Here is a 61228-nt window from a genome sequence, read left to right on the forward strand (position 1 = left end):
GATACCATACCTTTTACACAATTAATGATACGATTTGTTACTGCCATAAAATAAAATGATATCCTCTGTAATTTTTTCCTTTTTCAATTTTTTTTTAAGGGAAAGATAAAACGTATTATTATAATAATATTAGCACACAAACTATAATGGTTACGGTAAGTTGCAAATCAGTGAAGAGTTTTGTAATTTAATTGATTGACATCTCTTAATATTTTCAAAAGGGATATTCAAGATTTAAATCTCCCATCTCCTATTATAAATATCGAAAAAAAAGTCATGGTTTATAGATGAATCTCCCCTCTCCATGACCTTTCGAGAAGTGCTATGTTTACAATATCTTCACAACATATTATAGGTGGCAGGTTGTTACAGGTTTTTAATTTAAATCTACTATGGAAATTACTTTTTGTCCACTAATATTATCAAATAACAACCTATTACTTAGAATGTATTGTGAAAGTATTATGAAAATGTTGTCAACATAGCATAAATATACTCTTGAAAGTGGGGAGATCTACACATCCTTTCTTCCAATAGATGCTTGTAAGGAGATAAGCATGAATTGTTGGACAAGAATTCCTTAAGAATATTTTCGTGGTCTTCTTACTTCTAGCAGCAGAGTAAATTCTAGCTGAAATGGTATGATTTGTTATGATGAGTTATGTAAGGGCAGGTACCATAGTTTTTATAATTTTTTTTGTTAGGACATATGTGATTCATATTAGGAACATATGTCAACATTTTATGTATTAGCTAATCCTTTGACAAAATGCACTTTACTTGTATTTGAATAGATCTAGGATGTGTTTAATGCTTCAAGAAATAAGGTTTCAAGTTCAAGTGTGGAAGCCGTACAAGTCTGTCCAAGATTCAAGTGAGGAAGTGTTGTTCATTAAAACTTGATAGCTAGTATCTATCGAGATTTAAAAGAGCTGTTTCAGCCCGAGGCTCGATAGCTGCTCAATAGATAAGGTATCCGTCGAGATTTATGAAGTTCAGTTTTTAGAGCTGATTTTCATCCAATTTGTGAATATGTGTTTAGGCTTTCTTTCTTACAACCCTAAACATATATAAGGATTATTTTAAGGGTCACCACAGGTTACACAGTTGTACAAGAGCACAATTCTACAAGTGTGAAGAAAAGTGTGACCGGAAACCTAGTTGCCCTAGTTCTTCTCTTGAAAAAGCTACTGTGTTTGTACACCGTAGAGTTTTGTGACCAAACAACTTCATGATCTTCATCATATGATGAACAGAAGAACTTTGCAGTCAACATGCTTCTCAAGTTGGTGATTAAGTTGCGTATTGGGATTCACGCATCTATTGGTTAGTTACGTACTGGGAGCCATGTAATACAAGGAGAGATTGTAACTACAGAACAACTTCAATTGTGTATTGGGGTAAGGGTTCAATTGTAGGTTGGTATAAGGTACTAGAATTCCTTTATTTGTAACCGCTTGTTTTGGTGGTGGCCTTAAAATCACCCAGTAGGATTTTTTCCGTGTAGGTTTTCCTCATTCATAAATAAATCATCGTGTCATTTAATTTCCGCTGTATATTTAGTTATTTGGTGATTTGTTTGCGCTGCCACATACATTGCATGTTAATCTGATTAATTAATAAACTTGGCTAATTAATCAATTAATATTTCACAAGGCGTCAATATGTTTTTGGCCAATTATTTTTACATTTGATGATATTATTTGTTGTGACAGTAAAGTAAAAACATGTTACACACCAATGTAGATCTACACAAGTCTTTTATAAACACTACCCTTATTTTAGGACGACAATAAAATCTCATTATCTCAAATCAGTTTCACACTACCTTTATTTGTTATTACCATAAAATAGAGTTGCGTTGGATTATTACAAGAAAAGTAGTGCTACGGGTATTACAAATTTTACTACATTAAGCTTAGAAACTAATGTATCACAAATTACAAAAAATAGTATAATTAGTATTATAAATTTTACTATATTGAGCTTATAAACTAATGTCTTACCAATTACAAATAGACAATTTAAATATTCATATATAAGATAGTTAAAATACACCAATGACATTCATTAGCACATAAGTTTGTAAACACTTGTAATACATTTAGTATTTTCTTATCACAAAAAGACAATTCAAAATTTCAAATATTCATTTACTAAATAGTCGAAGCTTACCAATCACATTCATTGCCATATTAATTTATAAATTTTATGTATTAAAATTTATAATACCCTTAGGCCTAGCATTTTTCTTTGGAAAATGTTGTGACTTGTGGGATTTGGGATTAAGATCCAATGCAATACATTATTTGATTTATTTCACAAAATATTTTTACTTCTTCACTTTCTATCTTTCAAATTTTCTTTTTTATTAATTGATTGAAATTAAAAGTTACTTTTTTTTTCTTTAAGAATAGTTGTAATTGGTTATTTGTCACTTTAATATAAATCTATCATTTTTTCTTTAACCCTCATAATTTATCCGATGGATAATTATACAAATTATGTCATTTTATGTTTTTATTATTATTATTATTATTTCACTCTCAACTATTGATGCAATTGCACATGGTGATCTCAAATTGACATGTGAGACCTTTTTTCTATTGGTTTTGCTAAACTTGACATGTGAGGCTTTGTCGTGGAAGAATGATGAGTTTGCACGGAGGAATTAAAGACCACACATGACACGTCTACCCGTTAAAAGCTGAGCTCTGTCTGACAATGAATTAGACACCTAATTTTGTAGCTGTTTGATTGTCCTTTTTCTTTATTATTATTATTTTTTCGCCTTGGTATTCACTATTCAGATTTTTTTTGGGGGTAAAAATACAATTGGATTGCATTAATTTAAGGGCAGAATGGTAATATTATTTTAGTAGTTGTTTAAGTTTCTTGAAAATATACGTGAATGAAGAAATATTGTTGAAATACATCTTACGTTATCCGTATCAAATATTTCTAAGAGAGTGTTTGTTTGGAGTTAAAATAAGGTGGATAAAAAATTTTAGATAGAAAATAGGAGGAAAATTTTTTTGGAGTGTGTTTGATTAGATGGAGAGGAAAGAAAATAAATAGTGAGTCCAGGTATTTTTTCTCCTGGTCCACCAAAATGGAGAGAAAACTGAATGAGAATAAATTTTTTCTTAATTGACAAAAATGCCCAGTATATATACACATACTTCCTCAAATTGCCTTATTCTTTTTTCTTCTCAGCTGCTTTGGCTTGGGTGTGTGTGTGTGTGTGTTTTTTTTTTTTGGCAGCTATGTTGCCTTCCTCATTTTTATTTTATTTTTTTTTTTTTCAGGCCTGGGTGTGCGTGCTTTTTTTTTTTCCTATTATTTTTTTCTTCTTTTGATTTTTTAGGCTTGGGCGTGATATTTTTTTTAAACTATTTGTGATTTTTTTTTACATGATTTTTATTTTTTAAAATAAATTTGGGTGATTTTTTTTTTGTAGTTATTTGTCACTTTTTTGTTTTAATTGGGTATCATTCTTTAACAAAGGTATATGAGTAAATTTATTCAAATCCATTTTTTCCATCCTTCTACTTTTTCACCCCAACTAAACAAATAGGAGAGAAAATAAAATCTATTCTATCCTTCTACTTTTCCACTTCTTCAACCAACCAGACCTTAAATTAAAAGAGTTGATAACCTCTCATGATACATTCCAAGTGAATCATAAAACATAAGTAAAACAGCATCTGCGGTAGGAACATCCAGAATCACAAAATCCTTCTGTTGCATGGCTCCATTCTTTGGGAGCTTATCTGTACACTGATTAGCCTCTCCAAAGCGTGCTTATTATTCAAATTTCAGAACTTACTATTTTTTTTCATGAATGCAGTCTTTTGTCTAATATTCACATGATTCCAAGAAAGGATTTCATTTTATTTTTTGAGAGTCAAGAGAGGACTTCATTTCTTGGGGTGATCCCAGATAAGATGGTGAGAGAATTTGAAGCAAGAAATCTCATGGATTTATTAATCTCTTGGATTTGAAGCAAGAAGTCTCTTGAATTTGAAGCAACAAATCTCTTCTTCATTATCTTATCTTATATCTAATATATATATTAAATTAAAACCTCAATTAAGAACTCAAATTAAGTTTTAATTACATTATAATTGTTTCAGCAAAAAAAAAAAAAATTACATTATAATTTTATGCTACTCATTCTTCTAATTGCATTCTAGTTCTATCAAGTGTCCCAATATTTATATTGTAAGGTCTCCATTTTGCACCTAAGCCCAAAACGAGATGGGTGTAGGCCCAAAGAACCCAATATAATAAATTTGTACAGAATGAGCTTCAAATCTAGGTTCTAATAAATTGAATTAGTGATGACAACGAGCTCAGATCACAATTGAAGTGGAGAGAAAATAGTTTAAGTATTGAAATTCGTCCTCGGACAAATCTGAGGAGATTGATTCATGTATTTCTCTTTGCCAAAGACAAATTACATATGATGTTCTTGAGTTTACAAAATTTTTCCTTTTTCCTTCTTTTTTTCTCCCTCCCATCCTAAAGGGGATCTTTCATCTTATATAGACATTTTCAGATAATCCTGGCCCTCCACCTATTCATTGCACAGATCATATCCCTCTTTCAATCTCCTTTTTCGCATCTCCTTCACGTTTCTGAGAGGCGTAGAGCCCAAGATTCTACTGTTCACAGGTCTTCTCCATATAAATGCACCAGAAAACATTGTTTAAGGGTCTTTCCACATAAATGCGGCCAAAAAATTTGGTGGGATGCATTAAATGTAGTGGCAGTATCTAACCTTTCAGTCTTGTCACTGCCATTTCCCTTTCCCAAGCCCTTTCCGCACAGCAGAGCCTCCTCTGATGGCGTATTGACGTCATGATCATAAAATCCAATGACGTGGCCTCCTCGACCCAGCAACTGTCTTTCTCGACCAGGCGTGACCCGTGGTGTGATTAGCTTACTCAGAATTCTCATACCCCACATATATATACTCTAATTTTTGTCAAGTATCCTTCTAATTACATTTAAATTTTGTGTCAAGTATATTTACATGTAAATTCATACATTTAAACATTTAAAAAAAAAAAAAATATATATATATATATATATAGGGCTGGATTCAAGTTATACCTGGTGTAATTCTAAGCAATGATACACCACTCAATATTTTTTAATTGGATGTAAATATTAACAAATCTACCGTTAGATTACATTACCTTCGTATATTCTTCATGCTTGCAAAATTTCAAGGTGATAAAAAATTAATAGTCATGTCATCAATCAATTGTTAAAATTCAAATTTTTATAGTTTAAAATAATGAACAAAAGATGAGTTTATGGATCAAAGGGTAAATAGTATCTGATTGATATGAAAATTGGCATACATGTTAAGAACATATAGAACATGTAATTTAACGGTTAGATTTTCAAAATATTAATTTAATAACAAGTTGTTGAGTGGTGTAACATTGCTTAGAGTTACACCAGGTATAACTTGAACCCAACTCATATATATATATATATATATATATATATATATATATATATATATATATATATATATATATATATAAAAGAGGATTCAATTAAAATTTATTGTACTTCAATCTAACACTATGAATGAGCCAACATTAAAGAACAAGAAATTTAATTTTTCAAATCACACTAACAAACGATAAGCCTTTATTTTCTCACAAATCCTATGGCTTCATTTTGTGCTCAAATAGACCCCCAAATCTTCACAATTCAATAAAACTAAAAATAGAAATTTCCATATAAATAAAATACACATTCTCTAGTTAATAAATCAAACAACTCTTAAGAATTTAGTTCACCACGCTACAATTTTTTCTTATCTGTCCCTCAAATCCTGTAAGTACTTGAATTTCTCCCATCTTCTTCATAGAGTAAGCAAACTTCTCTAAGAAATACTCGAAGGAAAGCAATTTTTTGACTTCTTCTAAAGATCCTTGGTCAGTTAGAAGTGCAGCATCTGACTGAAAAAGACCTTCATTTTCTAGCAAGATCTTGTAGTAATGAGTATCAAAAGATAGAGAGCTTGTAGGGTCCATTGGTACTGTAGTTGTGTTGTCTGAGAGATTCTTGCATTTGGTTTTCAAGTAATTGGCATATGATGAATTTAGAGTAGGATCCTGACCATAACCTTTTCCCGTAAAATTATATAATCTATTGTCGAAAGAATGGCAGTGTGAATCTCCAATGGTGTGTCCACCTGACCATAGAGATAATTTCTTAGTTTTTGGGCCAAATTAAGATGGAAAAATGAAATGAATTTTTTTAAAAAAAGGATTATGGTAATAATGGTATTTTCGATCTATAGCCGAGCAACAAGGCTAAATGAAACTTGGAACTTCTATTTAATATTTGGACTTTTAAGTCAGCCTTAACCTGACTCAAAGTATGATCCTCTCAATTTCAAATTAAAATAATACTCTTTTGTCGGACTAAGCTTATCCATTGAAATTCTTATAAATTTTTTCCAAACATCATGGCATTTAATTAGGCTACTATGTTAAAATAAATAATAATAAAAAACCTATATGCAAATCTCATAATACTTATACAAAAATAGATGTTCCATTTCTATTACTTCTTTTTTGGGTTACATATTCAATCTTTAGCGTTGACTTTTGTTTCAAATTTTTCCTTATACATTATTATTGTTATTCGATGGATGGAAAATACTAACATAACAAATAGAATTCATGAAACCAAGCTTAATTTGATGACGTGGTAAGAATTCTGTTTGTCAGATCCGTATTCCATATATAAGAGGATAATATATAGAGAAGTATAGATTCAAGTAAAATATTTTAAAGTATAAGAATGATTTGAAACAAAGTTCAAAGGTTGATAGCCTAGGCCTTGTAATTGAATTGACTCTATGTACAAAGTATTTGGGGGTTTTTGGGGGGGAATGATTGAGTTGTGGGGTTAGCAGCATATTATAATTACCTGATAAAACTATAAGATCAAGAATGTCGAGGCCTTTGCAGGCGAAATTTTGTTTGAGTTGAGAAAAATTGAAAGTTGGTGCAGGGATGTTGGCAATGACTTCTGAAGCAAGTGATATGGTTCCGTCTCTTCTTCCAAGCGGCACTTCCCACAATAATCTCTTATACTGCAGCCATATCCACATATAGCGATTAAGCTTAACAATTTTGTTGTACCATAATAGAAAAAAGAAAACCTAGAAAGAATAATGTTGAATAAAAAAAACGAAAGTGAAACTCCATTTAAATATTGATCAAGCAAAGATTTCATTGTTTGAGTGTTTAAGATGATATTGAAATATTTTTAAAAAATTACTTGGAATGAAACTGAGTCTCTAGCAGCTAAGGCCACGATATCAGCACATGAGACAATTCCAGGACATGTCTTCTCTACTTCAGCTTTGATGTCGTCTATAATGTTGAATCCTCCCAGGGTTAGATCTGGAGGTGCATCCTTTTCAGCTGTATTATTTGGTGTAGAGTTGATCAATACTGAGGCATCACAACCCTAACATATAATTCACCAAACTTGCTTTAGAAATACTGTCAAATTAAGTATCATGGTTTAAATGAATGTGATAAGAAGGATTCTACAGATTTTTACTTTCTAATGTCAAATATACGTCTAATTGTCTTTTGTAAAATTAAGAAAAATTGAGGTAATTTATTTTATAAGTCCTGTTTAAATTGTTGCAAGTATAATTTTTTTACCAAGTAATATTCACATGTGCATCATGTGATGATTTCTTGATGGGAAAAGAGGATTGAGGTAATAAAAAAGCAACAAATTTGGTGACATAAAACTTTAACAATCTTTTTTACTTAAGTTGAGGTGATAAATTATGATTGGTACATAATAAAAAAGTTATTGATTGTGAGTCCATATATATGTGATTTTGCACAGTTACAACTACACAACTTAACAAGTTGTGAAATTTGGTTGTTAAAAAAGTACCCTTAACAATGCAAAAATAACAAAACATTGGAAAGTTAAAAGTTAATGAAATATTTATACTATTTAAAAGAAGGTAATATCTCAGATGCATGTGCCATCATAATATGTGAGTCCTATTAGTGGCCGTGGGCTATATATTGTGAGTGTTATCATGAGTTAATATTAAAGCATGAATTATAAAAAGAAAAAGACATGAATTACCCAGGCCATCAAAAAAAGAAAAAGAAAAAAAGACATGAATTACCCTAACAAAACAATCATGAAAATGTAGTCTCAGTAATGGGGCCGCCAAAGTCAAATCCTGTGCAACATATTTCCAAGTGACATTCCTGACAATGTCCTCGACATTTGCACAACTATCCTTGTAATAATCTTGCGTCAATGGTCCTCCATGGCAAGCTTCTTGAATTGCAAACACTGTTATAATAACCAAGAAGGAACTCAAGCTAAGAATTTTCATCTCTCTCTCTCTCTCTTTGGGTGAATTTCTTTGTCCTTTATTTCTACTGCACTGCAATGCTATCACTCATTGCACCCTTATATAGGGAGCGACCTTCTTCTTTGGCAAACAATTCATTGTTTAATCAATGATAGAAAACAGCTAAGCCTGCAATAGTAAAAAAAAATTTAAAACCACATGTAAGAGAGTTTCAGGTTGACTTGACTTGTAACTTGATTTCTTTCTAGACTTTTTGGTTAGTACTTTTAATCAGCTGAACATATGTATAATGAATTAAGTATGAAACTAAGAGAAGGTGATAACTGGTTAGGATTTTACTGTAATATTTAGTACATGCATGATGCATGCATGACATGTTTGGTCTCTTATTGGGATGACCTTTTCAGTGCATGAAAAGATTTTAGAAACACCTAGTGATGGCCTTTTCTGTCCTCGTTTCATCTGGTTCAACATCAAATATGCAATATGCCAAAGTGAAACAAAAGTGCAAAATTTGAAGATGCTTTATTGGGAAGATTTTGGTCACAACTTTAATTCTCTTTTATTATATAAATTAAAAGAAAATTATGAACTAAAAGGGAATCCATTCTCTTGTTGCCGTAGAGTGTTTGAACTAATCGTTCTAATCTACCAAATGCTAGTACATCTAGCCCTATAAAAGAAATCATGGAGATTTGGGTTCTATACAGAAGTCAAAATTCAAATAATATGTTTTTGAGAAAAACACACAAAAAAGAGAGAAATAAATTTTAATACAAAAAATATACTATAAACTCAACTCAAAAGTAATAAAGTTATACGACATACAAGTAGCTAGTTTTTAAAGTAATATGAAACAATTACCCCCACCTTGGCTAGACATCAAGGTCAATTTTGATGGAGCTTGTTTTTAAGAAGAAAAACTAGCAGGCACAACAATGGTTATTCAAGACAGAAATGGTCAGGTATTAGCTATAATGGCTGATAGGTATCCTCTTCCTCACTCTATTGTGGCAGTTGAGGTGATAGCAGCTATCAAAGCTCTCAAATTAGCACTTGAGCTCGGCCACAATTCTATCATCCTGGAAGGAGATTCCAAAATAGCAATTGAGGCAATGCAGAGTGGATTCCCAACTTTGGCTGACTATGGACATCTGATAGAAGAGGTTAAGGAGTTGGCAGAAAGTTTTGTAGCTATTGAGTTCAGTTTTGTTCCAAGATAGTATAATTTTTTAGCACATAAAGTTATTAGACATGCAAGACATGTTAGCGAGTATACGATGTAGATGGAGGATGTTCCTCCACACTTGTCCACTGTAACTCATGCCGTTTTGGCTCCATAAATAAATTACAGTGTTTCTTCTCTAAAAAAAAAAAAAAAAAGAAAGGAAAAAAAAATTAAACAATAACGTGTAGCTCTTTTTTTTTTTTTTTTTTTTTTTAAGAAAAAAGGAAAAAGAATATACATGTAGCTCTTAAGGATAGTAATTGTTTGAAAAGAAAAATATGTCAAAGTTTATATAAATTTTACTATAAAATATTTATAGATAATAAATATAATTAATGAACTTCAACAAATTTAATAAAAGAAAATGAAGTGTCAATGAAAATATTAAAGTTACTATAAATTTATATAATGTTTGAATGATTTTTTTTGTCATTATATATATAGTAAATATTATAGTATTTCAGTAAATTGCATCTCACGTTACTGAGAGTGACAGTGGCCTGTGGGCACCCTCAGGCGTGTGTGTATCGCACGCCTTGTAAATTTTTTATTCTTGTTTTTCATAGTGCGCTGCAACATTTGACAAATTGAACATAAAGCCATATACTTCTTCTTTCTTTTTTTTTTCTTTTTTTTTTTGGAAATCGTATACTTCTTTAATTCTAAATCTTCTTCATTTCTTAATTGGTACAAGCATCCTAATCTGGCAATTCCTCGATTAAACAGAATATGGGGTTTAATAACTTAATATACTAGTATATAACATCGTATATATACACGAATACAATTAAAAATAATCACAATTATATATTTTTTTAGAAGATATTCAAATTATACATAGTTTATATTAGCTTACACTTTTTTAAAAGCCTTATATATCGAAAATATATAATGGTTTCTCATTATATATATATATATATATATATATAATTTATAATTTAATTTTCCTCAAAAAAAATTATAATTTAATTAATTTTAGACTCTTTGATTTTTACACTCAATAATTCATTTGCCACAAAAATTAAAAACTTAGATAAACACATAGCGGAAAATTGAACTCCAATTAAAATCAAATTTAAAATATAATTAAATTTGGACTCTTCGATTTTTACATTCAGTAATTTATTTAGCACAAACAAAATTAAAAATTAAACAAAATACATGACGTAAAATTGAGAATTTAATTAAAAATTCAATTAAATTTTCTCTAAAATTTGGCTATATATATATATATATATTATTTTCCTAGTTCTTTGATTCTTTCTTCATTTCTAACATATGATTCAAATTCAACGAGTTTTGGCCGGTCAACATGTCTACCAACACCGACATTGACTTAATCAATACATTGAATAGTGCGTCACATCCTAATATTGAATTTTTAATATAGCTATACTTTTATATTCCATTAAGCCAATAAGCAAACCCAAACCACCGTTACATGTTTGTAATCTATGGACATTTTTGCTCAATTAATAAATGATCTTGGAAACAAATCAAGAGGCAACACCTAATGATGTTTTAAAAAAATATAGGCTCAACTACCAAAAATTTTGTAACTGGATTGACATCTCCTTTTGTACAAACTACAAAGTGCTCGATGGACATTTTTGCTCAATTAATAAATGATCTTGGAAACAAATCAAGAGGCAACACCTAATGACGTTTTAAAAAATATAGGCTCAACAGCCAAAAACTTTGTAGCTGAATTAACACCTCCTCGTATACAAACTACAAAGTGCTCGGGGATCTAGGGAGAAAAAGGTTAGAGCTGCAGGATTAGCAGCATATTGTAATTATTTCTATAAATATATATATATAGAGAGGCTCAACTTGTAACATCCCAGGTTATACTAATCATATTACATTGAATTTTATGAATATGTATTCTGCAAGCATGTGTTGTATCTCACATCATGCGTATAGTAGATTGATCTATACTATATTAGCAATTATGATGACCATTTAATTATAACTTTTTTAATCCTTTTAAGATATGTATAGAACATTTCAATGAGATAACACTTTTTCAACTCTCACAAACTGGAATCTATTCCAATTTCCAAAGGCCAATGTGGTTCTTTAATCCTTTTAAGATATGTATAGAACCTTTCAACGAGATAATACTTTTTCAACTCTCACAAAATGGAATCTATTCCAAAGGTCAATGTGGCTAATAATTTTCTTGAATCGTGACATATTACGAGATAAGCTAAATTAATGTGCTATTAATTGGGAATACATAAAATAATTAAACTAAGCAAACCATTGGTATATGATCTCACTAAAAGCACAAGAAGTTAGTGCCTAGTTAGGGTAAGCTCAAAAACCATTTGGTTGTTATTATTAGGATTAAACAACAAAGCACAATATCAACAGTGAAATATGAGAGCTGATTAATTTTGGGTTCACTAGTAAAAGCATAGTACGACGCTGCATTCAAAGACTAATTTGAATCATGTCACCGCATGAGCACTATTCTTTTACTGGTGCTCTAAGTTCTAACTCATGAGATTCTCTTTTGGATCTGATGTGCCATTTACCCGCAGGATCAAGATCCTCTCCATTTGCAATAAAATAGAGAGGAATAACTTATGATTTAAAATTAGTTTCTTTAATATAATTTAAAATTTTATTCCCACCAAGTAAGAAATGATAATTGAATTTAAATATTGTGACACTATATTTATTATGTATACAGCTTGTGTCTAGTGCTTTTCTTGCATTGGACATGCTACGATACGGACATGTGTCCAAAAATTGTAGCGTGTCTAATGCAAAAAGGAATTAGACACAAGCTTCACCTATTTATCATTTAAGGTTGTTAACTATACATTATCCTTATAATGTAATGGACTTTCCTTATTTCAAAACAATTGGAAAAGATCATTTTCTTTATCTTCATAGAACTATATCAAGTTTTATCTTAAAGCTTCTTGCCATGTCACCCCTACTTTTCTCTTGTGAAAAATTTATTTTACACGGATTGAACGTGGTAGTCATTTGTATAAGTTTAGTTTATTAAATTGTTACTGATTCCATTCCATTTTAATCGTCGTGATTAGAAAATACTGTATTGGTAAGCAAACCCGAAGAAGGAACTCCCTCATTCCACCTCGAAAAAAAATTATTATGGGTCATTTCGGCCAATACTAGCCTGTATTCGGATTTCGACTAGAATGCAATTTGCCTTTGTTTTGAATTTTTTTTGGTCCCAAATTATGGGTCACAAATTATTCATCATAATTCAAGAGAACGGAAAATATACATATCTATATAAATAAATCATACATTTCATCACTCATAAACCAAATTCACCACACTATAGTTTTTCCTTATCTATCCCTCAGTGCAAGCACTTATATTTCTCCCATCATTTTTATCGAGTGAGCAAACTTCACTAAGAAATATTTGAAGACAATCAATTTTTTAACTTCTTTAAAAGACTTTTCATATGTTTGAAGTGCAGCATCGGATTGGAAAAGGCCTTCATGTTCTAACAAGATTTTGTAGTAATGGGTTACGGGTGTCAAAAGATAGAGAGTGTTTGTTATGTTTAGACCCATGTACACTTAGATTGTTTAACCTAATTAATTAACCAAATTGATACTTAGATTTATTATTCAGAACTAAGTTAAACACAAATAATCATATCACATAAAGTGGAAAAGTAAATAACATGGGCGATATGGAAAACCAGTGAAACCAACAGTTTCAAGGTAAAAAACCTGGGAATGATCTAATCTAATTTATCCTTAAGGCAACAAATACACAATGATAGAATGAAAGTCTTACAATAGATTTTCCCCTAAACTTAAAGCTGCCTCTTGTAGCACTTACTCACTTGACCACGTGCAGCTTCCACGGACTCTTCTATCTGAATTTGTCGCACACAAACACCCACGTTTGTGACTTTAAGCAATCTTATTCAAAACTTTAAATCATCAGCTATGTATGATATTGTATGCAGCAACTTAATCCACCAATTCTTGAATATAGATTTTCTTTACGGTAGATGCTTGTTGAGTTAGAAGGCTACAGAAACCTGACAAATCTCATAGGAGTAACTCACAAGACTTCCAAGAACTTTTGAAATGTATTTATGGCTTTCCTTTTATACCAAGTAGTGTTGGACACAAACGCTAAACATTTTCGCAAGCTTTGAGCATGATTTAAAATCTACAGAAAACGATCTTTGATTGGTCGAGCCTTTCTTTCGATCAGTCGAGCCTTGTAGAACTTGAATTCTTCTTTCAACAGCTTGACTATTCTTGAATCTTGAATTGAACTAACATGAGCAATGTCTAACACTTAAAATAGACATTTTTTGTTCTCGGTTTGCCAACTTACATAAAATTAGAGCCTAAACATTGACATTGCTAGCGAATCTTTGTTTGAGTTGATCAAAATTGAAATTTGGTGGAGGGAGGTTCGCAAGGGCATCTGAAGCATGTGATATGGTTCCGTCTCTTCTTTCAAGGAACACTTTCCTCGATGATTTCTTATATTGCAATCATTTCCATTAATAGTCAAACATTAAGCTTAATTGAGTCTTGAGCAAAATAGAAAACCTTAAAAGTTGTTAGAAAAAGGAAAAAGAGCTCCACTAATACCAAAATAGTCATTAATTAGTGTAAGTATCTAATTGATCAAGCCAACAATTCGTTGTTTGTGTTTTAAAGATTACTAAATTTTTTTTTCCAAAACTTACTTGGAATGAAACAAAATAGTTGTAAGGACCCAATTTGAGCCTGAACCCACAGTCAGAAGGGGATAGGCCTGAAAGGCCTTTTACAATAAAATTTGAAGAGAGTGGGCTTGGAATCTAGGTTTTAGTGATGTTAAATAACAAAAATGATGGGCTTCGTCACAATGATACACAAAAGGAACTGTTTATATGAAAGAATCTTTTCCTCGGACATGAGCCGAGGATCATTTATATTATCTCTTTATCAGATAGATTACAACTATGAATCATGAGGTATACAGTGTTGTTTTCCTCTTTTTCTTTTCTCTCCCCCTTTTTCTCAAGGTCCCTCCTTCCTTTTTATATCCCGTCATTTTTCTCCTCTTCATCCTTCACGTAAGGGTTAGATTGTTTGGTTTAGATACTTGTCTCATCCACCTTCCTAAAGTCTTTGGAAACAGGAGTAAGGCTGAACTCTGGTGCTTAGGTTTCACTTCCCCATTAATGCTGCCAGAATAGCAGTTTGCAGAGTATTCAATACAGGAGCGGTGGGAACAACTTTATCTTAGATATTTTACCGTCCTCTTTCTCATCTTCCTCGTTTACCATGTTTACCCTTATCTATAGGATTTTCTAGCATATTGCATGTGGATGTTTAACCATCCCTTCTCCTACCTCGACTCTACACAGTCGATGACATAATCTTTCTCGGACTATTTTATCGGACATACTTGTTTAGGTATAACCTCCTTACTTATTAGTGTTGCTTTATGGGTTGATATTCTTACATCCTTGGACCATACAATGTCATCGGATTAGGCCTTTAGCCCAAAAAATACTCTTGGGCTATCCCCACACATATTCTTGAGCCTAATGACCCTACAATAGTCATTAGTGTAAGTATCTAATTGATCAAGCCAACAATTCGTTGTTTGTGTTTTGAAGATTACTAAATTTTTTTTTTCCAAAACTTACTTGGAATGAAACTGAGTCTCTAGCAGCTTGGGCAACAATGTCAGCACAAGATACAACTCCAGGGCAAACCTTCTCTACTGCAGCTTTGATATCGGCTATAACGTTGAATCCTCCAAGGGTTAAGTTTGGAATTGCATCCTTTTCATCTGTATTATTTGCTGTGGAGACGATTAGTATCGAGGCATCACAAGCATAACATAAAATTCACCAGATATATATACTTCAGAAACATAAAAGACATAAATGTGATATGAAAGATATTGCCACATTTTGAATTTCAAAGGTCAAATACATTTATCTCGGAGGACCCATACTATATATTTTGCAAATTCAAGAAAAAAAGTGGAAATTTATTCCATATGTCCTGTTGAATTGCAAGAAAGTTTTTTAGTTATTTTATTTTATTTTATTTACAACGTAAGATAGTAAGACGAGTACATACTTGAATATATGTCAGCTTTTATCATACAGAAATATTAGAGCATGAATTATACATAAAAGAAAAACATGAATTACCTAATGAAACAATCATGAAAAGGCAGCCTCAGTAATGGGGCTGCCACAGTTAAATCCTGGGCATGCAACATGTTTCCATGTAACCTCTCTCACAATGTCAAGGGCTCGAGGACAAGTGTCCACGTAATAGTCTACACTCAACTTTCCTCCATGGCTAACTCCTAGAAGTCCAAACAGGATTGCTATTGAGATCAGGAAGGAACTCAATTTCAGATTCATCTCCCTCTCTCGCTTTGCTAATCATACATTGCATCCTTATATAGAGAGAGAGAGAGAGCTAAGAGTTAGGTATCTTATTTCCCTATGAACGGTTCAGCAAGCATTGTTTGAAGTAACCGTTGATTTTTTGTATTAGTTAGTACCATAAAAAGAGGCGGAATAATCAGCGATTGTCCACGATCATTTACAACAGGGGTCAATGGATCACACAACAAATACTAAAACCTAATTAGAGTGTGACTGCTCTGATACCACTTGTTAGGTTATAAATTGACTTTAGTTAATTAATTAAATTATCCAAATTGATTAATTAGGTCAAATTATATGTAAATCATAGAGGCGCCAACAAATCACCATATAAACTAAGTGTAGCAAAAATTAAATAACAAGGTGATTTGTTGACGAATCAAATTACGTGTAAAAAATTACATTATAATTTTATGCTTTGTATCCTTCTAATTGCATTCTAATTCTAAGAAGTGTCTTAATATTTTAAATATACTCTAATTTCTGCCAAGTGTCCTTCTTATTACACTTAAATTTTGTGTCAAGTATATTTACATGTAAATTTATACATTTAAACAATTGTTAAAAAATATAAGAAGATTCAATTAAAATTTATTGTACTTCAATCTAATACTATATATGAATGAGCAACCATTAAAGAACAAGAAATTTAATTTTTCAAATCACACTTACAAACGATAAACCTTTATTTTCTCACAAATCCTATGGCTTCACTTTCTGCTCAAATAGACCACAAATTCTTCACAATTCAATAAAACTAAAAATAGAAATCTCCATATAAATAAAATACACATTCTCTCATTAAATCAAACAACTCTTAAGAATTCAGTTCACCACCCTACAATTTTTTCTTATTTGTCCCTCAGTTCCTTCTCCCATCTTCTTCATAGAGTAAGCAAACTTCTCTAAGATATACTTGAAGGAAAGCAATTTTTTGACTTCTTCTAAAGATCCTTGGTCAGTTAGAAGTGCAGCATCTGATTGAAAAAGACCTTCATTTTCTAGCAAGATCTTGTAGTAATGAGTATCAAAAGATAGAGAGCTTGTAGAATCCATTGGTACTGTAGTTGTGTTGTCTGAGAGATTCTTGCATTTGGTTTTCAAGTAATCAGCAAATGATGAATTTAGAGTAGGATCCTGACCATAGCCTTTTCCAGTAAAATTATATAATCTATTGTCGAAAGAAGGGCAATGTGAATCTCCAATCGTGTGTGCACCTGACCATAGAGATAATTTCTTAGTTTTTGGGCCAAATTAAGATGGAAAATGAAATAAAAATGAAAAGAAAAGATAATTGTAATAACGGTATAGTCAATAGCCGAGCAACAAGGCTAAATGAAACTTGAAATCTCTATTTAATATCTGGACTTTAAGTCAGCCTTAGCCTGACTCACAATGTGATTATCTCCATTATTTCAAATCCATTTTACACTTAAAAGTTTATTATTTAAATTTAACGATCTATAAACAATCATGTCATTTAAATAATTTGACCGTTTATTTACTTGAAAATTGTAATACTTAATTTGAATTATAAATGAATCTATTTCAAATTAAAATGATATTTCTCTACCAGACTCAGCTTAGGTCAAACATCATGGCACTTAATTAGGCTACTATGTTAGAAAAACAAACAAACAAACCTATATGCAAATCTTACAATAGTTATCAAAAAATAGACGTTCCAATTTTCTATTACTTTTTTTTTCTTTTTGGGTTACATGCATATTTGATCTTCAACGTTGACTTTTGTTTCAAAATTGTCTTTATATATAATTATTATTATTATTTGATAGATGAAAAATACTGACATAACAAACATAATTCATGAATGATGAAACCATGATCAATTTGATAATGTAGTATGAATTATGTTTGTCAGATAGTATTCCATATATAAGAAGCTGATAGAAAAGTATAGATTAAATTAAAGTAATATATTTTAAAGTATGAGGATGGTTTGAAACAAAGGTCAAAGGTTGATAACAAAATGTGCCAATTAACTTCTCTCCCCCCCCCCCCCCCAATTTTCTTTCTATGTTCTTTACCTAATAAAACTACAAGATCAAGAATGTTGAGGCCTTTGCTATCGAAATTTTGTTTGAGTTGAACAAAACTGAAAGTTGGTGGAGGGAGGTTGTCAATGGCTTCTGAAGCAAGTGATATGGTTCTGTCTCTTCTTCCAAGCGGCACTTCCCACAATAATCTCTTATACTACAGCCATATCCATAGCAATTAAGCTTAACAATTTTGTTATACCATATTAGAAAAACTAAAAAGAATAGTGTTAAATAAAAAATAAACTAAACTTGCACTCCATTTAAGTATTGATCAAGTAGAGATTCCATTGTTTGTGTATTTAAGATTATATTGAAATTTATTTCAAAAATTACTTGGAATGAAACTGAGTCTCTACCAACTAAGGTCATGATATCAGCGCATGAGACAATTCCAGGACATTGCTTCTCTACTTCAACTTTGATATCATCTATAATGTTGAATCCTCCTAGGGTTAGATCTGGAGGTGAATCCTTTTTAGCTGTATTATTTGGTGTAGAGTCGAGCAATACTGAGGCATCACAACCCTAACATATAATTCACCAAACTTGCTTTAGAAATATTGTCAAATTAAGTAAGTATCATGGTTTAAATAAATGTGAGAGGAAGGATTCTACAAATTTTGACTTTCTAATGTCAGATATACATCTGATTGTCTTTTGTAAAATTAAGAAAAATGAGGTAATTTATTTCATATGTCCTGTTTAATTTGTTGCAAGCATATATATTTTTCTAACTAAGTAATACTCACATGTGCATCATATGTGATGATTTCTTGATATTTTTTATGAGGAAAAAGGATTGAGGTAATAAAAGAGCAATAAATTTGGTGACATAAAACTTTAACAATCTTTTTTCACTTAAGTTGAGGTGGTAAATTATGATTGGTACACAATAAAAATGTTACTGATTATGAATTTATATATAAGTGATATTATACAGTTATCATCACACATCTTAACAAATTATGAAATTTGGTTGTTAAAAAAGTACCCTAATATTACAAAAATAACAAAACATTGAAAAGTTAAAAGTTAATACTTAATAAAATGTTTATACTGATTAAAAGAATGTATTATCTAGCGTTTTAGCGTTTGGAATGCATGTAACGTCATAATATGTGGTACCTATAAGTGAGTGGGCTCATATATTGTGAGTGTTATCATGAGTTTTAATATAAAACTAAAAGCATGAATTATAAAAGAAAAAGGCACGAATTACCCTAATAAAACAATCATGAAAATGTAGCCTCAGTAATGGGGCAGCCAAAGCCAAATCTTGTGCAACATATTTCCGAGTGACCTTCCTGACAATGTCCTCGACATTTGCACAACTATCCTTGTAATAATCTTGCGTCAATGGTCCTCCATGACAAGCTTCTTGAATTGCAAACACTGTTATAATAGTCAAGAAGGAACTCAAGCTAATGATTTTCATCTCTCTCTCTCTCTCTCTGAGTGAATTTCTTTTTCCTTTCTTTCAACTGCACTGCAATGCTATCACTCATTGCATCCTTATATAGGGAGCTAGCGACCTTCTTCTTTGGCAAACAATTCATTGTTTAATCAATGATAGAAAACAGCTAAGCCTGCAACAGTAATAAATTTTAACACTACATGCAAGAGAGTTTCAGATTGACTTGGCTTGTAACTTGATTTCTCTCTAGACTATTTGGTTAGTACTTTTAATTAGCTCAATAATGATTTAAGTATGAAATTAAGTGAAGGTGATTACTGGTTAGGATTTGTTTGTAATATTTAGAACGCGCATGCATGGCATGTTTGGTCTCTTATCGGGATGCCCTTTTCAGTGCATGAAAAGATTTTGGAACACCTTGTGATGGCCTTTTCAGTCATCGTCTCATCTGGTTCAACACCAAATATGCAACATGCCAATGTGAAACAAAAGTGCAAAATTTGAAGATGCTTTCTAGGGAAGATTTTGGTCACAACTTTAATTCTCTTTTATTATTATATTAAAAAAATGATGAACTAAAAGGGAATTCATTCTCTTGTTGTCGTATAGTGTTTGAACTAATCATTCCAATGTACCAAATGCTAGTACATCTTATCTAGCTAGCCCTATAAAAGAAATCACGGAGATTTGGGCTCTATACAGAAGTCAAAATTCAAACAATATTTTTTAAAAGAAAAACACACAAAAGAGAAGGAAAAAAGTTCAAAAACAAAATATACCATAAACTCCACTCCAAAGTAATGAGGCAAATTATTCTATACACATAATACGTAGACTTTTTTAAACACAATTATCTCTTCATTTTTGAGAAACAAACACATGCAAGAAAAATGGTAAATTCAAACAATATACATGTACGTTGCTCTTAAGGTTAGTAATTGTTTGAAGAGAAAATTATATTAAAGTTTGTATTAATTTTATTATAATATATTTATAAACTATGTGATAATATATATATATATATATATATATATATATAAAGTCAAAATTAAGAGAAAATCCAATTAGAATCCAAATTAGATTTCAATTGAAGTTTAATTTTATGTCAAGTGTTCAATTGAACTTTCTTAATTTTTTTGAACCATAATAATGTCACTGCTTTAATTTCAATATAATACTTATTACTCAATTGTTCTTGAGATGAGAACCATACAAAAATGTTTTTCCCATTCATGATTCGTATCTATCTATTTGTGTGCTATTCATTGTTCGTATATGTGTCACATAGGAAAATGACCATATAGTTCATTAAAGAATAACAAAAATGTCATTATATACTTCTAATTGATGTTAAGTTGCTTCGAACCTTATATCTTCGTTTAATTGTTGTGCTTCATATCCAAAATACCACTACAATTGAATATATCCGTACATAAGCATGAGTTACAAGTTTTTTTTTTTTGAGAATCAGCCTGAGTTACAAATTAGTAAATATAATTGATGAACTATTCATCAAAATATATATATATATATATATATATATATATATATATATATATATATATATATATAATTGATGAACTTCAACTTTCTAATAAAAGAAATGTTATTATAAATTTTATCATATAATATTTGAATTTTTTTTTGTCATCATTATGTACAGAAAATTTTGTAGTATTTCAGTAAATTATTCTCACGTAATGAGAGCGACGGTGGCCCGTGGGCACACTCAAGCGTGTGTGTATCACACGCCTTTATAAATTTTTTATTCTTGTTTTTGATAACGTGCTCACTGCTCATGCAATACGTGACCAATTGAGTTGAGCATAGACTTCTTTTTTTCTTCTTTTTTGGAAATCGTAGTTCGTAGACTTCTTCAGTTCTAAAGGTTTTTAAATCTTCTTCATTCCTAAATCCTAATCCGGCAATTCCTCGATGAAAGAGAATATGGGGTTAATAACTCAATATTTTATTATGTATTATTTTCCTAGCTAGTTCTTTGATTCTTTCTCCATTTCTAACAAAATGATTCAAATCCAACCAGTTTTGGCCGGTCAAAATGATTCTTTCTCCAATGTACATTGACTTAATCAATACATTGAATAGTGCATCACATCCTAATTTTATGCTTATTTTGTGGAGTTTATTTAATTTTTAATATAGCTATACTTTTATATATATCCCATTAAGTGAATAAGCAAACCCAAACCACCATTACATGTTTGTAATCAATGGACATTTTTGCTCAATTAATAAAGGATCTTGGAAACAAACCAAGAGGCAACCCTGCTGATCTTTTAAAAAATATAGGCTCAACTTGTAACATCCCAGGTTATATGTATCATATTACATTGAATTTTATAAAGATGTGTTATGCAAGCGTGTTGTATCTCATATTATGCGTATACTAGATTGATCCAGACTATATAAACAATTATAATGAACATTTAATTATAACTTGATTAATCCTTTAAAGATATATTGATCTAAGACTAATTTGATTCATGTCACCGCATGAGCACTATTCTTTTTACCAGTGCTCTAAGTTCTAACCTGTGAGATTCTCTATTTAGATCTGATGTGCCATTTACCCCCAGGATCAAGATCCTCTCCATTTGCAATAAAATAGAGAGGATTATCTGATGATTCAAATTCAGTTTCTTTAACATAAATTAAAATTTTATTCCCACCACATAAGAAATGATAACTGAATTTAAATATTGTGACATTATGTTTATTATAGATATAGCTTGTGTCCAGTGCTTTTCTTACATTGGACACACTACACTGTAGACACGTGTCCGAATCGTAATGTGTCCAATACAAAAAGACATTAGACACAAACTTCACTCATTTATCATCCAAGATTTGTTAACTATATCAAGTTTTATCCTAAGGCTTCTTGCTATGTCACCCCTACTTAATTTTCTCTTGTGAAAAATTTATTAAACATGGATTGAACGTGGTGGTCATATGTATAAGTTTGGATTATTAAATTATTATTGATTCTATTTCATTTTTGTCGGAGTGGTCGAAAAATACCATATTGGTAAGCAAACCCGAAGAAGGAACTCCCTCATTCCACCTCAAAAAAAATTATGGGTCATTTCATTTCGGCCAATACTAGCCCGTATATGGATTTCAGCTAGAATGCAAGTTGCCTTTGTTTTGAATTTTTTTTGTCCAAAAAATTATGGGTCACAAATTATTTATCATAATTCAAGAGAATGGAAAATATACATATCCATATAAATAAATTATACAATCCATCACTCATAAACCAAACTCACCACACTACAGTTTTTTCTTATCTGTCCCTCATTTCCTGTAAGCACTTGAATTTCTCCCATCTTCTTTATCGAGTGAGCAAACTTCTCTACGAAATATTCGAAGACAATCAATTTTTTAACTTCTTTAAAAGACTTTTTGTCTGTTAGAAGTGCAGCATCGGATTGGAAAAGGCCTTTATGTTTTAACAAGATTTTATAGTAATGGGTATCAAAAGATAGAGAGCTTTTAGGGTCCATTGGCAACGAAGTTGTGTTGTCTGAGGGGTTCTTGCATTTGGTTTTCAAGTAAGCTGCATAGATTGGATTAAGCGAAGGATCCTGACCATAGCCTTTTCCCGTAAAATTGTATAGTCTATTGCTGAAAGAAAAGCAATGTGAATCGCCAATGGTGTGCGCACCTGACCATTTAGAGCGTTTCTTCTTAGTTTTTGGGCAAAATTAGGATTGGGGGAAAAAGAAAGAAAGAGAAAGAACATTAGATTATACTAATATCAATAACAACAAGGACAATAATGCTTAATATGTCCTGATAATTGCCTTCCATAGCTCATTTTGACGAATAGTTTATTATCTCATTATCTTATGCTAATTAGTTCATGATATGCACATCTTCTATTAGATTATTACATCAAAGCTATGTTATAATGGGGGCATTAATTATTTAGTGTTAGTTAAAAGTAAGGAGGAGGACATATTTTGTGCACTTTGTATATACATATATCTTCACTCACATGTGAATCGTATTACTACTATAGCCAAATGAGATCTACACATATATTAAGAGAGAATATATATATATATATATATATATATATATATATATATATATATGTATGTATGTATGTATGTGTGTGTGTGTGGGGGGGGGGATGCATGAAATAATTACTGTTCAAATAAGACTAAATGAAACTCGAGCCAATATTTTAATGTTTGACCTTTGAAATTCTCATGAATGCCACCCTCTTAAAACTAACACAAATATAGATGTTCCAATTTCTTATCACTACCTTTTTCTATATACATTGACATTGTTTACCTGATAAAACTACAAGATCAAAAATGTCGAGGCCTTTGCTAGCGAATCTTTGTTTGAGTTGATCAAAATTGAAAGTTGGTGGAGGGAGGTTCACAAGGGCATCCGAAGCATGTGATACGGTTCCATCTCTTCTTCCAAGGAACACTTTCCACAATGATTTCTTATACTGCAATCATTTCCATAAACAGTTAAACATTAAACTTAACTGAGTCTTGAGCAAAATAAAAAAACTTATAAGTTTTTATATAAAGGAAAAAGAGCTCCAGTAATACCAAAATAGTCATTAGTGTAAGTATCTAATTGGTCAAGCCAACAATTCGTTGTTTGTGTTTTGAAGATTACTAAATTTTTTTCCAAAACTTACTTGGAACGAAACCGAGTCTCTAGCAGCTAGGGCAACAATGTCAGCACAAGATACAACTCCAGGACAAACCTTCTCTACTGCAGCTTTGATATCTGCTATAACGTCGAATCCTCCAAGGGTTAGGTTTGGAATTGCATCCTTTTCAGCTGTATTATTTGCTGTGGAGTCGATCAGTATCGAGGCATCACAACCCTAACATATAATTCAACAGATATATATACTTCAGAAACATAGAAGACATAAATGTGATATGAAAGATATTGCTACACATTCTGAATTTCAAAGGTCATATACATTTATGTCGGAGGACCCATAATATATATATTGCAAATTCAAGAAAAAAGTGGAAATTTATTCCATATGTCCTGTTGAATTGCAAGAAAGTTTTTATTTTTTTTTTTTTACAATGTAAGATAGTAAGACGAGTACGTACTTGAATATATGTCAGCTTTTATCATACAGATATATTTGAGCATGAATTATGTATAAAAGAAAAACATGAATTACCCTAATGAAGCAATCATGAAAATGCAGCCTCAGTAATGGGGCTGCCACAGTCAAATCCTGTTCAACATGTTTCCAAGTGACCTCTCTCACAATGTCAAGGGCCTGAGGACAAGTGTCCTTATAATAGTCTAGACTCAACTTTCCTCCATGGCTAACTCCTAGAAGTCCAAACAGGACTGCTATTGAGCTCAGGAAGGAACTCAATTTCACATTCATCTTTCTCGCTTTCTCTCTCTTTCTCTCTCTCTCTCTCTCTGCTGCTATATTGCTTTGCTAGTCATACATTGCATCCTTATATAGAGAGAGAGCTAATAGGAATCTTATTTCCCTATGAATAGTTCAGCAAGCACTGTTTGAAGTAACCGTTGATTTTTTTTTTTTTGTATTAGTACTAAAATATGTCTTCCTAGACGTGCAAGTTAAGATTGTCTGGGAATAATAAATATTATTATGAATATTAACCGGTTTAGGTCTGCCTGTTTTAGTTTCATCAATGATTTATAGTTAGTATAGCTTATTTTCAGTCTCTTACCAGAATGTCACGATCGGTTTTATGTCATTGGACTACATGTAAGTCTGTGATATTTCGGTCACAGTAGTTATAACTCAATCCAACATTCCCTAACGGAGGGTGCCCCTATTAGGTCACGCTCTGGGGGCTAAGCCACATATAGTCGCCCCTGTCCCATTTTCATTCATTCAGCAAAAAAAAAGACTACATGTGGCACAATTAGTGTTCAATAAAACAAATGCAATATATGGAAAAACGAAACATCTAGTGGTGACTCTATCTGTGTTGAGTACTCCACCTTTTATGCACTTACCTTAAGGCTTAAACTCAGGGATGAAACACAATGAAAATTAAACTCAAGCTGAAGTTAGAGTATAACACACCCTCTTATCCTTTTCTGATGACTGATCAGGCACATGCCATTTGCATCAATCATTACCAGCAATTCTTGAAGTAGCTGAATTGCAAAGTCAAGTTCATTGGCCCTTAGAATAGCTAAAGGTTTATATATTTCGTTAAACACTAATTATATATGTGAATAATTTTTCTTATTTATTATGCCGTGGCGGCTCTAAGAATTTTTTTTTAAAATGGTCACTAAAAGTGTTAAATTATACAAAATTTAATAAAAAGACAATTTGAATATATCAACATCACACAAAATAAAAAATAAACACACAAATACATGAAATATTACAATTTTTTTGTACTAACAAAGAAAATAAGAAAAAAAAAACTAATAAAAGATAAAATGCAAATTGAAAATGTTGATATAAGAATAATAAAGTGACCACAACAATTTTATAACAAATTTGATGCAATAAGTTGTTAGTCTGTTATTAGTGGGTAAAACATGTCAATATTGAACCCGAACTAGAATTAGTAGCAGCTTACCACATAAAATTTATTATGAAATTATTATAAAAATAGTGTGGATGTAGTATTACTCTTATATTTATTAAACTCAAATTCTTATAAGTCTCAAGTAAAAGTGTTTAAAAATTTTATTAGTGGTCAAAATAGGTTAATTTAGTAAATAATATATTTTTAAAAGTATATATATACAATTTTTTTCAAGTTAAGTTGGTCACAAAATATATTAGTTTAAAATAATTATTTATATAATTTTTTTTACATGTATAATTTTTTTTTTTTTTTTGACAATTGAGAGCGATCCATCCTCGTAAAATTAGAGCCGCCAGTGCTATTATATTACTTGTCTACCACATTTCACCAGGTATGAAAGACGTGCAAAATGCCTTCTCAACAAGGCAAGAAAAAAAAAAAAAAAAAATTATATATATATATATATATATATATATATGAAGAAGGGTTTATAAAATAAGTTTGACTTACGTTCGATACTTTAAAAACATGACAAATGTCCGAAAATAGCAATATATTACTCGCATGTCCCATATAATACATAAATTGTAGCAAAATATGGAATGAAAATTTATCATTTTATTTGCATTTGATATTTTGGTTTAAATTCTTTGACTACTTAATAGTTAATACTCGATCAAACCTCTTTATTGAGGTAGTCTTCGCTTCTAAGTACTAGCCCTTACCTTCCAAAAAAAAAAAAAATACTAGTCCTTATTTTGACTAGTCCCACACCTATACAAAATAAATTTATTTCCTCTTTTTAATTTTTTTTTTTTCATATTTTTTAGTAAATAGGCAATCAGCAAATCGCATATATATAAATGCAACTTAAATTTCTATTGAAATTAAAGATAAATTATGAGTTAATTTCAATCAATCATAAGTACTTACTTATGATTTAATTTCTCGTATAATAAGTTATCTATAACTATTGAAATATTTCTTTTAAGTATCACATGCTCCTTAAGGAGGAAGAAGCCAAAAAAAATAAAAATAAAATAAAGATAAATTATGGGTTAACTTCAATCAATCATAAGTACTGACTCGTGATTTCTCGTATAAAAAGTTATCTATAACTGTAGGTATAAAAAGTTATCTATAATTGTAGAAATCTTTCTTTTTAAGTATCACATGCTCCTTAAAGAAGAAGCACAAAAAAAAAACCCTCAAATTTTGTATAAAATATGTTCCTTTCCTGGCCTAGATTGATTATATTTTCCTAAAATTAATCAGCAGGGGCAAAATTGTTTTGTCCTTCATCATCCAACAAGGCTCTCCCAACTGTTGAGAAAACGCAAAAATTTCAGGCATTAACACATCATTTCAAATTATGCATTTTAAAAAAAAAAAGTTTAATTCCTTTGCTTCCTAAAAAATTTAAAATAAAAATAAAAATAAAAACTTCATATATTATTGCTTGGTAAAATATTGTGTTTTAGGCAAGAGTCATGTAGCTCTAGTTTTTCTAATGAAGATATCTAGAGTTTAAATTCTTTAAAATCAAGATTAATTAACAAAAGATGATCAACTTAACTGTGGTTGGGCGGCCCAAATGGTCTCGCCTCTGAAGGTTATTTTTGACGATTAGATTTAAAGGCTCTAACCCGTGAACTCCACCAAGACCATAACTGACCCATGAGTACTCCTCTTTTCCTAGTTCTATGTTATATATTCTATCATTTTATATTTCTCTTTAGCCTAGCAGTATTTTACCATTTGTTTTTTATGGTTAACTTCTTAGTATTTGTTTTTTACGGTGCTTGTGAGACTGATTGGCCTTGAAGAATTTGAAGCTCGAGTGAATAGGAGCAACCTGATGAATGAGATGGTATCGAGATATCTGTAGCTTAGTCCTCTCTAAGACTTAAAATACTATGGTTTAGCCAAGGGCTATGTAGTTCTAGTTTTTCTAATGAAGATATTCAAGGCTTAAATTCTCATTCCTCAATTATTGAATTATATATTTTTTATAAATAAAAAAATTGTTTTTTATTCCATGATCTAGGTAGTACTATTTATATGCGGGTAAAAGGTTCCATATGATTTTAGACACTAAACATATAATATCCTTTTATTCTTGCTGGCAAGCTTTTCATGTGATTAGAGAGGTTTAAAATCGATTGATGTATCCGCTCACTCTATTGTTAATTGGGCTTGGGCCTCTTATGTTGTGGAAGGAACTGGGAAGGATTCCAATCTCCATTCCTAGTTTTGTTTTCACTGCTGTAAGGGAAGAGGAAGGGAGTGTTCCTCTTCTGTTTCTATTTAATTACAGTGCTTTCTGTCATCCGCAAAACAAATCACTAATCAAGAATCTTGTACGCCACTAGAAAAGATAGGTGCATGCATGGACGGAGCCATGTTTGGACTTGGGGGGGCAATGGCCCTGCTTTTTAAAAAAAATAATAATATTATTATATATATTAGGTACTAATTTTAGCTATTTTGTTTTAGAAAATTACACTTTTGCTCCCTTAAAAATATCATTGATTCTTTTAAGAGTATTGTTATAGTCACAAATTTTTCTATAATATTTTTACAGACGGTTAAGGTAACAAATTCTTATTGGTTCGCATTTGGGTTTACCACTTACATTATTAGCAATTTGTAAAAAGGTTTGTAGTTCAAACATTTTCCACATTTTAAAGACCATTAAAAAATATTTATGTCTAAAATCTAAAAAAGAAATATACAAGCCCAAAAAAATTAGTACAACAACAAAAATTATCAATAGTAAAACTAAAAAAAAATAAAAAATTAAGCCTGATCAGCCAATTTTACTTAAAACAAAAAATCTAACCCTTTAAAAAATTTTAAACAACTAGTAACTAAGCGACTAAGTAGCAACAAATTCGAAGGCCGAAGTTATTGCACACAACCAACAGCAGAGCCGCCCCCCCTAACTCTAAGTTCTGGCTCCGTCCCTGGGTGCATGCAAAAAAAAAGAAAAGAGAGAGAGAGAGAGAGATGATAATATAATCCTCTTGCAATACAATTCTTATGATCCAGAATTGAACACTTGTAATCAAGATTTCTCATAATAATATAATGAATCAGGTTTAAAATAGCAGTAATTGACATTCATCATATCTTAAATTGATCATATACTAGTGATTGTGTCAATGGCTCATTTCAATGCTCCCCACCTTTTTATTTTGTTCATCTTTAATGCTCTAATTTTCATTGTTCTGTTTTTTCCTTCGCCAAAAGGGGCTTAAGGGGTAGCCCACTGAATTGAAAATGGATGGAATGGAAGTATCAAATGGAAAAGTGTTACGGTAGCCATGAAAAACGGAAACACCAAGTGGAAAACAGATGTAAGTTCAAAGATTGTAATGAAAACAAACCAAATTTTTTTTTTATATGGTAAAACAAACTAAACTTAATGACGATAAGAGTTTAATTTGTAATTTAGCCTCAGATTTAAACTTTGGCTTAACCTTACCATCACTGCCTTTCTACCATAAAAGAGATTACAATTGACTGATCAGTTATAAGTTATAACAAAGCACACGTATAAAAATATTTCATAATTGTGAAAACACTTGTACACACACTCGAGTTTTTAATTTTATAACTGAAAACGTGGTTTAAAGTTACATTTTCAGTTTATAAAGACGCAGTATGACACAGGTGCGAAATAAGCACCGCTCTCCATAACACCATGTCTTTATAGCCACCTTTGATGGCCAGCATCAAGATATCTTTAGTATTATGTATATCCACCGATGAGAAATTCCTAAGACCAAATAAAATGACCTTAATTTGCCAACCGTGATGGCAACTATCGGAATCACTGCAAACCAATGTATGCCAAAGGCCGATATTCAGGGTAACATCACAGGGACAATTGTTCCATACTACAGCTATAATGCAGATATATTCCACCTCTTAATTGTATTTTGCCACCTTTCAAACAAAGCAACATGGAGTAATTGAATAATAAATAGAAGTTTCTAAAAATGAATTGGTTAAAATTTGGCCAACCAAACAAAACCACCTCAAGCTGAATGTTGCCACTAATATAACTTTCTGTAGAAAAACATGGTCATTGAGAAAACAAAGGATGCCAAAAACAAACTTACTTTAAAATACACCTCAATATAAAGGTTGTCAAAAAACTGATTACATAAAAATGTATGAAATCGGGCTAACTCATATGACTAGCCATTGGAGTTATGGGGACATTTCAAAAGTTACAAACTCTAACAATGAGCATGCTATTCTGGACAAAATTTTAAGATGACTACCATTAAACCAAAAAACAAATTGTGGCATAATAACCCCTAACTTCTACTGTTTCGATACCACTATGGTTAACTTAGCACCAGCACCACTTCATGCCACATCTAAGCAGTAAACTACTCATGCAACCACAAGCATCTCCCTTTAATCTTGAAAATATTACTTACCCAAACACTAATGCCACAAGGCCATATCCAAACAAAGCTAGGCTCCTCCCCTCCTCTCCTCTCCCAACAGCTTACTAGAAAACCACCATTTCAAACCATAGGTAGCTCCCAATGCCTAGTATGCCACTATGCTCACTCTTATCAATTGAAGGGGTCCCCTAATCTACCTCATATACAGAAGCTGTGTGCACAAAGAATTCTACTCTTGTAACTTTTGTCCAATTGCTCCAATATCTACGGAAGGCTATAGAACTTCTTTTTTATTTTTTGATAAGTAAGAAAGATGTATATTCAAAAAACTGCTTTATGCCCAAAAAAAAAAAAAAAAAAACAACAACAACAACAAAGCAACTAGTTATCAGATTTATCTAAGTCCTCAAAAGTGCGCTGATTGTGTTCCCTCCAAATGCACCACATCAAAAACAACAGTACTAAATTCCAAATGCTAGAAGAATGCTTCCCCAACAGATTCTACCAACCAAATAGGAAATCTGCTACGGATCTTGAGAATACCCATGAAATCCCAAAAGTTCTAAGGACAAAGCTCCATAACCAATGAGCCTTTCCACAATGTAGCAACAAATGATCTACTGTCTCCCCACAATAGCGACACATAATGCACTAGTCAATGAAATCGAAACCCCTGCTTTGTAGGTTACCACCCGTGAGATCTCCAAAAGAGACAAAGGATCGGGTAGAGATCTCCAAAAGAGAAAAGGTAGATAAAAGACAACCCAAAAAAGAAAAAACGTAATGAGCAAACAAACAACTAGATGACCAAAATCAAAACTGAGAACATATCAACAAAAGGAGGAGAAAACTTAGGCAAGCCTTATCCCTAAAAATTTATAAAAATGAGAAGTTGATTGAGCACCTATAATAGCCAAATAATCAGCCTACTCAGTAACTGATAGGGGAATCCACCCCGACCACATATATAGCTAGAATCATGTGAGTAAACCTCCACCACCACCCTACTGTGGTTCTGCTTATTAAGCCACACAGTGACATCATTGCCATATTTCTCTACAAGAAAATTACGGCAGCTTCTACTTTTAGCTCCTATAAGCTAAAGTTGAAGTTGCCTACATTTCCATGTACACCTAAACAACCCACAATAACTATGAAGATTACTTGTCAATATCCACTAAACAACAGGTTCTAATCACCCACAATCTCACAATCATATACCCCATGTTATCCTGAGATACCCAGCTCCAATAGTCATCATATTGTGAGAAGTTGAAAAATGTTCAGTCCAAAGAAAGCTACTATACTTTAAACATCAACTGTGTAAATGGAAAAGGGTTTAGCAGTAAATGCTAGGTTTTATAGGAAAAGGAATTAATATTGTCATAAATTAAAACCAAAAAAATTAATGAACCAAACAGCAAGAAAAATTAGTTCTTAGGTGCTCAAGTTATACCTGAATCAAGATTAACTGAACAACAAAGTTAGTGCTGATAAATAGGGTGGAGAGAATGAGAGATAGCTCTGCCACTTCTCCCACCTATTGGAACCCATAATGCATATCTAAACATTTGAATTATCAACAGAGATATCTAGGGTTCTAATCCCCCCACTCCAAACCATTGATTTATCAAAAAACATTTGAGTAATGTGAATAATGCATTATGTTTCTTAGTGATCTTCATTTGTAGTTTTAGAAGTTATGTAATTCTTTCTGCTATTAAAGTGATTGGTTGGTTACAGTATACATGTTCTTTTCTTATTGAATGTCTATTTATTTGGTGAACTGGGATGAGGCAGTAAGGACTTGATGGAAAAATGTTGGTTGAGGACTTCAAAAACCACGTGGACAATTTGATTTCTAAGGTTTGAGGATTTTGGGATTAGATGTTTGCTTTTGCACTATGAGCTGCATTTCTCAAAATGCAAACCTCTTCACCTGCAGTTGCCGATTCACACCCATTAAACAACTAGGATGTAGCATTGGTATATTTGTGATAATGAGAATTGTAGATAAAATTCCATCTTGAATTGAAGCTTGTCCATTTCTATGTTGCCATGGAGAAGCTTCAATTCAAGATGGAATTTTTTTTTTTTTGATAAGTCTATTCAAGATGGAATTCTTTTTATAATCTCAAAATCATGAATATAATTCTCAAAATTAACTGAACAGTAGAGTTAGTGCAGAATGCATATAAATAAGGAGGAGAGAATGAGAGATAGCTCTACCGCTTCTCCCACCTACATGAATTCATAATGCATATCTAGACATTTGAAACCACTTAAAAATCACAATATAAAAGAATAGCCCTATTAGCATATCAACCTCTTATAATCCAAGATTCACATATTCATTATTTCCATGCACTCATAACGTGGATGGGAAAAGCTACTAGTCAAGTACCAATAGCCTACCCTACAAAAACTACTAATTAAGGAGCCATAACTACCACAGTGATTACAACTTTTGAAACCATAGTGTTCTAACGAACAAAAGAAATCCAGAAAAGAAACATATTATCAATTTGAAAACCAAATATAAGTGATATTAAAAGTTATAACTCACTACAACCTAGAAACATCACATAACAAAGTGTTAGCCTAAGGTACATGTAGGCACATACGACTCCATGTACTCACACCAAAAATTCCAAGGTTCTCCATGGAGGGGCTGGAGGCTAATGAACAATGTTAACACACAGAACCATCTAAGAATTTAAGACTTTTACATAAGTTTATTTTCGTCAATAGACAAGGCCGATTCTTTAGAGTGAAGAATATTATTCTTCCACAATTCCACGACATAAGCAAACTTCAATCACAACAAAATCTTACCATTAATCAATATAGCTAAAATATTGTGAACTGATGCTTCATGATAAACATATTATGTTGTAAATACCTGTATCACCAATGTCAGTATTAGACTAAGGTTTATGCAATTGCAAATGCATTATCTTTGGAAAAGCTGCCAAACCAATCATCAATCTATTTGTTACAAAACTGTCCTGTTCAGTCTTTAAAAAGATTAACTGAACTAGAAATGAAACAAAATTCCACTAGAAGCTGAAGAAATAAGATATACAGTGCTCAAGAATGAATGCACCCTTATCTCATCTCACTAATCATTACAAGAAAAGGCATTTATACTGCCAGTTTTTTGCATAAACTGTAACCAACCGATCAAATGAAGATCACGACCTCGTTCACATTACAACAAGCATTCTTAACTATACAACAACCAATTCAAAAGAGAAATTGCACGCCATACAAGCATTCGTGTTACAAACCATTTCTCCAAATTTCCTCAAATAAAAATACAAAAGTACACAACAAGACCTGAATCCTTTATAACTATAAATCCATAAATAAACTTTTAAAAACTTACAAAGAAACAATCACTGAGAACTACAAACACTAATATATATTGGCATACAGCAATAACCTACATAAATTAAATTTTCGACTGCTTCAACTTTTAACTATACAACAACAACCACAATCATTACCTGCAAAACCGCGACATTCCCAATCACTTGGAAACCAATAGGATTTCCGGTTTCTTAGCCTTGCTTGGAGTGTTGGAATTCGAAGACGCATTTGCTGCAGCTGCAGCTGCTGCTGCTTCTGCCTCCACCTTAGCAGCCGCACGGGCCCTCTTATCGAGCTGAATAAGGCTCCTTGTGGCCAAGATCGCCTGCGGAACCAGATCATGAGAAGCTCTGGCGTATAAACACCTCACGGCCACTGCGGCCTCGTCCTTTACGTCTTGTGGATTCAACGGAGCCAACAAGCAATGCCCTAAAATCCTCAATGCTGGTTGCAATAGCTCCCAAGGTAACGGAATTCTAATCCCCTTAGGTATTTCGGAATCTCCATCATCGTTATCATCAGGCTTGTATTTCTGGATCCCTAATTTGTTCATCTCTTCAACCACGCCTTCAATCTCAATCTCAATTCCATTCTCAATCGCTCTAGAATCCGAAAACGACGTGCAGTTTTCGAATTCGTCGTCGAACTCTCTTTTACAAGGACAGTCCTGGCCGGCCCAGGCAGCGACGGATCTGCAGAATTCGAGCTTAGACCAACTCGGCATCTGCGAGATCTGCTTGTAATAGCAATCGAGTGCAACGCCGACGATGCAAGCACGTTTCGTTGATTTAACGGCGATCTGCGGCTCTAAAGGCAGCGACAAAATTCCAGCGGAAGGCCGATTGTTAGCGGCGGCGGCACGGCGAGGAGTGTGGTAAAGCGAGGGCTGAGAGAGGTCAGGGATTTGGATGAGAATCGGCTTTCCGTTACGGGCTTTGGTTTCGGAAGCGTAGAGAGCGAGGAGTACGGCTTCGAATCCGGCGAGGGAAGGGAGGGAGAGAGAGTCGTCGGAGTGGATGCGAGAGAGGTAAAGGGCGGAGATGAGAGGGAGGAAGGAAAGGACGACGAGTTGCAAGTGAGAGTCGGAGGAGAGGTAGGTGTCGTAGAGCCATTGGCAGAGCGGGTCGGATCCGGATCCGGAGAGAGGGGAGGAGAGGGCGGAGGAGATGAGGGAGTAGGCGGTGGGGGAGGAGAGGAGGGAGAGGGCGGGGCGGGCGGAGTCGGCGAGGGAAGAGAAGGAGAAGGAAGAAGAAGAAGAAGAGGGAGAGGAATTGTAGAGGAGAGAAGAGAGAGCGTGGATTCGAGAACGGGCTTTGGATACGGATTCCCACCAGGAGTGCATCGGGTCGGAGGTGGCGGCGGCGGCGGTGGTGGTGGTGGTAGTTGTGGTGGTGGTGGTGGTTGTGGTGGGAGGGTTTGGAGTGTAAGAAGAGGTGGAGGAGGCGGAGGAGGAGGGAGAGCGAATAGCGCGGTGGTTCGAATGGTAGTCCATTGTGTGTGTGTGAGAGAGTGTAAGAGTGAGTGAAATCTGGTAAGAGCGAAGATATGGGAGCAAGGCAGGAAATTGGGGAGATACAAATATAACGTTAATCGTCACCTTTTTGGATCTGGTGAGCTCAACTGCTAAAAAGTGTACAATCCGGTTAGCTCAACTCCTTTACTCTGTTGTCCCTACTCAAATAAAAGATGTGGAATCAAATCCATCCTAACCAAAAAAAAAAAATAGCATTTTCTAGAATGCAAAATGTTATAAATGCTATTTTTTAGCATATGAAACCTAAAAAAACTCTTTCATCAAAACTTGTATATGGTATAAAATTTGCAATCTTGCTAGAGTACTCTCATTTTTTAGAGCGCACTGTAGTAAAATTGTATAATATTTTATTAATTTTTAATTCTCCTTCTCTTCAGACACAGCTCACTTTCTCACTCTCCCTCTCATTCTCTGGTTCTCTCTCTCGTTCTCGTTCTCTGGTTCTCCCTCACTTTCTCACTCTCCCTCACTCATCTGCTCTCTGTTAAGCTTTAAGGGTTTGTGGTCAGCGAGTGTGGTCATGATTTGGTGGGTTTTGTGGATCTGATTTGGTGGGTATCGGTGGTTAAACGCACCATTTTGGGTTTGCTTGATTCGATCAAGAGCGAGATTGTTCCAAAACAATCTAAGCTCGCTAAGATTTTCTTCAAGTTGGGGCTTCGTGATGCTTCGAGTTGTAGAGAAGAAATTGAAAATCTCGAAGAAGAGGTTCAGAGTCAGAACTAGAGCAACGAGAAATCGAAATCGGAGGCGATTTCTTTGATTGGTCTCGTTTGCTACGCTAAATGTGTGCTACTCGGAGCTTCAACGCTGGGTTCGGGTGGGTGGTTGGGTGGTGGGTTTTGTGGTGGCTGTTGGTATTGGGGTGAGGATGGGTTGTAGTGGTGGAGTTCGGATTTGCAAGTTGTGGGTGGCATTGATGGTAGTTTTGAGTGATTAATTTTTGTTTGGATGTGGTGGGTTGCAATTTGTTGTGATTGTGGTGGTTAGGGGTGTGATCGTGACTGTGACAATGGTTGACTGTGACTAAGGTGTGGTTGTGGCTGAGGCGGTACTAGTTGTGGCAGTCATGGGTCTCTGGGTTGATTTTGTTTTTGTTTTTCTAGTTGATGGTGGTATACGGTTATGGGTTTGGGTGGTGATGAGGTTGTAGGTTTAGGTTTGTGATTTTGGTGGTTGGGGATTGTGGTGGCTGCCAGCTGCTGTTTTTTTTTTTTTTTTTTTTATGGTGGTGGTGGCTGGTAGTGGCTAGCCGTGGGTGTGGCTGTGACTAGAGTTGCTTGGATTGAGAAGAAAGTGGTGGAAAGAGAGAGACATAGTGGTAAAATAAAAATAATATTATTTAAATGAAGTTGTAAAAAAATAGAATGTTTGATGTTTGGTGGATTGTAAAGTGGTATGTTAAAATTGATAAAGTAGGATTTGGAAATGGTAAATGCTAAAATATTTAGCATTCTTGATGAGAATGCTCTAAGGTTAGTTTTTATTTTATTTTATTAGAAAGTTTCAACTTATAACGTCTGTTCTTGATGATAGTTCTTTATTATCAAACTAAGCCACTAATTGGTTTTTGGTTAGGCAACAATTGAACCCAAAATCTCTTATTCAACCATAAGAGACTTTACTAGTTAAATCAACTGAAACTCACCAAGGTTAGTACTTTTGTTTATGGCAAAAACCAATTGATTTTATTTTTATTTTTTTTTATAGTAGAAACAATTTGATTGATATTTTGGACACCAATCATCATGAAATGGACCTTAAAGCATTCATATAAATGTAGTTATTTTAATATTTTAGCAAATATATAGTTAAAGGCTCCAAAAAAGCCACGCATTAGTCTCACCAAACTTGCAAAGTGTTCGCCACCCAGTGAGGACATTGTCATCACTATTGTATAAAAAATCTTTTTTTTTCTTTCTATCTTTTTGCATCTGATGTCTATCTCCATCTCTTCTTCTTTAAAAAAAAAGTCTCCATCTCCTCTCTCTCTCTCTCTCTCTCAAGGCATTTTCCCTCTCTTCTCTCTAATTTTAGTGCCACTCCCATTCCTAATCTTCTCCATAACCTTCTCTTCCTTCCCAAAAGCTAACACGACACCACCCCAACCCTGACCTCAATGCTGTCACGACTCACTCTCCATCGCAACCTCTTGCTCCTTCAACAGCTCTACGACCTCCTCACCAATGTGAATATTAAGAAATAATATTATTTAATTGTAAAAGTAGCGAGGTTGATGTATGAATATAAAGATACTGATAAATTAAATTAGAAAAAACAGTGTTTTTTGAATTAATTTAGCTAAAAATTTGAGGAGATTGACGTGAGTGCTTTTATGGCCAAGATCAAAATTCTATCATATCTAAAATTAAATTAAAATGATGAAGTTAACTATAAACTTGATAACTCCACTTAATATCATTTTTATTATATTTAAATTTTGACAAATTTACCATTAAATTACTATTTTTTAGTTTTATATCATCAATCAAATGTTTAAATTTCGAGTTCTTGCAATCTAAAATTATCCATTAATATAAAATTATAGATAAAATAGTAAATAACATCTGATTGATACAAAATTTGACATGCATGTTAAGAATTTAAAAACCATGCAATCTAACAATTAAATTTTTAAAATTTGTAGTCCTATTAATTTTTGTTTAAAATACTTTTTTGGTACTTAAACTTTACCAACAATTTATTTTTCATCTCTAAATTTTAAAAAGTTCGTTTTATGTCCCTAAACTATTAAAAGGTTTGTTTTCCATCTCTAAACTACTATTAAAAATGTTTTACTTTCTATTCTTAAACTTATATTTTTTTTTCATTCTTAAACTATCAAAAAAATAAAAAAATTTTCATTATTATTTTTGTCTCTAAACTATTTTAAAAAACTTTTTACAAACGTTAAAGATGAAAAAAAAAGGGTAGGATGGGTTTTGGGCTTTTGGGTTATTTAAAAAACTGCCAACTTAAGTAAAGCCCAAAATCTCTGGTCTCGTCTTGCCCAGAACTGATTTCTACTCCTTAAATTTTTTTAAGCAACGGCCATGGTTCGCTTCTCAAGCTCAAACTGAAGAACACGCATTAAAACGCACCGTAAAGGTAAAACCCTAAACCCCTTAGCTCGCTGAAGAAAGAAGAACTACTACATTACAATACAATAAAATACAATACAAACTGCGCAGCCCACTCGAAAACTGAATCCAAAAATGTCTCAGGAGGGAGACTCTATGGAAAAGCTAAAAGGCCTTCAAATCACTTCCCTTGACGACGACGAAGAAGAAGAAGAAGTAGAAGAGTACGATATGAACGAAGAAGAAGACGATGACGATGAAGATGATGATGATGGTGATGGTGAAGAAGATGAAGAATTCGTTACCTTAGGTTTCGTTGAGAAGCCTAAGAATCCTTGGTCTCTTCTCCGTCAATTATTTCCTAGCAAAGCCGGAAGCGTACCGGTACTATTTGATTTCTTTGTTGCTCTACAAACGCTTAAGATTTAGTTATTGATAATGCTATTTTTTTTTTTGTGTGGTGGTTGTAGGCTTGGCTAGATCCGGTGAATTTGCCGTCTGGAAAAGCTTGTGTTTGTGATATATGTGGAGAGCCTTTGCAGTTTGTGCTTCAGGTATTGCATATTTTGAATTCGATTTTAAAAAATTTTCTGATTGAATACTTGGCTGCTTCAAGTTGTTTGTTTTGTGATGATCATAGTTAGCGTAATTAGACTATGATCATGTTGATCATGCTAAACTAAACAAGTAGCTTACAGATTATGGCGTTTTGATCATGTTGTATATGATATGTACCAATGCGAGCTAGAAAACTATTGATTTCAGGCCTTTGCTGTTCAATCAAGTGACTGCCTATGCCTAATTTAATTCGTTATTCACGTCGTTAGCAGCTCTATTTATCTCGCACTTTTGCTACACCTCTTGCCATATTCTTTTTGCAAAAGAGCACGAGAAAAATAAAAGGATGGTCTTTGCTTCTAGTTGAGAGCCTTTTTTATTTTTATCTGTTAGTTGTAATTTAATGGCAAGATACTACATAAAAAGCATGCTTTGAAATTGCTTGACAAAACCAAATTAACTTGAAACAATTTAGTCCTAATGGCTTCTATAGTTTCTAGACTTTTATAATGGAAGCCAACTCACACATTCCCTTTGAGGTTTTTGACTTCGGGTAACTTGCTTTGAATCACAACTAGCTCGTCAGACCTTGCAGGAGGTTATTTCCACTCACATTTGTTCAAGAAACTTGAAACTTTTGCAACATCGGAACCAATTGCAATCTTCCAGCAAAAGGCCAATGCTATACATTCCATCAAACTGATCCTAGCTGCGGTTTTGTTAACGACAGAGGCTTATAATTAGTAAAAATTGCTTTCTAGAAATTAAATGCTGTCCCAGATGCTCCACTAGTTACGTTTCTTTTTGAAAATGTTACTCTAGTAGGATCTGGGCTTTTAACTAAGTCTGTAACTCTAGCAAAATAAACTTCACTCCTGCTTCAATTTGCTGCTAGGCCTGATATTAATCTGAATTTTCTGAAATCTGTAAGGAGATATCTGTGTATCTGTATCACATTTTTTCACCTCTTTATCTGTTTTTTTTCCTCCTCTCCTTTGACTTATCAAAAAGAAATATGGACAAATTGTTTATGTGCCTTGAGTTTATAGGTTGATCACCAGTTGATGATAATAATCTCTCACCTTTGATTTTCTAGGTTTATGCACCAATTGAGAAAGAATATGCGTTTCATCGGATGTTGTTTGTTTTCATGTGTTCATCAATGAACTGTCTTCTTCGGGATCAACATGAGCAATGGAAACGCCATCCAGAGAAACCATCTAGAAGGTATAGTCAACTATTGCTTTGAGTTGTATGTTCTATAAACAATGGAATTTTCTAGTTATAATTAAAATTTTAAATTAAAAAATAAAACTAATGACATTTTCTCATTCCTCAAACTTACAGTGTGAAGATTTTCCGTTGCCAATTGCCTCGCTTTAATCCTTTTTACCCAAGCGAGCCCCCAAGATGCGATGGGACTGACAAACCTTCTGGAACTGGAGGTAGTTCATGGTTTCTTTCATTGCATGTAGATTATTGTTCTTTATATTATGTGCAACTCTGCAGACTCTTCATCTCAACTTCTTGGGTTGGCTACATTTTTTTTTTCCTCATATGTACCTCAGTACAAAATTATTGGTGGTATAAAACACCTCAGAGAAGCTATAATATTATTATGCCTACGATTTAGAAATTCAAATCCCACATATCTATCCTCACATCCATATGCAACATCATAGGCTTCACATTGGCTCTTTGTCTAGGCAGATCTCCTTTTTTCTGTTTATTAGAAGAAACAGATTTTAGCACAGCATACGAATTTTCATATTGCATTTATTTCTACTCAAAAGAAAAGGACAAGATGCTTATTTTGGCCACATCCAGTTTTCTTCTTTTTTTAATTTTATAGACAAGATGAATTTTTCATGCATTCTTTAGGTGAAGCTTTGGCATACCATGCTGTATATCTGGGTATCTCCACTTTTCCCATAAAAATTCTTTATTTAAAAAAAAAAAAATCTAGCTTGAAAAAAAAAAGATTTTTTTACTTATAAAAAAAGAAAGAAAACAAAAAAGTATTATTTTTATTTTTATTATTATTTTTCTGATTTCTTTGACATTGCATGCTATTGATTCATAACTTTCTCACTCCCACCCATGCAGACGTGAAGTGATTCTATTTTGATTTTTCAATTTATGTTATAGTTTTCGAGTTCATAAGAATATTTAATGTGTTAAAGTATGATTTATGGTTGATAAATGGAAGCTAGCATGAATGCTCAATAGTAAACTGGTTATGTTTGTTACCAAAATCAATATGACATCCTCTGATATATGTTAGCAGATTTGTGAAAAACTAGGAGGACTGCATTTATGAAAACACATTATTTCAAGGACCATAAATATTCTTCTTAGAAGGGTGTCCACATCTCCAAATTATGTTTTTTTGTTTTTAAATTTTTTAGTTACTATTTCTTTTGAACTTTTTGTTATGCAATTGATCAGCCCAAGTGATCAATTCAAAGATCAGAATCAATACTTAAGTACTGTGGGTTTGCATAGCCTGAAAATGTGTTTGGATGTATTCATGCACTTCCAGTTACATATAAAATGAGCACTTTCAAAAGCTCTAACACTTAATTACTGTGGGTTTGCCTAGCTAGCAGGGGCCTGAAAATATGTTTGGATATATAATATATTCGTGCACTTTCTGTTACATATAAATTGACGTACTTTAATAAAATCTCTGATGGTATTGATGTTTGCTCGTGTTAGCTGCACTTTGTACTTGGTGTGGTACCTGGAAAGGAGATAAACTCTGTAGTAGTTGCAGGACAGCTCGTTATTGCTCAGAGAAACACCAGGTAATTGAGCCTTTTAGGTTCTTTTGTTTCCTCAATGCCAATGAGCTCTAGCTCAAACGGTGCTTTCTCTCCCTGTAAGAACAAGTGGAGGGTGAGGTCTTCGGGTTCAAGACCCACAAGTTGCATGTATTTGTAACTTACTAAAAACGGGTTATTTCCTCAACACCGACATAAAAAGGTTCCTACTATCCTTTTCTGTTTGCAGGCATTGCATTGGCGCTCTGGTCATAAGATTGATTGTCAACGGATGAGCGTTTCTTCTCAATCATCTGATTGCCCCAATAAAAACAGAACTACTTCAGCAAATTTACAAAAAGGTCAGTAAAGTAGATGGTTTCTACTACAGTGTTAAATATGTAAAAATGGTGCATATTTACATGTATATTTGCTGTTGGAATATAAAAATTTGTCAGCTATATCTTATAGATGGCATCAATGACATCTTATGACAATGGTAACTTACTTATGTCTTATCCTTCTTTATCTAAAAACTTGACCTTGAATATTATAGATACAGGAGTAGTGTTTGATTTATTTATTTATATATTTATTTTTTTGCTGAATAGAAATACAAGTGGTTAATGTTTATAGAACAGGACTTAGATTCTGGCCTGCAAAATGTTGGCAATTATGTATTATCTGTGTGTTGTATATGCTTTGTATATTTACTCCTGGGAAAATATTTATTAACATGTGGTTTATTAATAGAGTAATTGTCAATGCTTAAATTAGTATTTTTAGAAATTTACACCTAAAATATTTTGCATTTGCACACAGTTGCAAGCAAAACTCTGTGGCCAGAATATGAGATGATAATTGAGAATGAAAGTGAACCCAGCACAGAAATGTCTGAGGATAAAGCCTGTACTAGTTCATTGGTCTCTAAGGAAAAAGTTGATGACACAATGAACTCACTGATGGACAGTTTTGAGGTATTTATTGTTTGTGTTGCTGTATTCAAATTTTTTTGTTTCCTTGTTCTAGACTCTTAGTTGCTTATTTCTTTTGTTGATGAACAGGGTGATCATGACAGAAAAAGTTGGGCCTCTTTCCAAGAACGCATAGGCAAGGCCCCTGGACAGGTGTTAAGGTGATTGATATTTCTAATTGAGGATACAAACTTCCACATGTCAAGACACTTGAAGTATACAAGCATTGGTGCCCTGCGACTATATAGTATGGTTTTAATATTCTGGGTACTCAGGGGGCCTTAATCACCCCATGGTGTTAGTGGCCCTCATATGGAGAATGGCAAAATGAAAGTAAGGAGGCCTCATTTCTAACTATTTTTGGGGCCTTCTTATTTTCAGAGAAATGCTATAAGTCTTCTAAATTTTCTGCAACATGTATAAGTTTTTTTAATCTTGCTTTGGAAGCTAACAACACTAATATATATATATGTTGGTACTCGTTTGAAGATGGTAACCTAAAATTCAATGAGATCCATGTTATATAAATCATCGTTGCTTTGTATGTAACTTACCAATAAATATATGAAAAAGCATTAATTCTACATGCATGTTGCTTCTTCAACATCTATCAAATATCTTACTTCAAATATTTATTCGTAATTTGTCCTTATCTTTATAAGTTGGCCCCAAGTCACTTAAACTAGTAATTTATTTTTGTTAGTTACATGGTTCCTGATCCTTGTCCATTGAGAGCTAGCCTAAGAAATAAGAACATTGTAAAGTCAGCATTGGTCATTAGTCCTTGCTGCTTTTTGCTTGAATCCACTTATATCCTTCTCCTCCTTTATTTTACAATGATGGGTAATTTTGTTTGTTTCAAAATATCAGGTATTATAGGAATGGTGGGGCTAAACCCCTTTGGCCCATGTCAAGTGGTCAGCCATCGAAAGCTGATATTCCTAAATGCAATTACTGCGGTGGTCTTCTTTGTTTTGAGTTCCAGGTATGCACATTGCGCCTTTATAAAATTTCCGTAAAATGTTTCTTTTACATTTTACATTCTATCTTTTCACTCGGTCAATGTCTACAATTAAACTAAATGAAACCTTTGGTTGGTGTCTATTTTGTTGGTGATTTCAGATCTTGCCTCAGCTGCTTTATTACTTTAGTGTGAATAATGAAGTTGACTCTCTTGATTGGGCAACTATTGTTGCGTATACGTGTGAAGCCTCTTGTGAGGGGGGTGTTGCTTACAAAGAGGAATATGCTTGGGTTCAACTCTCTTCGCCATCTGCTACTGTACCTTGATAGTTATTTATCTTTTGATTTCTTTTTTTGGTTATTTATGTTTTTACAGTTTACCTATTCAGTTCTTTTTTCTTGATATGAGCTTTGAGAAGGGGAAAAATATACTTATTTGCTCATCAATACGCATAGATGAATAGTTGGTTAACTTGAGAATCATCATCATAATTCAGATAATTTAAACTGTGTGATCAATAGTTTATTCATGGGCTGCTGTCATGAGGTTAATTCCTGAATGTATTACGAAATTAATTTCACTAAGTCCTGCCTTTAGATCCTTTCTTCAGATAACATAACATGCACAGTACTTTCTAAATAATACATCCAGACAGAAAACGCATATAGATAACCGAATAAAAGTCATTTGCCAACGCTCATTGATGGGATTGACGAATTCAACTTATATGGACAAGGTCATACACACCAATGAAGTAGCATTGACAAATGAAGTAACCTGGTGCCATTGACGATATAAGCCCCATTACTGATGAAGGGAAAGAAGTCATTCAATGCGGCCTAAATAAATACCTCAGACGGTTACAAAGACAGCTGCTGTATGGACCGTTAGAAGCCCATTAAAGCTTACATTATTGACCAGGAGGCATTACCAAAAGAGGCATTAAAGCCACAATAATTGCCACAACGGCTAGGGGCTGTAGAAACATATATAAAGCCCTCACAAGCACGAGCAGAAGGTACAAAAAAACACACAGAAATACTTGTTATCTTTACTACTATCTTTCATAAGACCTCCTTTATATTGACTTAAGCATCGGAGGCGTTGTGACAGGCACTACACCGGTGACCACCAAAAGGAAGTTTCCTTACCATTTCCATACCAGCAGGAAAGAAGGTTCAGCTCCATCTGGACGTGTTTACTTGGACTGACGAATTTGCACTTCATCACTCATAGTGTTTCAAATTATAAATTGTAGCATGTTATGCGTTTGAATTTTTTTTTAATGTTAAACTTTGGTTACTTTATAGAGAGAAATAGAGATGTGATAGACAATTTTTATTTTTTATTTAGATGTGATAAACATTGTTATGGTATAAAGTAAAATACATAAAGTGAGATAAGATTTTTATTGATAGATAATCTTGCTTGGCCTTATGACGAGTCCATAAAAAGTACATCAACAAAATTATTCATAATACCACAAAAAGTGAATAATAACTTATTTGTCACACTTATAAACCAACTAGCTCTCAAGGATTCACCACACTACAGTTCTTCCTAATCTCTCCCGAAGTTCCTGTAAGCACTTGAATGGCTCCCATCCTCATAATCGATTGGGCAAACTCCGTGAAAAAATTCTGAGAGTTAAGCAACTCATTGACATTGTAGGTAGCTTCACTGTCGGTTAAAAGTGCAGCATCAGATTGGAAAAGGCCTTCGTTTTGCTTCAAGATGTTGAAATAATTGTTGTCAAAGGACAGGGGGCTTCCAGGATCCATTGGCACAATAGTTACATTGTTTGAGAGGCTTTTGCATTGGGTTTTCAAGAAAGCAGCATAGGTTGAGTTTAGAGAAGGATCTTCATCATTTTTTCCTGTGAAATTGTATAGCCTGTTGCTGAAGAAATTGCAATGCCCGACACCAATTGTATGTCCACCTAACCAAAATTAATTTATAAATCTTTTGGACATAGCTCAAGATATCATTTTGAAAGAAATAGATTGATACTACTTAAGACTACTAGCAATAGGGGCTTAAATTTTACATCTACATTTGTAATAGAATAATACTTTGTTAACACAGAATTATTGAAACCATGTTCTCATATTACAAGCTTATTATATAAACCTTCCCCCCGCCCCCCCTTCTTATAGAATCTTTACCTGATAAAACAACAAGATCATGAACTGAGAGACTTTTGTTAGCAAAAGATTGTTTCAGGGTGGTGAAATTGAAGAATGGTGATGGGATGTTGGCAAGGGCCTCTGACTCACGCGATATGATTCCATCCCTTCTACCGGTAAGTACATCCCAAATTGGCCACTGAAACTGCAGTCATTTCCACAAGCACTTGATTATCTAATGCTAAATTCCAATATGTTATTTAAAAAAGAAGGAGACAGAAAGAGATTGAGGTATAGCATTTTGCTAGCAAAATTAATTTATAGAAACAAAAAAGGTAGATTTTCCCTTAAAAGATAACATAAACTAGGTGAATTGGTGCAAAACTCGAAAAGCATCCTCTTCATTTGAAACAGATCAGTTTCGTAATTTTAAATAAGAGATTAAATGCTGTAAGGATGTGGTGTAAAACTCATGTTTTAACCCTCCAATCCTAATATGCCACATCATCTTATCATATATTTAAGAATAAGTACAACCACACCCAATCAATTCTAATACCAATATATAAATCCAATCAAATTAAGAATTTATTGAGATGTTATTTGGTGTGGTATGATGTATTAAATTTTAAGTAATATACTGACATGACAATCACTTATTGAATGAGGTAAAACATGGATTTTATACTTCATCCTTATCAAATTCAGACTCTTTAAATAAACATAATATATATATATATATATATATATATATATATATATATATATATATGTGTGTGTGTGTGTGTGTGTGTGTGTGTAGCATCATATTATATAAAATTTTAAATGACATGACATTCTATACATTGTTAGATATATTAGAAATAAAATCTTAATTGTGAATTTGGTCAAAAACATCAACTTCACTAGCTTGGCCTAGTTTTTCAAACCAAACACATCCCACTTGTGCTACTCTTTTGTTTCCAAGTCACACTAGAATATTTTCAGTACTTACTTGGTAGGAAACTGAGTCTCTAGCCGCCAAAGCAACGATATCTGCACAAGAAACTACTCCAGGACAGGTGTTTTCTAGCTCAGTCTTCACCTCATCTATTATGTTGAATCCTGCCAGAGATAGGTTTGGAATTGCTGCCTTCTCAGCCAAGTTATTTGGGGTAGAGTCTATCAGTACAGAGGCATCACAACCCTAACACATTATAACCATTCAAGACGTTAGATGTCTGGTAAACATATAACAATGCACGTGTTTCCTAGTATGAGAAATGAATGCTAGCTGTGAATGTAACTAACATGACCTGTTATGATTTAAAAAATATCACTTCTACCTAAATTTACTAGTGGCAATACTTTTATTATGTGTCAATTATAAGAAGTCATGTTAATAGTTGTAAAAAAATGTTGTATTCTTAGATTTATTGTAATTTTAGGACATGTATCATAAGGAGGGGTGTAATTCATGAAAAGAGAAAGAAGGGAGAGAGATGAATTACCCTGACGAAACAATCATGAAAATGCATCCTCAGAAACTTGGCAGGCAAAGTTGAATTGCTTGCCACACGGTTCCATATGATTTCCTTCACAATTTCCTCAGCATGGGGACAACTCTCCTCATAAAAATGCATTCTCAACTGTCCATGACAAGCTCCAAGAAGCCCAAACACTGCTATAAAGATAAAGAAGGAACTCAAATTAGTATTCATCTCTCTTTGTTTCTTTGCTCTACTACATACTTTTCCAACACAAGCATTGCATCCTTAAATAGAGGTAATGGTCTTCTTTCTCCGAGTAAATGGTTTCATTACAGGAAGGTAAAATTAATTTAAATAATGTTCAATCTTTAGTTGATATTGAGATTTGTGATAGGGAGAGGAGAGATTGTTTGACTTGGCTTCCCACTTTTAATATATATCTTCCTCTGTCTTAGTTAAAATTACCTAACATAGCAAATAAATTATTTAGGGGGACACCGTCAATTGGTTAGGGCAGTTTATATATTAATTTCAATTATCAATGTTTTTCATGACTGTCATGAAAAACATGTCACATCTATATAGTACTCTCCGCATGCATCTTTCTCAATTAAAAAGAATCAACTGCTTAAGTCATATTTATATTTTTTTCATCAAAAAAAAAAGTACGAATTAAGCAGTTGATTCTTTTTAATCGAGAAAGACGCATGCGGAGAGTACTATATGGATGTGACATGTTTTTCATGACAGTCATGACTTATGACTGATTCTAAAATTTTGAGGACTTGTTGTTGTTATTATTACATATGTTCTTACCTGCTGTAGTGTAGGTCAGTGTTATAACAATACAGCAAAAAGTTAAGGTTATGTTTGAAAAAAAAAAAGTATGACTTAAGCAGTTGATTCTTTTTAATTGAGAAAGACGCATGTGGAGAGTACTATATGGATGTAACATGTTTTTCATGACAGTCATGACTTATGACCGATTCTAAAATTTTGAGGACTTGCTGTTGTTATTATTACATATGTTCTTACTTGCTGTAGTGTAGGTTAGTGTTATAACAGTACAACAAAAAATTAAGGTTATGTTTGAAAAAAAAAAAGTATGACTTAAGCAGTTGATTCTTTTTAATCGAGAAAGACGCATGCAGAGAGTACTATATGGATGTGACGTGTTTTTCATGACAGTCATGACTTATGACCGATTCTAAAAGTTTGAGGACTTGACTGCTATTATTATTACATGTGTTCTTACCTACTGTAGTGTAGGTCAGTGTTATAACAGTACAACAAAAAATTAAGGTTATGTTTGGTAACAGTTTTTGTTATTTATTTTCAAAAGTTTGTTTTTGAGAATATAAAGAAAAAACAATTTTCTTGTATTTTTGAAATAAAAAACATGTTTGGTTAGTTAAAATTAAAAAGATAGTTTTTTGAACAAAAAAAAAAAGAAAATATTAAAATATGTTGTTACTAGAATTTGAACTCTAATACTAACTTATTAAATAAGACAGATTCATTAAATTAAATACGTTTTTTCATTAATTTTAAAAAAATTAGTTTTAAAAATAGAAAATAAGGCAAAAACTCAGGGAGTATAGTCACATGCTGCTTTATTCTTAGAAATAAACACACTAATTTCTTCTGCATTAAATTAACAATCTGGCTGGTGGGAGCCGTTTGAACTAATTATTCCTACCACATGCTGACACAAATTGAATTTAACGCAAATTTAGTCGAATTTGTTGCATCCTCCATCGAGGTTTCTTTGCTAGCTTGTTGTGCAAGGGATAGACTACATGCCTTTTCTTTTTTCCATGATGGGAAAGTTTACAGAATCTTAGATTGGTGACTAGTCAAAGACTACGGTCTCAAATAAGATATATTACATTTTTTTTATTTGAGTTTTATTAACGTATATCTTTAAAACATATATTACTAAATTATTTGATGAAACTTTTTATAAAAAAATAAAAAATAACTAGTTTTCTTGATAACTTTTTCATAAAATATTTTTTAAAATACAATAACTCGACTGTTTTTTTTTTTTTCTTTTATCTCTCCTACAGCTCTACATAATACATTTTTCAGGTGTATATATATATATATGTATATATGTGTTGCTTCCATGCAAGGACACAACATTTCCTCTTTTTCATGATATTGTAGTCATAGTTGTACACCTAATTATCGGGGTCAGCTCAAATGGAAATTAATGTCAATGCAGCAGAAGATAACCGAAATGGCACGATGTTAGACATGCGCAGACACACACACATACATATATATATATATATGTTGCTTCCATGCAAGGACACAACATTTCCTCTTTTTCATGATATTATAGTCATAGTTGTACACCTAATTATCGGGGTCAGCTCAAATGGAAATTAATGTCAATGCAGCAGAAGATAACCGAAATGGCACGATGTTAGACATGCACATCAGAATGTCAACTTGACAAGATGTTTGATGAAAATAACTACAGACAAAGAGATAGTGTAATTCACGAGCGGAGGATTCCTTGACGACTGATGAACGATGATAACCATCAAGATCATTTGCATTATAAAAAATTTAAAATGTTTGTCAATTTTAACGTAAGATTATTTATTTATTTATATAATTACTTTTTAAAAATACTTGTATTATATTATTTATTTTATACTACATTTTATTAAAATATTATTTATTACTCTCTCAAAATATCTCTCTGTATATGAGTAAAAAAATATTAATAAATATATTTACAATGATGTATATTTACACGATTATGTAGCAACTAAACAAGTTTACATAAATTAATGTAGGTGATTTTTGGAGTTTGATGAGCAAAATTTATAATATTAGACATTAACAAATATGAGTGCTCTTATGCTTATTATGAAACTTTATGACATTCAATCTGACTATTTCTCCCATGATGGGTCTCATATTTTTAAGAACTTTTTTGACATAGTTGGAAGCATACAACTTTTCAGATTAAAGCCAATACCTAACCTTGTTGATAAGTTTTTAGACTTAGTGTCTGTTTGGCTAACTTATTTTTTGTCAATTTATTTTACTATTTAACTTATTTTTACTACTATTCATGGGTCTCATTACATTTTTTGATACTATTCATGAGTCCCACTGTACTATGTCAACTAACATTTACCTTTATTTGGAGTACTTTCAGCAAAAAATTTTCAGTTTCAACAAAATAAGCGAATCCCAAACAAACTCTTAATTTGCTATCTTTTATAATACATTATTAAATTAATTAGTTGTACAGCTTATGTGGACAATAGACACCTACAAAAAAAAAAAAAAAAAGGAAGTTATAAAGGGCCAACGATGTAGTGCTAGTCAATGATCATCCAATGACTTAGATATTATTTTGAAATAAAGAAATATTTCCTGCAATATTCAAATATCATATCTATGTTGTTTTTCTTTCATTTGTGTAAGATCTTTTATGGCTGTTTTTCTAAATCTTTGTCATCATGGACAGTTGTAATTATTGACATGGTTTTTTTTATATGATTAATTAATGAGTTGATTGGCCTTTGGGTAGGTTAAGATGAAAGCATCACCGTCTTTGCTTGGTTGCTCAAGCTGGGTTATCCGAGATGAATTGGTAGCCGAACCGAGTAGCGTTAAGGTTGAATTCAACTGATGAAATACATCAAATGTGAATAAATCCGTATTATTTTGTATTGATTTTTTTTGATAGGCCAAACGTATTGACCTTTTGTGATGGATTAAGTTGATTAATTAGTCAAGTTTATTAATTAATCAAATTAACATGCAAACACGTGGTAGCATAAACAAATCACCAATAAACTAAAGTGCAGCGGAAAATAAATTGACACGGTGATTTGTTTACGAATGGAAAAAACCTCCAAAGTAAAAACTCCACCGGGTGATTTTAAGGTCACCACTCCCAAGAATCCACTATTATCACAACAAGCGGTTACAAGTAAAGGAATCCTAATACCTTATACCAACCTACAGTTGAACCCTTACCCCAATACCCAATTGGACTTGTTCTGTAGTGACAATCTCTCATTTTCAATGCACGACTCCCAGTACGTGACTAACCAATTGCGCGGATCCTAGTACGTGACTTCAATCATAAACTTGAGAAAGATGTTGACTGCAAAGTTCTTCAGTTCATCCTCACAATGAAGAACGAGAAAATGCTTGGTTACAAAACCCTTTGGTGCAAAGACACAACAGCTTCTTCACAAAGAGATGAACTAGGGCAAACTTTGTCTTCGATCACAAATTGCTTGAACAGACTTTGCTCAATACTTGTGCAACTTGTGCTTACTTTGACGGCCCTTGAAATAATCCTTTTATATGTCTAGGGTTATGAGAAAAGAAGGCCCAAAGACATGTCCACGGATCAGAATCAAAACAGTACTGAAAAACTATTTTTCCTTAATCTCGACAGCTAGAGGTGTCGAGATACTGTCGAGCAGCTGTCGAGCCACGGGGCTAGAACAGCTTCTTAAAGCTCGATAGATGTAGCTATCAAGCTTTAATGAAGAACACTTCTCAGCTTGTTTCTTGGACAGACTTGCATGACTTTAACACTTGATCTTGAAATTTTGTTTCTTGAAGTATCAAAAACATCCTAGATCTACCCAATTACAAGTAAAGTGCGTTTTGTTAAAGGATTAGCCAATTACATAAAATAATGACATATGTTCTTAACAATTGAACCACATATGTCCTAACAATCTCCCCCTTTGGCAATCCGTGACAAAATCACAACAAACAAATGAACATATGAGAGAAGTCATAAATTACTCAACTCATACTCACTTGTTGAATACAATAAAATCTATCCTAACATGAACTCTTTAAAAACTTTGCAAGAAGAGAGTTCATGACAAGTAGACTTTGATAACCTGTATTTCTGAAACACTTTAAACAAAACACATTAAGGCATCTTTGTGTGAAGCAGAAATAAAAGATTGCATACAAATAGAAGAATCATGTGTATAAAGAGAGAAAAGAAACAACACATGTAGAGATAGGTGAATAAAACATACATCATCATATATATATATATATATATATATATATATATATATATATATATATACCACTTGAGAAACATCATGTATGTAAAAATGGTCACAAGACCTAGGTACAAGAACAATGTATCTCTAACAAGAAGGAAAAGAAAAAAAATACATGTAATCCTTACTACATTCCTCAAAAACAAACTCTCCCCCTAACAAAAATCCCCTAACCCTCCCCCTAAGAGTGATTACTCTCATATCCAAAACTACTCCCCCTTTTTGTCATGAGTGACAAAGGGTGAGAGTGTCAAGTAGACATCTTGTTAGAACTAGAAAATCCATCTCCATCCTCATCATCATCATCGCCGGAACCATCATCAAGTGTCTCGGATGCCTCGAGAGGAGGAGAGGGAGACTCCACAAAATCACCAAGGCAAGCTTGCCGTCTAGCAATGCGGCCAACATGGGTGTTCACCTGATACAACTTCGTAGAAAGTGTATCAAGACGAGCATCCATGCGCTGAAGCTGCGCCACGATCGCATCCAAAGTCACACCTCCCGCTGAAGAAGAGGGAGCAGAGGTAGAAGGAGCTGAAGGAGTGGTAGTCGTATCCTTATAGACATCTATGATAGAAATGATAAAATGTGAAGGAAAGTCTATGGAAAGATCCTCAAGAAGAGACAATAGAAAATGAGAACGAGACTTTGTAATGGAGTTGTAGTGAGAGAGAGGATACAACACAAAAGTCATCACCATGTTCAAGAATCTAGGACCTTTAGCAAAAGGTCGACATGATGTAAACTGATGCTTACCCCAATCAGCTGGACGCTCACAAATCGCAGAGATTATCTCGTTTTTGGACACAGTCTGTAGACGCTCACAACCGGGGTAGTCAGGATACACAACCCTCAAAACACGAAGCACATTAGATACCAACTTCGGTGTGACGACAATGTGCGTACCTCGAACGCGAGTATGAAAGAGAGGTACTGAAAGATCAATTCCATGCATGTTAGAGTAAAACTCCTGTATTAGCACGGAAGGACATGTGACCGGGATGTCACACAGTGACTCCCATTCCCGTCTGTGAATGACATTGGGAAGATCAGTGTTGACAAAATTCGACAAGACAACTTGGCGTTCCGAATCAACACCTCGTTTAGAGAAGTTCTTCGAGAAGTCCATTTGGGCTTTCTCATCACGGAACCAGATAGAGAAGGAAGTAGGACCAGAAGACGAAGAGGCCCTAGAACACAAAAGGTTCTGGATTGGAGCAGACTTACGTTTTGGTGCCATTGACGCACTAGAGTAAACAAGAGAGAGAGGGGGAAGAAAGAAACACTCAGAAAAGTTCCAGCATAATTCAAATATAGCAGGTATATTGAAAGGAAAGAACCTATGCATGAAAAATGCATGAACATGTGATATGCCATATAAAAGACATCATGGGCTCCGTCCAATCTAATCCTACCAGCACACAATCAAATTGCACACATCTAAATGCATGATAATATAATTATAATGCTTATGAGATGCAATGTATGAGATTTGAAACTCATTTAGTCAAAAACCCATCCCAAATTTTCACAAAAACTCAACAATTTTGAAAAAATCCCCAAAAATTTTCAAAACTCAAAATCCTAGGTTTCAAAACATGAAATGCATGTATAATGAAAGATAAGAGGCTTACCAAGAGAAGAAAAGCTTGAAAAATCTTGAAGAAACCTTGAAGAGAGTGTATGAGTGATAGAAAGTGAAAAAGGGAGGAGAGAAAAAGAAGCTATCAAGAGAGAGATTGAGAGAAATGAAGTCTGGATCGCACAAAACCTATTTATAGAACCTTAGTAAATCTCGACAGATAGAGATGTCGAGAGGTGTCGAGATAGGTGTTGAGGTTGGTGTTGAGAAAAAGACATCGACAAATGCAACTATCGAGGAGGTGTCGAGGAACAAACCATCAGACAAGAGTAAGAAGCTCGATCGATCCACCAGCTGTCGGGAATCTATTGAGAGGTCAGGAGGTTTCTCAATCGATCTAGAAGCTATCGAGAGGTCAGGAGGTTTCTCAATTGATCCAGAAGCTATCGAGGAGCTGTCAAGATTGTGATAAGATACAACTGAGAATCTCGACAGATAAGCCAGGTATCGAGAGGTATCAAGAAGGTATCGAAAAGGCTTAAAAACAATTTTTCAAAGAGGAGAAAAACACAGATATGAATGCAATCAAACATGCAACTCAGCCAATGACCTAACCAACATTTTAACTTCTCGAAACATCTCTTAATCAACAAAGAGTTAAGCATTCAGCTCCCAAAAACACACACATGCACACTAAACAAGTCTAACCAATTTTCTATTTCAAAAACAAGTTAAGACAGTTTAGTGAGCATGCAACAACACATGTAAATCTTGTGATGACCAAATCACATTGTACTTGCACATGTATCAAGAGTAGTAAAAAATATTGCATGTTTTGTGTGAAAAACATTGCAAGATTTCATAAGTGTCTCAAGGTTATGACGATTTCAGATATGAGAAAATTACTTTAACTCACATATAATCATAACTGTTTGATGGGGACTATCACCTTTGAGATATATCCTATAACTCCCACATCTTCTAGAAAACACGCTTGCAATCATATTTAAAGCATTTTGTTCTTTTTGCTTTTATTTATTTGCATATTTTCTTTTTATTAAGGAAACCATGCATAGGTATACAAAGGAGAGAAAAGAAATACTCAATTATGTTAAGCCCTTTGACATTGCACTTTTGTTATGCCAAAGTATACAGATGTCATTGACATTGCACTTTTGCTATGTCGAAGCATACAGATGTTATTTCATGATTGGTGAGTAACAGAGGTGAGATGGTTATTTATGCCTTTCTCTTAGAATTTTCTAGTCCTTCCCGTCAAAAAGAGTGATACGAGTGTTAAGTACAAGAGATCACTTAACCTTACTCATCACAAACAAAGAGCCACAAAGCTCACTTGCTTAGTTGTGCATAAGGATGCTCATCTAAGCTACAAGATACAAAGTTTAGAAAACTCTATTTCAACGGCCATTTTAAGGTTCACAAGAACCAATGTACAAAAACATACACTGTTTTTGTATTTTTCTGAATTTTTCAATTTTTTTTTTCAATTTTTATTTGAAAAAAAAAAAAAAAACTAAAACTGAAAAACTACTAACCAAAAACATGCAAAGTAAAACAAAGCAATACATATAAACTAGATTGACTTAAAACATTAAAGCAAAACACATAAGTAATGCAAAAACAAAAACAGAAGAAGAGAGAAAAAAAGTGATTAGATCACTTGGAACCCTTTTCCTTCCACACCTTGGAAGAACCTTTCATTTTCGCAAACCCTTGAACTAACAGTGAGGGGGAAGAATTGATACCATTCAAGTTCGAAAGGAACATGAGGGCTTTGAGAAGATCTCCAAAAGGAGCAAACGAGGACGGAAACTGATTCTGGTTTCCCGATGCCAACATGTTGTTGCTATTTTAAGTGGATAACCACATATAGCAATTTGGTCGAGTATAACTAGCTGCTCCACAGTGTTGACAAAGATGCTGCTTCTTTTGTTTAGGCCTTTGAGAGATAGCCTTCTTAGCCCTAGGGATTTTAACTTCCTTCTTATCCTGCTTAGGGGGTGCTCCTAAGATAGATTTACCCTTGTCTATGTTCTCATTAGATAATATAGTTTTAACATTAGTGTTCTCAATTTCAACATTATTGCTAGGGGGAACAAAGACAGTAGTACTAGCAGAAACAATATTAGAGGAAGAGAAATCATACCCTAAACCTGTTCGATCTGAAGTAGATTTTTGAAAACAGAGCATCTTATCGAGCTTAGCACTTGAAGTCCTTTCTAGCTAAGCTCTGACTTAGAATAGTTCTACCTCAAGCTTCTTAGTCTTCTCAACTAAGAAGTTATTTTCAAACCTCAGTGCTCCAATAGTTTGATTTGCTTCATCAACTTTTGTGGAAAGCTCTTCACGTTCAAGCTCTACATTACTAAGCTTCTTGGTGGTCAATATATACAGCTTCTCGTGCTTTTCTGAGACTTTATATAATTTTGCATAGGCTGTGTGAATATCATCTTGATCATCCATCTTCTCAAACTTGGCTTCCACCAGTTCCTCTTCTTCATCCACATCTTCAACAATCCCCTCAGTAGGATTAATTGTGGTAGTGAAGGCATTCAAAATTTTGCCATCCTCATTGTTGGAATCATCTTCAGGCTCGGTGTTGCTTAGTGTAACAGCAAGTGCCTTACTTTTCCCAATCGTCTTGAGATACGTTGGGGATTCCTGTTTCATGTGTCCAAAGCCTTGACACCCAAAGCACTTAGGTCCTGTAGGAACAGTGTACTGACCGCCGTCCCTTGCATCCTTCTTCCCTTTGTCTTGACCCTTGAACTGAGAAGAATTGGATTGCCTATGGTCCTTGTTGAAGCATTTCCCATTGGCATTCTTCATGAACTTCTTGAATTGCCTGGTGATGTAGGACTTCATCTTAGAATCTTCATCGTCTGAAGACTCTTCCGTCTCACTGCTCTTGGCCTTCAGTGTCATATTCTTGTTCTTGCTCGTTTTTTCGATTCTAGACAAACCCAACTCATAGGTCTGTAGATTTCCAACCAGCTCTGTTAAAGGAATTTTATCAATGTCCTTCGATTCCTCAATTGCAGTGATCTTGGCATGAAATCTTTTGGGCAGAGATCTGAGCACTTTTCTCACAATCTTGAGTGCTGGGATAGTTTCTCTAAGGTTAAAAGCAAAGTTCACTATGTCCTTGAGTTTAGCATAGAACTCATCAAATGACTCATCCTCCCCCATCTTTATCTCTTCGAAGCTTGTAGTGAGCCTCTGCAGCTTCGGATCCTTGACAGCCTTTGTTCCCTCATAGGTTGTCTGGAGAATGGTCCATGCTTCTTTTGTAGTTTCAATGGAGGATATCTTCTTGAATTCCTCATTTGTGATTGCACTGAACAAAGCATTGAATGCTCTGCTGTTGAAGTTTTCCACCTTGATCTTTATCTCATCCCAATCGGCCGACGCTTCCTTTGGCTTGGTCTAGCCAATATCTAGAGCTTGCCACACCTTCTAATCTAGAGACTGCAAGAAAGCTCTCATGCGTACTTTCTTGTATGCATAGTTAGTCTTATCAAATAAAGGAGGGATAATAAGAGATTGTTCTCTATCCATGACAACATGGGTCAATGGATCACACACAAGGATTAAACCCTAATCAGAGTGTGCTTGCTTTGATACCATTTGATAGGCCAAACGTATTGACCCCTTGTGATGGATTAAGTTGATTAATTTGCCAAGTTTATTAATTAATCAAATTAATATGTAAACGCGTGGTAGCACAAATAAATCACCAATAAACTAAAGTGCAGCAGAAAATAAATTGACACAGTGATTTGTTTACAAATGGAGAAAACCTCCAAGGCAAAAACTCCACCGGGTGATTTTAAGGTTATCACTCTCGAGAATCCACTATTATCACAACAAGCGGTTACAAGTAAAAGAATCCCAGTACCTTATACTAACCTACAGTTGAACCTTTACCCCAATACCCAATTGGACTTGTTCTGTAGTGACAATCTCTCATTTTCAATGCATGGCTTCCAGTACGTAACTAACCAATTACGCGGATTCCAGTACGCAACTTTAATCACCAACTTGAGAACGATGTTGATTGCAAAGTTCTTTAGTTCATCCTCACAATAAAGAACGAGATGATGCTTGGTTACAAAACCCTTTGGTGCAAAGACACAGCAACTTCTTCACAAAGAGATGAACTAGGGCAAACTTTGTCTCCGGTCACAAATTGCTTGAACAGACTTTGCTCAATGCTTGTGCAACTTGTGCTTACTTTGACGGTCCTTAAAATAATTCTTTTATATGTTTAGGGTTATGAGAAAAAAAGGTCTAAAGACATGTCCATGGATCAGAATCAAAACAGTACTGAAAAACTGTTTTTCTTTGATCTCGACAGCTAGAGGTGTCGAGGTGTTGTCAAGCAGCTGTCGAGCCACGGGGCTAGAATAGCTTCTTAAAGCTTGATAGATGCGGCTAGAACAGCTTCTTAAAGCTCAATAGATGCAGCCGTCGAGCTTTAATGAAGAGCACTTCTCAGCTTGTTTCTTGGACAGACTTGCATGGCTTTAACACTTGATCTTGAAACCTTGTTTCTTGAAGTATCAAAAGCATCCTAGATCTACTCAATTACAAGTAAAGTGCGTTTTGTCAAAGGATTAGTCAATTACATAAAATAATGACATATGTTCTTAACAATTGAACCACATATGTCCTAACATTTTTAATGCTCAAGACATGCTCGTGCTTACACGGCTACGCCTCCATGTTTAATAGATTAGCTAAGAACGTGTACTACAACTAACTTTTTGGTGCAATCAAATTGTTTGCTTAAATAAATAAATTTTTTTTCCTTAAAAAAATGTCTCTAGGAACTTTGATTATATGTAGTCAAAGGAACATGGAGTTGTTTGCCAAATCCCAAATTTTTTTGGTGTGATGATTTCTGTTATAGAAGAATTTTACAATAATGTCAAAGTCAATGATGTTTTATTAAACTATTGATAAAATTAATAATTCTATATTATTAAAGTACACACAAATAAGATGTGATTCTCAATCCATTGTATTAACCTCAATAATGATTAGTAAATAAGTAAATTTTGCTTTCAAACCTTGTGGAGGTGGAGAACAGCACCAAACAATTTGGCAAGATAGCATAATCAGTACTTTAGAAAGCAAATATCTATTAACAAGAAAACCTTGTAGATTAAGTGTTTGACACATGTTAACGACTACATCCAGAGTTCAAAACCCCTCTCTTACTTATTGAATCATAAAAAATAAAAAAAATAAAAAGAAACAAATATTACCTTTATAGAAAAAAATTTCCTCTAAACCAGTTTAGAAGAATTTTCTTCCAATCCACTACATGATTGTTAAAAAGACCATATTTATCAGTAGTTTTAGTTACATGACATTTTTAATAAATTATATGATGATGCCGAAAATTGTCAGTAAGCCACACGGTCCTCACGTGCTCCCGGAAAGAACTTGCACAACACAAAAGCTGAAGACCTTAAGAGGAGTACCGGTGTGGTATCGGCCAAATACCTTCCGACGGTCAAGTTAGAGAAATCTCTTGTTCACAACTCAAGAGTGCCAGAGCTGGGGTGAATTATGAGTACCTTGATTTATGAGGGTTTTGGGTATTTATAGTAGTGTGGGGTTGACATTCGAGCCTTGGCCAAGAAGTTCTTTCCTTCTAGGAGAGAACCTCTTGGATTCTGCGTATCTCCTAGAATTCCTTTCCTTGTAGGAGTCTTCTTGATTATGGTTAAGCGTGCAACGAAGTCTCCTTATACACGTAAGCGTGCAACGAAGTCTCCTTATACACGTAGGCGTGGAGATCAAGTAAGGCCATGTCAGACCCAACGGAGGTTGGCTTACCCTCTTCAACTTGTTCTTGTCAACTTATTGAAGGAAAAATGCATGTGCGCAGTGGAAAAATAAACGGATCTACTTCATTCATAAAAGTTAACATGTACTATATAAGTTTTAGAATTTAAGAACAAGAGAGTGTACCTTGGAGCGGTGAATTTCAAAATCTGAAGATCAAAGTCTCTTGGGAACACTTTCAATCTTCACTCCAATTCCATTAACGCCTAAGATGTGTGGTCTCTCAATCAGTTCCAAAGGGAGAAGGTCAAAGAGTGTCTAACACTTCTTACACCACTTCGCAATGGTGTTCTTACAAAATTCTTTACAGAACATTCTGTATATTTTTCCTTTCTGTCTAACCGATTATCTAATTGGGTTGACCTTTTGGGCCTTTCCAATTGGGCTTAAGCATGTGGCTTGGAGTGAGACCAAAATGGACCAATAAGACACTAGCTCTAATGGGCCTTGGGCTTTTCTGTCAACTCTTGACAAGTCCAAAGTTACCATTAACTATATTTAATACCACTATATAAATATAGTTGCACTTTAGGCCTTATCTATAAATTATATTCCAAGACTTTATTATACATACAACCCCTTCATAAAATATTCGTAGTAACACAAAGTTATGAATATAGACTGCCACTTTGTAAATTACTACATCTTATCCTTGAGTATGCGGTTTAATCCTTTAAGTTATTCATCATATATTTATGAAATCCAATTTCATAAATATATACTCTAGTAACTATTTACTAAAGTAGTTAGGCCTAACATTCTAAATAACAAGCCCATTAAACTTATATCAAAGGAATATTTTGTATCTCCGTTATGAGACTATGAATTCCATCTTGAGAATATATATGTTCCATCAAAACTAAATGTGGTTGCCCAACATACTGAGGTTTTGATCGTTTCTTTAGACCTCACTCTTGATATATCAAAACAACCTACACCTCATGATTAGGTCCATTATTCTCTTAGGATTAAGAGTTCATGTAAATATAAGTCGTGAGTTTATTATTCATTTGACAGTCTTTAGGAGAATAATAAATCTCACACCGGTCTAGTTCAATATGTTTTAACTTTTAAAACATATCAACATATCAACTAAAAATCTCCATTTCCATGATTAAGACAAATCATCTTAGTTGATATGTTATAGTCTTCGCAGATGAAATGCCCAATTTCATCACCGATTACGAACTAAAATTCTGAATTTACAAAGAACTTGTGATTTATATCTTTTGTGGCTTTTCACATAAATCACATACTATGCATCTCATGGACTATATGATAATGTTCCAATATCCATGTTACCATTATTTTAGATAATAGCAAAACAACTTTATTAAACACAACATTAAGTCATACATA

At 33.4% G+C, this 61228-nt stretch overlaps 5 protein-coding genes and 1 pseudogene across 5 annotated transcripts; 1 reads left to right on the forward strand and 5 right to left on the reverse strand.

The window, feature by feature from the left end:
- Positions 1 to 5618: 5618 nt before the first annotated feature.
- LOC142623327 (peroxidase 3-like) lies at positions 5619 to 8454 on the reverse strand. The gene is made up of 4 exons (XM_075796727.1): positions 8201 to 8454; positions 7318 to 7509; positions 6964 to 7129; positions 5619 to 6220 (listed from the first exon to the last, which is right to left on the reverse strand). The coding sequence occupies exons 1-4, from the start codon at positions 8414 to 8416 to the stop codon at positions 5814 to 5816; spliced, it is 981 nt and encodes a 326-aa protein (XP_075652842.1). The 5' UTR covers positions 8417 to 8454; the 3' UTR covers positions 5619 to 5813.
- Positions 8455 to 13597: 5143 nt separating this feature from the next.
- On the reverse strand, positions 13598 to 16020 carry LOC142624817 (peroxidase 24-like; annotated as a pseudogene).
- An 852-nt stretch (positions 16021 to 16872) lies between these two features.
- LOC142624818 (uncharacterized) lies at positions 16873 to 24934 on the reverse strand. The gene is made up of 9 exons (XM_075798564.1): positions 24719 to 24934; positions 24212 to 24403; positions 23848 to 24013; positions 22795 to 23209; positions 22113 to 22228; positions 19327 to 19499; positions 18441 to 18632; positions 18096 to 18261; positions 16873 to 17264 (listed from the first exon to the last, which is right to left on the reverse strand). Exons 1-9 carry the CDS (start codon positions 24932 to 24934, stop codon positions 16873 to 16875), a joined length of 2028 nt encoding a protein of 675 aa, XP_075654679.1.
- Positions 24935 to 33562: 8628 nt separating this feature from the next.
- On the reverse strand, positions 33563 to 35522 carry LOC142626497 (uncharacterized). Its single transcript, XM_075800329.1, has one exon. It carries the CDS (start codon positions 35361 to 35363, stop codon positions 34032 to 34034), a length of 1332 nt encoding a protein of 443 aa, XP_075656444.1. The 5' UTR covers positions 35364 to 35522; the 3' UTR covers positions 33563 to 34031.
- A 2891-nt stretch (positions 35523 to 38413) lies between these two features.
- Positions 38414 to 44272, forward strand: LOC142624621 (uncharacterized). Its single transcript, XM_075798270.1, has 10 exons — positions 38414 to 38869; positions 38956 to 39039; positions 40140 to 40270; positions 40391 to 40488; positions 41762 to 41850; positions 42056 to 42167; positions 42628 to 42782; positions 42870 to 42940; positions 43650 to 43764; positions 43902 to 44272. The coding sequence occupies exons 1-10, from the start codon at positions 38621 to 38623 to the stop codon at positions 44067 to 44069; spliced, it is 1272 nt and encodes a 423-aa protein (XP_075654385.1). The 5' UTR covers positions 38414 to 38620; the 3' UTR covers positions 44070 to 44272.
- An 805-nt stretch (positions 44273 to 45077) lies between these two features.
- LOC142624622 (peroxidase 3-like) lies at positions 45078 to 47658 on the reverse strand. The gene is made up of 4 exons (XM_075798271.1): positions 47360 to 47658; positions 46864 to 47055; positions 45909 to 46074; positions 45078 to 45682 (listed from the first exon to the last, which is right to left on the reverse strand). Exons 1-4 carry the CDS (start codon positions 47567 to 47569, stop codon positions 45276 to 45278), a joined length of 975 nt encoding a protein of 324 aa, XP_075654386.1. The 5' UTR covers positions 47570 to 47658; the 3' UTR covers positions 45078 to 45275.
- Between the last annotated feature and the right edge of the window lie 13570 nt (positions 47659 to 61228).

This window comes from Castanea sativa, chromosome 2 (assembly GCF_040712315.1).
Source record: "Castanea sativa cultivar Marrone di Chiusa Pesio chromosome 2, ASM4071231v1".
NCBI classification, from domain to species: domain Eukaryota; kingdom Viridiplantae; phylum Streptophyta; class Magnoliopsida; order Fagales; family Fagaceae; genus Castanea; species Castanea sativa.

Excerpts from the sequence above, each read along its gene's own strand:
- LOC142623327 (XM_075796727.1), bottom strand. The coding sequence starts at position 8,416 with ATGAAAATTCTTAGCTTGAGTTCCTTCTTGGTTATTATAACAGTGTTT. Across the intron at positions 7,510-8,200 it reads TTCATGATTGTTTTGTTAGG|GGTTGTGATGCCTCAGTATT; the intron begins GTAATTCATGTC and ends ATTATATGTTAG. Across the intron at positions 6,221-6,963 it reads TGATCTTATAGTTTTATCAG|GTGGACACACCATTGGAGAT; the intron begins GTAATTATAATA and ends CTCTATGGTCAG.
- LOC142624818 (XM_075798564.1), bottom strand. The coding sequence starts at position 24,934 with ATGAATGTGAAATTGAGTTCCTTCCTGAGCTCAATAGCAGTCCTGTTT. Across the intron at positions 24,014-24,211 it reads GAGACTCGGTTTCGTTCCAA|TATAAGAAATCATTGTGGAA; the intron begins GTAAGTTTTGGA and ends AAATGATTGCAG. Across the intron at positions 22,229-22,794 it reads GTGGTGAGTTTGGTTTATGA|TTATCATTTCTTATGTGGTG; the intron begins GTGATGGATTGT and ends ATTTAAATTCAG.
- LOC142626497 (XM_075800329.1), bottom strand. The coding sequence starts at position 35,363 with ATGGACTACCATTCGAACCACCGCGCTATTCGCTCTCCCTCCTCCTCC.
- LOC142624621 (XM_075798270.1), top strand. The coding sequence starts at position 38,621 with ATGTCTCAGGAGGGAGACTCTATGGAAAAGCTAAAAGGCCTTCAAATC. Across the intron at positions 39,040-40,139 it reads CTTTGCAGTTTGTGCTTCAG|GTTTATGCACCAATTGAGAA; the intron begins GTATTGCATATT and ends TTGATTTTCTAG. Across the intron at positions 42,168-42,627 it reads TTCAGCAAATTTACAAAAAG|TTGCAAGCAAAACTCTGTGG; the intron begins GTCAGTAAAGTA and ends ATTTGCACACAG.
- LOC142624622 (XM_075798271.1), bottom strand. The coding sequence starts at position 47,569 with ATGAATACTAATTTGAGTTCCTTCTTTATCTTTATAGCAGTGTTTGGG. Across the intron at positions 47,056-47,359 it reads TTCATGATTGTTTCGTCAGG|GGTTGTGATGCCTCTGTACT; the intron begins GTAATTCATCTC and ends ATAATGTGTTAG. Across the intron at positions 45,683-45,908 it reads TGATCTTGTTGTTTTATCAG|GTGGACATACAATTGGTGTC; the intron begins GTAAAGATTCTA and ends AATTTTGGTTAG.